This window comes from Patella vulgata, chromosome 6 (assembly GCF_932274485.2).
Source record: "Patella vulgata chromosome 6, xgPatVulg1.2, whole genome shotgun sequence".
In the NCBI taxonomy this organism is placed as follows: Eukaryota; Metazoa; Mollusca; class Gastropoda; family Patellidae; genus Patella; species Patella vulgata.
Window position 1 is genome coordinate 50,073,122 of NC_065884.2, and position 61,275 is coordinate 50,134,396.

The window sequence follows — 61,275 nt, forward strand, 5'->3', positions numbered from 1 at the left end:
GAGCGCTGATCTGATTTGCTGTGATGACACGATTTCTCAAGGCCAAGGTACGGATAAATCGATCCTGGGATTGAGATGTCGCCCTTGGTCGACCTGAGCGTGGTCTGTCCTGTACAGATTGTGTATCATGGTATCTGGACCATAGCCTGCTTATGACAGACTGAGAAACATTCATCGTCCGCGCCACAACCGCCTGTGTTGTGCCGATCTGTAGCATGCCAAGGGCACGTAACCTTTCATTTTGGGTAAGCCGACGCATATCAAAATTTGTTTTCTGGTCACTAAAACAATTAAACTGATGTTTCCACCCTGGAATTCAATGCCACAATGACTGTAACATTCAAAGTCAGAGTCGTGCAAATCTTGGGTTGGACCCCCATGATGATCCCAAGCATCACCTGCATTCCATGCGGTAGCTATTGGTGCGTTTGGGCGTCACATGTAACTGGAAATGTTTCTTCTGTTAGGTTCTATAGTGACTTTTTTCGTAGTCATTTGCATATTTTAGTATTATGCCCCCAAAATCAAATATCCCCTACTTTTTTTGAATAGTATAGGTGAATTTATTTTAAAGGGGATTTTGATATGTCAACATTTTGTCTAGGAGTAATTGTCACCACAACTGTCCACCCTTCTGTTGATCTGTCCACCTGCAATTATTCTGTAGCTCAGAGGTTTAGCAATTTTTTTTTTTTCAAAATTGCTGGGATCTTGATATTCAGAATTGGAATGATTTTACTTGCTCGTATTATTTATCTAACCATAAGGAAAACCATATCAAAGTTCAGATTTGCCCATAATTTTATGCCTACTGGTGTTATATGTAATTGTTGCCTCTGGTGGGTGTTTGTTCCTTGCCTAGGCTTATATTTTAAGGAATTTGATAATAGAAGCTTAGAAATGCAATTTTCAGTTATTTTCACCAAATAATACAAATAATTCATAATACCCAAAGATTTGATTAAAAAGAATAAATATATGTTAATTGTAGAAATCCCGAAGGTCGAACAGGTTTATGTGGACGTGGTTCTTTAGGAAGGTGGGGACCAAATCATGCTGCCGATCCTATAGTTACAAGGTAAGACTATTAATTTATAGTAATGCTGAATAATTCCAATAAATCTATTTGTTTAGTACTAGTATTTTTTCAGCCTGTCATATAAAATCTTCATCACCCTGGCTGTTCAGCCACCTCAACAAACAGCCTTGAAGTTTCCAAATTAAAGAGGTGGTGTCATTTGAACTTTAACTAGGATTAGTATTTGATTGAAATTCAATTAAAGATTATCAGAGATTATTCTTTCTTTATTTTAACAGGTGGAAGACTAGTGAGAAGAAAATATTACAGTTTATAGCTGTACAGAGAAAAGATAATGGAGAATGGGCTATACCTGGGGTAGGTATTTATTTATAGAAAATATGGTGTTGTTTATCGTGAACCAAGACTTTTGACATATGTATGATCTATTTAGAGAAGAAAATCCTAAATTTGGATAGATCAATTGCGACAATTTCATGTATGGAATTTTATTTTAAAAAAATTTTGTGATCACTCTGTTTGTATAGCCAGTTTTGATGCATTAGTATATTCTCTCATACATCAAACAAAGTGGTAAAATATCCAGAAATTTCTAAAGTCCCATGCAAGATGTTAATTAGTTCCTTGCAGTCTGATAGATAGATATTGGCTGTACTAGCATGATAACCTCTGTCAATAAATAATGAAATCTAGTTGAAAATTAAATCAATTGAAATGAATATTTTTTTTTTTAAATATATTAATAGGGTATGGTTGATGCTGGAGAAGTTGTATCAGTGACATTACGTAGAGAGTTTGGAGAAGAAGCTCTTAATACATTTGAAGCTACACCACAAGAAAAAGTACATATAGAAAAATCATTAGATAAATTATTCCATTCAGGAATAGAGGTACGTTAGATTTATCATAATAATTAGTGCTATCTATTTCAGACAAATGAAGTTATGTTCCCAAATTAATTAAGATCATGAGGGTACAGTACTATAAGGTTTTATATTGAAATGTTGCATATTGCCCTTGTTTGTCTGCACATCCATCCACAATACCTTGTGGACGCTATAAAAGCTTAAGTTATCCGATTTATACACAGTTTTTATATTCATGAAACAAAGAAGCCTGTTGATTTTCAATGATTTCTGATTATCACATTCAGAGTTATTGCCCTTGATCACTTTGAAATCTCTCGTGACTCAGGTCATCATTTGACGTAAATTTTATATCCAATCTTTATGTTCATGAGAAAAAGAAGCCTATAGATTTCCAATAATTGAGCTATTTCTCTTGACCATTTTAAATGAAAAATCTTAATAATTTCTGATAATTACTTTGTTGGGTTTTTGCCCATGTTAAATCTGTAGTATCTGATAAATGGTCAAGTAACATAATAGAAATGAAATGAAATGAAATGGAGTTTAACGTCCTACTGTTCTGCTCCTAACCTGGGCTAATGAAGACAGGCATACGCCATACAGTGTGCTATGAGGGAAATTTTGCCCAGACAGCGGCACTACGGCTTACTCTTATATCGAATTCCAACTGCCAAGGGATCTTTTACGTGCACGCCAGTGTGTACACAGGACCTCGGTTTTTCGTCCCATCCGAACGACTAGACAGCTTTCCTTGTCAGGCCCTCCGTCCTGCATCACTGACAAGGGGAAACCACGCCGGAAAATCTGGATGATAAGGCGACAAATTTATGAACTGCTTATTTTTTGGGGTTCTCAAAGTTTTTGAGATTTTTTGGGGTTCAAACTCTTTGGAATTCTGAAGAATTCTTTTGAAAACATGTAAAGATCATAGATAAATATTGAATATTATTTTTTGAAGATATTGTAATAGTTGATCAAAAATACTGATCTCAATTTATATAAGAGTATGTTTATATATTATTTGATGAAAGTAGTATGTTTAATATATTTTGACAGGTTTATAAAGGTTATGTAGATGATCCAAGAAATACAGACAATGCATGGATGGAAACAGTAGCTATGAACTTCCATGATGAAAATGGAGATAGTGTAGGACTATTTAAGTTAAATGCAGGTAAAGTACAGTAACATTTTGACTTATACAGTTAAAATAATGAGAATAGCTAAGACATTTGAAATGATCTTTGAAATGATCTGTTAACAGTCTTGTCGAAATTATAAAAAGGGATGTCATCTGGGCAAGTTAATTAGCTCTCAATTAGCTCTTCTGCAAATTAAATTCGAAAACTATTTTTAAATTATAAGAAAAGAAATAAATGTGTCGGAAGTATATCTGGATAAGAAATATTTCTTATTTAGTGTAAATGGGTACAAAAAATAGTACACGAAGGCGTAAAATGAGTAAAAGGCACCAAATTCTGCTCGGACTGGTTTGTGTTACAATGTCCGATGTAAACATTGCATGCGTTATTGATGCTACATTATGTGACGTCACACGTAGACCTATAATTGATGCGAACTTAAAGGTCGGTCATCTTGCGCACGGAGTTAAAAGAAGGCTTCCGAATTAACTCTGTGAAACAGATTATATATGGTATTTTATTGCCAAGACGTTTAATTTCCTTCCAGGTGATGATGCTATGGGAGTACAATGGATGGACATAACTAGAAAAACAAAACTCTATGCTAGCCATGAAGATTTTATTAAAACTGTAGCACAAAGACATAAAGCCACCTGGTAGTTTTGGTTCGCTTTATTTTAATGCAATGGACCACACCCATATAGTACAAATTATATTCTTTCATGATTAGATTCAAAAATATACATTTGTTTTTTTGTCAAAATGACATTTATAATAATGTCACTGTTTATTAATATCATAGTATATTTTAAATCATGAAAGTTCTGGTTATTCCATTTAAAATTACCTGGTTGGGTGGGAATGCCAATTTTCAGATTGATCTGAGGATTTAGAGGGTCTATAAAAAATTGGATTCTTAGAAATATTCTATTGGTAGAGTGTTTAAGTATACTTATTTTATTTGTGGTGGGGTGTCTATAAAAAGTGGCATTCCAACTCCCTCAGGAGTAGAATAGCCCACAAAATATTTACAAAGTAATTTATCAAATTAATTGTTTTTTTTATATATGCTACATAAACGTAAAACAATATTTAAGAGCATGAAATAAGTGCAACTAATAATAATCAATTATTTAACCAGCAGGTCACAGTACCACTGATTTGCAGGGTAACTACACTCTGTATTTTATTTTGTTATGTTACAGACTGGCATGCTAACGATGATAGGTTAACATATTGTGTGGCTAACATTAATTTATTGTTTTACTATCATATCTCAAATTTACGTCCAAAATGGATATTTATTATATTCCTATAGTTTCAAAAATTTCATTGCATATAATTTTATTTCTAAGTTTAAAATGGGTAATAACAGTTTTGCATATGTTGCTATGAATTTCTTGTACTATGAACTGCACCATTAATGTACTGGACCAATTAGAAAATCATCAGTAGTGCTTAGACATATTTGATTGAATTTATTCAACAAGAATTTAAACTGAGTTTTAATTGTGACATGTATCGCATAAACATGTTAATTAGTCTTTTGCTCTGTAATCACTTCCAGTACTAGAATATGGGATATAGAATATATTAGGACATTTTAATGTTTGGAGTGTGTATCCAATCTCTGCAGAGTTATGTCAATCTTAGAGCTTTAGATTTGATATAAATAGTTAAGTCTTCAGTCCAACAAGTTTGCAGGAGATAAAGAAAAAGTAATTACAATCTTTAGTTTTTTTCTAGTCATTGTTCAGTGATAAATCAAATGACAATTTTATAAAAAGTATGATTTTGTTTTTCTGTTTCTTTTGGTTGGTGATTCTAACATCTAAAGCCATGGTTAAGAAAAGTGTATTCTGTGCCTGTGGCCTTGATAAGACAGTCACATATGTATATAATCGAAAAGTTTCAAAAGATTTCTGTATCGAATGTTTTGATTGGTCAGTAAATCTGAAGTCAACCAATTACAATCTGTGTACTACTGACCACTCCCTATGAAGAAATGTCTTCATACCATGATGAAGTGGATTAAACAACCAACAAATAAAACAGAACAAAATGTTATTGTACAATTAAACAGAACAAAATGTTATTGTATAATTAGACTGTTAAAATGAGAACCATATAATCTAACTATTATCTTTTTTTACTAGTAAATATGGATCTATGCATGTAATTTGAAAGTAAAATGAATTTTATTTGTAAAAAGATGTGACATGGATTGTTAATTCTATATGTTCATCTATCCTTGCCATTTTTGATTTATTGAAAGACTTCATGATTTATATTTTTATGTACATGTAAAATGCTTGGTGGTAAAGCAATCTTCATTGTTTCAAGATAACAGTGAAAATTGTCACACTAATCCTCATCATCACTTCTGTTTAGCTCTTAGGTTTTATTTAACTCTGTTAATGTGGTAACTTTAACCCACAAGAAGTTGAAACCTTGTTATGCTAATGCACAAAATTTGGTATGGTTGTTGTATTGTATGTTTTTATTGGCTAGCACACAGGCTCACTGTCCATTAACCCCATATATTCATGTAGACGTATTATGCCATCGCCCCTGTCTGTCCGTCCACAATTTGTTTGTGGACACTCTACGGGTCACAATTTTTATCTGATTTTTACGAAACCTGAAATATGGGTCCATTAAATGATTTTAGTTCCTTTCGAAATTGGCATATATCGGACCATAACTTCATGGATTATGACCCCAAATTGTATGAAAAATCACATTTTTAGCCTGTGGACACTCTAGAGGTCACAATTTTTATCCAAATTTAAAAACTGTCTAAATATATCACCGTTACACGATAATGATGGTTGATTTTGGATCCGATCGAAACTGCCCGACAAAATGGCGCTCCTTACACAAGTACGCAAATATTGTAAAAGTATGTTATACCAAGGTTGTGGACCCTCTTGAGGTCACAATTTTTATCTGATTTTTATGAAACTTAAAATATGTTTAAATCCCAAAGATCTAGGTACCTGTAGATATTCACGCATATCGGACCGTAACTTCCTGGATTATGGGCCCTGATTGTACAAAAAATCGCTTTTTTTTTTTAGCTTGTTCTCTGTCCATCTCTTGCAAAATGTGGGCGTATCTTGCATGGCAACCAACCACTTGCATTTAAAGAGCATGTAAATTGTCTGATGAATCCATGCAAAACTTTCTTCTAAAAAAAAAAGGTCTTCCCATTCGTTTTATATTAACCACTTAAATGAATGTGGGATGTATCAAAAGATATGTAAGAGATGCTACCCTACTTTTACATATATCACTACAGTTACAGATTCAAAATGGGATGTATCAAAAGATATGTAAGAGATGCTACCCTACTTTTACATATATCACTAAAGTTACAGATTCAAAATGAAATCCACTCGAGACATATATTGTAAGAATATTGTATAGTCTATCTTGAACCATTCTAAATATTACATTATAATAGTCATATAGATCTTTGAATAGTGTGAAAATTTAAATTAGGAATTATAAATCTTCATTTTTTATGAAATGTATACTGTATTAAATGTTTCTTTAATATGGAAAGTTGAAATATTTAAGTTAGGACACCGAGTTGGGAATTATAAATTTTCATGTTTTATGATATGTATACTATATACAGAAAGTTTAAATATCTTGTTAGAATTATTGTATCTTTAATTATCATCATTTTAATATGTCTACATTTTAATGTCATTATTATTATCATCGCTCAAGGACATTGCTCGATGTAGTGTCAGCAAATACTACTTTCCATCAAACACTGGGTATACAAATAATAGGCATGTGCTGATGGTATTGAAAAATGTCTGAAAAATATATCTGGCAAGCAGCATGCCATATATTCTAATGTGAAACTTACAATGCGTATCGAGTTGTTTTTGGTTTTTTAAAAAATTTCATTTGTAGAAAGCAAAAGAAAAAAAAATGAATCGGTTGTATTACTTTGAAAAGGAGTAATCTTATATGATAGACTTGCTATTCAGACTTTTATCAACAGTGTAAAAATAATATGCACACATTAGGGTCATTACTAGCTTTTATAGATACACCAAGATGTCACTAAATTTTTATGCGTTACACATTGAAAGATTATTTTAGCATAAGTAAAGGTATTACAAGATATTACTAGCTTTCCATACAGTGAACAATATGCACTTGGTAAGATATTATACTAGCTTTCCATACAGTAGAGAATATGCACTTTGCAGTTTCCATACTGTACAAAATATGCACTTTAGAAGATATTACCAGCTTTCCATATGGTAAACAATGTTATGTTGCACTCTGTTAGATATTACTAGCTTTCCATAAAGTACACATTATGCACTCTGCTCGATATTACTAGCTTTCCATACAGTACAAAAACATGCACTCTGTACACCAAATTTTCAGATATTACTAGTTTTTCATACATTAATACACAATGAATCTTTAATTTTATCATAACTGATTTTTTTATAGTGATGATTATAGTAATTCATGCTAGAAATACTAGTTCTAATCTTATATTATTTTACATAATATGTATGTTGTTAAATCATTCTATATTCATCTTATACAATAAATGGATGTATCCATTTTAGATCTATAATCATCTTATACAATAAATGGTTGTATCCATTTTAGATCTTCAGTATTTATTTTTTCTAGAAACTGATTCTGAATGAGCTTTGTCAGTTTTCAATAATAAAAGTGAATATTATCTTGACTAAGTTTAATGAAGACCATTACTGTCCTGTCTAAAAATCCCCAGCGATTTTAAACTAGTTTCATTATAAGCGTCTGGAACAGGCTATTATTCTAGATCAGTGATTCTCAACCAGTGTGTCGTATGAGATCTTCCTAAGTGTACAGCAAAATTTTGAATGGCACACTAAGACCAGCAGCTGCCAGGCAGGATTAAGCCCACATTTTGCAAGAGATAGATAGAGAACAAGCTAAACAAAAAGCTATTTTTCGTACAATCAAGGGCCATAATTCAGGAAGTTATGATCCGATATGCGCGAATATCGACAGGAACCAAGATCTGTGGGTTATAAAGATATATTTCAAGTATTCATCAAAATCGGATCAAAATTGTGACTTCTAGAGGGTCCACAACCTTGATATACCATATATTTACACTATTTGGGTACAAGGAGTGTCCATTTTGTCCGGCAGTTTTGGTCCAATTTTCACGAAAATTCGAACTCGGCCGTCATTACGGTGTAACAGTGAAAAATTCAAACATGTTTTTCAATCGGATAAAAATTGTGGTCTCTAGAGGGACCACAAGCTAAAAACATGATTTTTCGTAAAATAAAGGGTCATAATTCAGGAATTTACAACCTGATATGCACGAACATCAAAAGGAACCAAGATCTTTGAGTTATAAACATGCATTTCAAGTTTCATCAAAATCAGATGAAAATTGTGACCCCTACAGTGTCCACAAGCTAAAAACATGATTTTTCGTACAATCAGGGGCCAAGATCTTTGAGTTATAAACATGTATTTAAAGTTTCATCAAAATCAGATGAAAATTGTGACCCCTACAGTGTCCACAAGCTAAAAACATGATTTTTCGTACAATCAGGGGCCATACCATGAAGTTATGGTCCGATATATGCCAATATTGAAAGGAACCGAGATCTGTGGGAGATAAGACCTATTCGTCAAAATCGAAAATTAATTGTGACCTGTAGAGTGTCCACAAACAAATTGCGGAAAGGGGCGACAACAATATAGTCCACATGAAAATGTGGCCGTATAAAAATGCGAAAGACCATGTGATTCCAATTGAGTATTCACTATAGTGTTTACCTGTAAGTTCATATATACTCAGCCAAATTAAAAAGTTGACACTGATGAATTTCAACAATTTTTTTTTTCTGGTAAGTCAAATAAATTTTAAAGTGTTTCTAACGATAGTAAGAAGCCTTTAATTTCATAAAATTGTAAAGTCACGTGGATCACGTGACTTTTGAGCATATAAAGATGAAAAACACGTGCAAACACAATCTCGTGAGGTCAATCGATGCAATTTTGCTTAAACTGAACATACACACGTAACTTGAACTGGAAAAACAAATTAAAATTGTTATTTTCATCTTTGTTAGAAAATGCCGCGCCTTTCAAATGTAGAACGTCTACGTGCTATAGGTAGCCTCTATGCTGGTCAGTCTGTGGTCACTGTTGCAAGAGCCTTTAATTGTTCACGCAAGACAATAATTAATCTTAGAACGAGAGTGCTTCAAACTGGAACTATTGCCGACCTCCCAAGGGCGGGAGCGCCACGTGTGACGTCACTCCAGGACGATCAAGCAATACGATTACGTCATCTTAGAAACAGATTTGTCACTGCAACCATAGAACTAAATACACAATGACATTAAAATGTAGACATATTAAAATGATGATAATTAAAGATACAATAATTCTAACAAGATATTTAAACTTTCCGTATCTAGTATACATATCATAAAACATGAAAATTTATAATTCCCAACTCGGTGTCCTAACTTAAATATTTCAACTTTCCATATTAAAGAAGCATTTAATACAGTATACATTTCATAAAACATGAAGATTTATAATTCCGAATTTAAATTTTCACACTATTCAAAGATCTATATGACTAAAAAAAATAAACACAAAGTTATATGGATAACAATTACTATATTTCTATTAAAGCTACGTTTCAACAATGATTCTCTTGTCGTTTTCAAGCACAATACTGATACAGGTAGAAGGAATGAGATATATATACTATGTACAATCACAACATTCAATGAAAACATAATTAGGAAAACAGTGACCCTTGTTCTTATAATGAAACCATATAGATTGACAAAAGCATTTAATTGTAATGTACACTAGGTAGAAACCACTTATTAATATAAGGTTATTGCCTTGATGTATTTTAATTACCATAACAATAGATAAAAGGCGAGGCCATTTTATTAACTCTAGTAATTGTAATACTAACCGTGAAACTGTATGCTAATATTTATGTATTTATAGGTTACAGAAAAAATTAATGAATATCTTATTGTTTGTTTTTATAAATTATAAGTACTATAATAATTATGTGCTGCATATAATGTAACAATACATTAAACTAAACTGCTAAACTGAGTAAAAGATACTAAGAATTTGTGTGAAAGTAAAGTCTATGTTAATTATTAATTAGTCTGTTTTAATTAATTCATCATAGGCTCTGGGGATATATAAACCACTGTCTCTGTTAAGTTCTGGTTGATGTCTCTTTATTTGTACTCCCTCCATTAATTATATTATAATGTCTATTATAATGTAATATTTGGAATGGTTCAAGATAGACTATACAATATTCTTGCCATGTCTCGAGTGGATTTTATTTTGAATCTGTAACTTTAGTGATATATACTATTCAAAAAAAGTAGGGGATATTTGATTTTGGGGGCATAATACTAAAATATGCAAATGACTACGAAAAAAGTCACTATAGAACCTAACAGAAGAAACATTTCCAGTTACATGTGACGCCCAAACGCACCAATAGCTACCGCATGGAATGCAGGTGATGCTTGGGATCATCATGGGGTCCAACCCAAGATTTGCACGACTCTGACTTTGAATGTTACAGTCATTGTGGCATTGAATTCCAGGGTGGAAACATCAGTTTAATTGTTTTAGTGACCAGAAAACAAATTTTGATATGCGTCGGCTTACCCAAAATGAAAGGTTACGTGCCCTTGGCATGCTACAGATCGGCACAACACAGGCGGTTGTGGCGCGGACGATGAATGTTTCTCAGTCTGTCATAAGCAGGCTATGGTCCAGATACTATGATACACAATCTGTACAGGATAGACCACGCTCAGGTCGGCCAAGGGCGACAACTCAAGCCCAGGATCGATTTATCCGTACCTTGGCCTTGAGAAATCGTGTCATCACAGCAAATCAGATCAGCGCTCGTCTTCAAACAGACACTGGTGTGAGAGTGAGTGGCCAGACGATTCGGAATCGACTGCATAGGGGTCACCTTCGCGCCCGACGTCCTCGCGTGATCCCTTGTTTGAGAGATCATCACATTCAGGCAAGACGTCGTTGGTGTAGGGATCGTCAACACTGGGATAATCGACGCTGGAGCAATGTGATGTTTTCAGATGAGTCAAGGTTCACTGTTGATTTTTTGGACAGACGTAGGAGGGTGTGGCGTCGTCGAAACGAGCGCTTCCAAGACGTTAACGTCATCAGACATGATCGATTTGGGGGTGGTTCTGAAATGGTGTGGGGAGGCATCACTGTTGCTGGAAGAACGGCTTTACATGTTGTTGCAGGGCGTGTTACAGGCCAGTACTACCGGGACAACATCTTGGCAGTCCATGTTGTGCCGTTCGCACGACGTCATGGCCGCCGTTTCATCTTCCAGGATGACAACGCAAGATGTCACAGGGCCAGGATCGTTACAGGTTACCTCCAACAACAGAACATCACCACATTACCTTGGCCAGCACTGAGTCCCGACCTCTCCCCCATCGAGCATGTCTGGGACATGTTTGGACAGAGGTTACGTCAACGTCAACAACGTCCTGCCAATGTCCAAGAACTTGCTGCTGCGTTGCAACAGGAATGGGACAATCTGGACCAAAATGACCTTAGACGTCTCATTAGGAGTATGCCACGTCGGATCAAAGCTTGTTTGGCAAACAGAGGAGGATTTACCCGTTACTGACTTGGCTGTGATGCTGTGGTAACGTTGCTGTTTGACCCCGGGTATCATTTTACCCTTATAATGGTCAGTCTGTGCCTTACTTAGTCTAACGATCATTTGGAATAAATCGATGAATGTGAACTTCATTTCATTTTGTCATTTGTTTCTTCGTCAGTTTCATTAGGTGACTTTAATAACACTTAAAAATCAAATATCCCCTACTTTTTTTGAATAGTATATGTAAAAGTAGGGTAGCATCTCTTACATATCTTTTGATACACCCCACATTCCTTTAAGCGGTTAATATAAAACGAATGGGAAGACCTTTTTTTTTTAGAAGAAAGTTTTGCATGGATTCATCAGATATTTAAACTTTCCGTATATAGTATACATATCTTAAAACATGAAAATTTATAATTCCCAACTCGGTGTCCTAACTTAAATATTTCAACTTTCCGTATTAAAGAAGCATTTAGTACAGTATACATTTCATAAAACATGAAGATTTATAATTCCTAATTTAAATGTTCAAACTATTCAAAGATCTATATGACTATTATAATGTAATATTTGGAATGGTTCAAGATAGACTATACAATATTCTTACAATGTCTCGAGTGGATTTCATGCAATACCGGTACCCCTGCAGCTAGTAGACCTCACTGCCATACTTTGGTAACATTGGTATAGTCCCTCAAAATTGAGTCTTCTGGTCTGGAAGATTTATGATATCGGTTTCTCTATAACAAGATGGACTCTGGTTGTGTAGTAATATTGCAAGTCTTAACATCATACGATGCCACTTATGACCACCTTAGCTTTTGTTCTTTCCAAAATAAACCTACAAAGGGATCAGACAACTGTTGATTGTCAAGGAATACCATGGCTTAAACTTTAAACTGCCAGTTAATTTCATGTTGAAGAAGTGCATTTTTAATCTTTCCTTGGTTCCAGTTCTGTATAAGCTCACGTTCAGATCCAACCAGATTGGTGTTTTTCGTCACACCATATATCTGCTCTGTTTAATCTACCTCCAACTTGAAGAATCCCCATACTCTTCTTAGTTTATTCCAATTTTATCTTCTTAGCATGGTATAGGCCTACTTCTGGATGTTTTATTTCCTTCTCAGGGACAAATTAAGCATGACCATCTGTAATTAGCCCCTCCATAAACTCAGTATAATCACAAGCAAATTCTGGATTTCTTTCTCATTTTAGTAGCTAATGATTGCAGACGTGAACTGCTCGGTACACAGGTACACATTATTCGGTAACAGGTTGCTACCAACTTTGAAGGGCAAGGCTTTCATCTATTGACCGTCAGGATAGGCAATAGACTTGTTAACTTTTATCATTTTTAATAGCCTCTGGAAAATCAGAATTATACACTTAGTAATTATTTTTTATAATCCTGAATAGATAAGATAGTTGCTCCGTTTACGACAGCTGTGGATTCTGGAATGCCATCCCTGGTGGACCATTCCTGAAATCAGTTATTGAATATACGTCTGGGACATTGTTACCAATCAATAGTCCAATGTCCAAATCAATTATAGGCAAACTGATGTCTCGTAGGTGAGGCCATCTCAATATTTCTTGGTTTGTTGGCACATGTCTTTTGCTAACAGCCATTTTATCTTTCATGTAGACATTTGGTAAATCGATTAGGTTTCCAAGAGTTAGATCAGACACTGTATACCTTTGATGACTTGCGAGGTAAATGTATGTGGTGTACCCATTGTGTTTATGATTTATCTGCTACTGACTGCTACCCATGACCAGCTTGTAGCAGAAAATGAAATCCTGCTTCCTAGATCTAAAAAGGGGCAAGTGCATACTGTGTTCAACCATTTCTGTTATTTCTATTTCCACTCATTCAAAAAGAAAACTGAGTTGCGTAAGAGTCTTTCAGTTTTACCGTAAATGGTCGTCGTTCAGATATTAAGGCAAGTTTACCGAACATTGGGTAATTGGTTTTTCTTGATTCTGTCTGGAGTAGATTTAATAGGTCGACAAACTTAAGGGGTGTATTGACTTGCCTCTATTACTATCCTTTAGTGTTCTATATTTTTCATGCATTGAAAATGAAGTTTTCGCAGGATTATTCTAAAACTTTCCGAAAGTCTAAATGTTCCTTCGATTCAATGCTTTCAAATACATTCGAGCACTCAGTTAAAAACAGTAAAACATAATCCAAGTCTTTTTAAATGTTCAGACTTTACTTTAAGAATTTGAAACGAACTGTTTTCATCTCTTTTAAAATTAGCTCTTTACGAAAGTCAGAACCTTTGACAGTCCTACATGTAGCCATGTAGGTCTTGTAGAAATAACTGATTTAGTTGTTGTCTCGTCCTATTCCATCTGTAATCCTTTAATTATACACCAATAATGAAGACTAGGCAAACACACAGCATTTGCGTCAATGCATCTCCAGCAGCATATGCATGTAAAAATAACAGGCAATTTCTGGGTGTATCAACGGTTACGTTCAAAATAGTTGTCTATATATAGTACATAATACTTTATTCAACCAAAAACCTCAATGTTGATGTGATGATTATGATGATGATTACCCAATAGTAAAAGGGTCAATTTCGATGTCCTAAATATTAGCGATTTAGCTCCTTTAAGGTTATTCTATTCGACCGATGGTACTGGACGTTGGACAGGTATAATAATGAGTGAAGTTCACCATTGTATTGCAATCGTGGTCACATTATCGAAATACGGGTAACAAAGTATTCTAGTATAAGTATAAATAAACTTAATGCAACAGGAAAAGTTATGTTGACTTTCAGAGTCTAAAATTGCTATACCTTTCTGATTCCATGATCGATTTTGACTTTTTTGTTGTCATATTTTATTTTTTTCACGATACACCCATTATTGCAATGATAAAAAACTCATTCCAAGTTGCCAACACACTTAATTTGTTTGTGTCTCCTCTGCAGCCTAGTGCAGGCCTTAATCTTTATGCACTACTTCTGATTTAGATCAAGATTAACAATCAATAGTCACGAATATTGAATAACAATTACTTGATCATTATCATAACCAATATTATTAATCTCCTATTAAGCCCTGCAGTATTATGAGTATGTATATAGCTTATTTTAATAGTTACGTCGGTAGGCCTATTTTAATAATTAAAAAAGGCATACGCGCAACGCCGGATTAACCATGGTGGGGGCCCTGGGGCCTGGAACATGTGGGGGGCCCTGATCAACGACTGCGGAGCTGTGGCTGGCGAAACCGGCCACCGCGAGCGCCGAAGACGCGAAGCCCCGCAAGGGGGGTCTCCCCCCATTGAAATTTTCAGAAATTGGAGGCCGGAAACGTGATTTCCTGAGGAATTCCAGCCCGACCGCCTCTCGGCCGCATATCTCTCAAATTTCGAGACGGGGCACTCTTGGCCGTCTCTTTTCCGCCGGTCCGTCATTTCGTTCGCACATGTCCCACACCAATTGCGTGTAGACATGGGCCGTCGGGCAAACGGGTAAAAATTCGCCCCCCTTCTTCTCTTTCTTCTTCTTCTCCTCTCTTGGCCAGGAGACCCTCGGCCGGGGCGCGCGAAGTGGAAGTGAAGAAGTAGCTGAGAAAAACAAATATACAGAGAGGCGAGCTCTGTCCGTCCGAAGCGGACATATCTCCTAGTCGAGGGACAAGTCTCAACGCATCGCAGCCACAACAGGCCGCTCTACCGAGTACGACACCCCGACTCGCACAAACCCTAATCGTCTGCAAGCAGATTTACCTGCCTTCGAAAGACACCTGCCGAAACACACAGGTCGGACACACACCACCCCGTTCGCCCGCGAGGGCGAAGTAGGACCTAATCGTTCTGTCGCCGGTCTCAGAGAGGTAGACGCGCACGACGTGGAACGGGATTCCACAAAATTCTGCCACAAAATTAGCGCATTCTGGCGTTATTTCAGTGGACCAATCCATGCGAGTGCTATGAAATGATGGCATATCTAGAGGAGGGGGCCGGAGCCCATTGAGCCCGTTAAATCCGCCACTGTAAGTGAGCAGAGCTACATACATCAAACCTAATTGTGAAGTCGCTCAGTGATAAATAACGGGGTCACTTGATTCGGAATCGTATTATATCCCCCACGATGATTTGGTGAATGGAAGCCGTAACGTTACGACCAAGCCGGACTTGATTTTTGACGAACGTCTAACACTGTAAGTACCAAATGGTAATACGAGATTTAATCAAGAAATCTGAATATTTCGTGCAATGTGATTATGATGTGTATCTCATCAAATTCAGCTTATACCCACAACAAATAACAACAACAACGACAACAACAACAGCTTATATACAATCGTACGTCAATCTGAGGCAAAATTCGCGCTACTCAAAATGATGGGGACGGGTAATTTGTTCGAGTTATACGATAATTCGAGTTAGACGATGTTCGGTCCGATAGAAGATCTCACGACAATAAAAGACCATGTGCTACACCCTTAGATAAAGCCACAAAAAGCGTTTATTTTTCAAAGGTTCAAGTTTCCGGGAAAGTTGCCAAGGCACACTCTCCTGCAAGATCCATTATTTACAGTTCGAGTTAGGCGATGTAAATATAAGACTTCGATAAGGATTGTACCGGACATTTAGTTCGAGCTATGCGATAATTCGAGTTACAGTTTCCGAGTTATTCGATGTTTTATAAAAGGAAAACGAAAGAAAATATTCGTTCAACGAATTTTGTTCGAGTTAGCGATAATTCGCGTTATACGGGGTCAAGTTACGCGGAGTTAGAGCTGAATGATAATGATCAATGGATGAACACTCTTCTTTTTTGCCCCTGGCGAATTTTGCAATGGTTTCTCGGCATTGATGGTGCGCAGGATATCGCTTTCAGAGGCCAGCCGAACCAAATACACTAGCCTATCCTGACCCATCGTAGACCGGAGATAATTTTGAATTTGGAGAAAGATCTCTCCCCAGAACAATTAGATATCATTGTAGAGGCAGCTGGAGACCTAGACGAACGCACCCAGCCTGTGATCATGATAACAGGAGTATAACACCATAGATTGAAAAGGAGACTCGACTAACTGTAATACACCATATACATATCTTTATTCATTGTCTCTTTAATGCTTCATGACATCGGACGAGGATATCATCGTATAAACATTGGAAATAGCCTAACGTAGAATATCATACAACATGATGAACGCAAACAACTTAGACTCGAACTTCCAGACTTGAATTAAAAGACATGCCGGTAACACAGACGTGAAAACTGAAAAATACAAATTAATACAGTTTAACACAACGCAAAACATAGCAGGACAAATAAATGAGTACTACATTAAACGAAATATGACATACAAATGCAATATTACAGAATTATTTACCTCCAAGAGCCTGTTAACTTGACCACACGCAAAAACGAAAAAACATGGTTTCTAGGAAAGCCATTTGCAAGACTGACACAGGGAGCATTAATTACGCAGGGATATTAAACAATTTAACATCAATGCTTTAGGTTACTATTTTACGAAGCGTAGCGCAGCCTGGAAGTTTATAACGTAATAAATTAATATACATAAAAAACATACATCAAAAAAACATTACAACAGTTCACAGAGTTCATATTATTAGACAATAACAATAACCTATCCCTTAAACTAAAAGCTCTTCTATCATATTAACTTAAGGCTGTTCCAACGTACAAACTGACCCGTTTTATGAATCGGTTACATGGCTCCTCAAAATTAAAGACATTTAATTTTCATAAAATGAAGCATGACAAGACACTCTGCAATCTGCGCAGAAAGATATTACATGTTACATGTACATAAATATACGCACATTACCAAGACTAAAATTGACAATTATTACAGAATGTTCGAATTCCCATATTCGTATCGCACTAACCAAATCGCAACGAAAATGTACATAGGCCTACATCTATATGTATGGCAAGTTAGAACAACAAAATGTCCCGCAACGCACTGACGTAATCGTAATCGCAAAAACGAAGGCTCCTCGATGGGGAACACCCCGGTCTAGTTTTCCAATAAAACAACTAGTTTATGAATTGGACGATCCAGGTATGATATAGGATTAACTCGCTTTCCGTTATCATCCAACGCACGATCACCAATCATAATCTTCACCTTTCGCACATGTCCATCTGAGTCTGGATCCGCAACAACAACTCTTCCTAAGTTCCAACTATTTCGGGGAGATTCAGCATCCTTAATCAAAACAACGTCACCAACTTGAACATTTCGAATGGGTTGAGTCCACTTCTGTCGAGTTTGTAGATTCTGTAAATATTCTACTCGCCAACGGGACCAAAAAACATTAGCCAAATACTGTACTCGTCTCCAACGTTTTCTAGAGTAAACGTCAGGTTGTTGAAAATTACCAGGTGGTGGTAACAGAATTTTTGATTTCATAGTTAATAGATTGTTAGGCGTGAGAGGTTCTAAAGAATTGATATCATTTAAAGTATCAGTCGTTAAGGGTCGGCTGTTTACGATTGCAGCTGCCTCGCACATAAATGTCCGAAGTGACTCGTCATCTAGTTGAGTACCGGATTGGTCCATTAATGAAGAAAGAATACTGCGTACGGTACGGATTTGCCGTTCCCAAATGCCTCCCATGTGACTGGCAGAAGGGACGTTCATCTTGAACTCAAAATAATCGCAACTACGTTTAAGCAGGAACTGTCGGATGTGTTGATGATTCATCTCTTTGAAAGCATCCATAAGCTCTCGCTTAGCTCCAACAAAGTTAGTCCCGTTGTCACACCGAAGCACTCGTATTGGACCACGAAATGTTAAAAACCTACGCAACGCATTGATAAAAGAATCAGTAGTCATGGTATTGACAGTCTCTACATGAATCGCGCGACAATTTAAACAGGTAAACAGAACACCATATCTCTTGAGTTCTTTACGCCCCTCTTTGATCAACCAAGGGCCAAAACAATCAACTCCGCAATACGTAAAGGGCGCCGTGGATTCCAATCTGTCCTCGGGAAGATTTGACATCTTCTGGTCTTGACATCAACCACGCAATTTCCTACATTTAACACATTTATGAATGTATTCCGAAACCGCACTGGTACATCCCAGAATCCAATAACCGTTTAAACGAAGTTCATTCACAGTAAGTCCACGACCTTGGTGTTCACACAATTCATGATGATGAGCAATTAAAAGTTCTGTCACGAAAGACTTACGCGGCATAATAATTGGGTATTTCTCAGCACAACTTAGTCTTGAGTTACCAAGTCGTCCACCAACTCGTAAAAGGTTATTATCATCCAAAAATGGATCTAACTTACTCAAAGTTGAATTCTTTTGTATATACATGTACTTCCGACGCAAACGAATGTCATTTCTATTAGACTCATTTTGAAGCTGTTTCACGGATCGCAAAGTTTCCAACTCCTTACTAAAAACTTCTGATTGAACTAGCTTCAATAACACAATTTCTGCTTTATTAAGTTCGTTAACCCTTAAAGGTCCAACAGGATTTTCAATATTAGTGTCCTTAGCTATTCGATTTCTAAGAATAGACATGTAACGTAAACAGTAGGCAATAACCTTTTTAAGTTGAAACCAACTAGAACAAAAACTCAGTCTCATCACAACAAAACTGTTCTCGGTTTTCAGAGCGAAAGAGTTAATTTTACGAATGTTAGGATCATCTGCCTCAAAGGCGATACTCGAATAATCTTCCTTGTCATCCGGTATTACAGATTTCCACAGAAACTCTGGTCCTTTAAACCACATTGAATTTTCAACTAAGTCATTAGCAGATGCGCCCCTAGACGCTATGTCCGCCGGATTTGCTTTCGTTGTAACATGATGCCATTCTCTCGGTTGTGAATGATCTCGGATTTTCTGGACGCGATTTGCAACAAATGTTTGAAAGCGACGAACATCGTTGTTTATATACCCTAATACGACACGACTATCAGTCCAAAAATATTGAGCAACTGTAGGGTATCCTAATTCTTTTTTAATAAGTAAGTTCACATTGACAGCAACGACAGCTGCAGTCAGTTCAAGACGTGGAATAGTTATAGCTCGCAACGGAGTCACTCTGGACTTCGACATGACTAATGAAACATGAACACGTTGATTAGCATCCACTAGTCGCAAATAAGAGCATACTCCATAGCCGAATGTACTCGCATCCGAAAAATTATGAATCCCTACGGAAACTACAGTTCCAAAACCATCAGGCTTGAAACATCTATCAATCTTAAGAGTCTCAATTTTAAACAGTTCATCTCTCCACCGTTGCCAACGTGGTAGCAAATCTTCAGGAATCACATCATCCCAACCAGTGTTAAGCCTACACATTTCTTGTAAAACTTGTTTCCCAACTAATAACAAAGGAGATATGAAGCCAAGCGGATCGTATATCGAACTTATAATAGAAAGTATACCTCTTCTCGTTAAAGGTTTATCCGAAAGTTTGATTCGAAATCGGAACGCATCCGACTCAATGCACCACTCAATCCCTAGTGCACGTTCTGTTGGGAGATCATCGAAAGTCAAATCGAGATTCTTTACTCCTTCCGCACGATCATGACACGGTATAGATTCAATAACTTCTGCTGAATTAGATAGAAATTTATGCAAACGTATTCCACAACACAATAAAAGTTCCTTACTCTTACTGATTAGGTCGATAGCTTCACTCACAGACGACACTGACGTTAAACCATCGTCAACATAGAAATCCTTCTGAATGAAATTTGAGACAACTGTGCCGAAATCTTTCTCGTGATCTTTCGCGGCTTGTTTTAAAGCAAAGTTTGAGCATCCCGGAGATGACCCAGCCCCAAACAAATGAACGGTCATACGGAATTCTTGAGGTTTAGAGTCACAATTACCATTTCTCCACCAGAGAAATCGAAGGTAGTCTCGGTGTTCAACATTAACGTGAAACTGGTAAAACATCTTTTCGATATCGCAAATAAAGGCAACTCGTTCTTTCCGAAATCGACAAAGTACACCAACTAAGGCGTTTGTTAAGTCCGGTCCTTTCAACAGGTAGTCATTCAAAGATTTATCTCGGAACTTAGCTTGACAATCGAATACCACACGGATTTTTCCAGGTTTCTTTGGGTTGTAAACGGCGTGATGCGGAATATAATTAACATGTTCAGATATGTACGAATCATCACTAACCCTTTCGGCATATCCTTTATCAATAATGTCTTCCATAAAACTTACGTAATCTGAGCGCAAATGTTTATCCCTACGAAGACGTGACTCTAAATGATACAAACGACGAAGTGCTAAAGTTTTATTATTCTGCATAACTGGTTCAGAACTCCGAAACGGTAATGGCATTTCGTAATGTCCATCTGGCGCAATATGAATCTCTCGCGACATTATGTCCAAAAATCTCCGGTCGTCACTAGACATAATTGAAGAGTCATCCAAGTGTTCATTGAAATCCATTTCCATGAGCTTAAGAATACAATCTGGACTGATGACTTCCTTTATCTTGTTGCGAAACGAAATATGAACTTGACCTTGATCGCAGCGATCGACAACATCCTGTCGACCATCAATGTCCGCAGTGTTCAAATTAGGCACTTCACAAGTTATAATGCGATGACTCAAGCCAATATGATCTACTTCATTAGTCGAATTAAAATCTACAATACCAATGATTCCCCAACCCAAGTCTGTCCGTTCAGCGTATGGACCATTACTCTCGGGGGGTATGACATCGCGTGGAACTAGAGCTCTTGCGCAATCGTAACCAATGAGCAATCCAACGTCGCAACTCATCAAAGGTTGAAGTTTATTTGCAACGGGTTCTAAATATGACCAACGCTTCGCCACATCAGGTGTCGGTATATGAGTACGATTAGCCGGCATAATATCTCTTGTATAGGTATCAGGCAGCGGAATTCTAACGTCAAAATTATAGCCACGCACAACAAGACCATTAAGTTTACGACTGTCGATAAGAGTGTCTTTAGAAAACATAGTAGACAAAGACAATTTAACAGGAAGTCCTTCTATGTCAAGAGCATCACATGTTTTGTCTAAAACAAATGTTGTGTCGGACTGAGAATCCAAAAGAGCATACGTCAAAATTTCTTTACTTGGATTATCTTTGTGAGACAACCACACGGGTACGATCATAGCGCACTTATCAGTCCCAGTTCTTAAAGTATGCGAAACAGCAGACTTGACTTCAGTATTTTCATTACGCATTGGCCTACTTGGTTGACCAGTATCTCCATGAAGTAATGAAGGATGCAAATGATTACAAATTCTACACCTGAGTCTTGATTTACAAGCACGTGACACATGCCCAAGACATAAGCAAGCAAAACATAATCTGTTTGACCTCAGAAAGTCTTTACGGTCAGACATTGATTTTTTAGTGAATAAAGTACAATCATTAATGGAATGACTTGATCTATGACAAAAGGCACAATTTTCTGGAACATAACTCGAATATTCCTTTATTTCAGTTGAAAATGCAGTTCTACGTTGATTTGTTGAAGGAACATGTTCTTTCTTATTAGGCGCATATGTAATGGAAGTTAAAGGGTCACATGCAATGTCTGCTTCATCAGTCACAAAGCCAACAAATTCACTAAAGGGAGGGAACTCTTGTCTCTTTTTTCTATAATCACTAACAGTTCTTCCCCAACGCATCACCAACCAATCAGGGAGTTTATTTAACAGTTTTCTATTTTCACGCATATCATTCAGTACATTAAGGCAATTAATTGTTCGCATCGCAGTGTAACACTGTTTAAGAAAATCCGCAAAATGACGCAGTGCAGGACCATCACGGTTAGGTACTTTTGGCCAAGCCTCTAATTTGTCCCTAAATGCATTAGCCACAATAAATGGATCGCCATATCGCTTTTCAAGCAATGACTTTGCATCTTCAAATGCTGTCGGAGTGTCAAGAAGACAGTAACTTTCAATGGCTTCCTTAGCTGGACCACTGATATATCGATGCAGATAATGCATACATTGTTCTTTCGGAATGTTCTTATGTTCGATCAGTGTTTTAAAGGCACACTTCCAGTTTGGATATTTCAAAGGGTCACCGGAAAACACACCTGGTTCTGGAGGGGGTAATCTATTAAAGTTAGCCTGATCTGTCAAAATACGAACCAAGTCACTGGCAGGTACATGTACAGCGGAAGACACTTGGGCAGGAGCGGACTGTGACGCATGAGAGTGATCAGCATTGTTCATAGGTGGGGTATTATTATATACATCACTAACTGGAATTTGGGGCGGCGGTAAAGACACCAAAGGTGAACTGGCAGGAATGACAGGTTTACTTATCGAACTCACAGGGTTAATAGGGTTAACTGCAGGTGACAAGTGAGGCAGATCACCATAATCTGTAGAAAAATTATGACTATTCACAAAGGTTGCGACAAGTTCTGACTTATTTTGTTCACATACTGGTATCATGGATTCAACTTTAAAATCTTCATTTTCAAATCTTCGAAGAGCATTCACCTTTGCATTCGCAATATCCAAATCTTTACGTAGCTGAATATTTTCAAGTTCTAATTTCTTTTCGGCTTCTATGGAATGATACTTTAATTTCTGTTCAATAACAGCTGCTTCCTCGGCTGCTTGAATTAACTTCAATGAAATAACAGACGATCTTTTTGATGAACGTTCAGAGTTTTTCGCTGATCTTGATTTAACAGAACCGTATGCACTCTGATCAGTAGGATCAACTGGATCACTCGCAGACGTAGCCATTGTAAACAATGCGCAAATGAAAAAATATAATGTCCTCTTCATCAATACTGCCGCAATTTTTATAACAGTTCAAATAATACTAAGGACGCACTAATGTCAGAAAACTTCAAAGTTCACTTACATATTTACCGCATAAAGTTCCTTTCATTCCATTCGAAAGGTGTTCGAACTCCGTGCAGAGGAGTTTTCACTATAGAGGCAGCTGGAGACCTAGACGAACGGGTAGCACGTCATTTCGGTCCCGCGTCATTTCGGACTCAGCACAAACGTCGTTTCGGACTCAGTATGGCGACTTTTCGGACTTACTCGGTGTCATTTCGGACTCAGTCAAACGACATTTAGGACTCGGACCGGCGACATTTCGGACTCGGACTCGGACTCAAATAAAACTTAAAATTATGTGTGTATATATTAGTAATAGCTGTTTTTCTTTCGTTGTAGGTGAGGCTCAAGACAGACCATTCACATTAATAAAGATTTAAACATTGTTAGTCTTGTTTTATTTATCCCATACAGGCCATTACTTGACAACACGCCTTTGAACTTGAACTTGAAGTAAAACCTATGCTACTTGCCTTTTTTGTATTTGTTTATTTACTTGATCGGATATTATTGTATTTTGATGAGTAAATTTTGATTGTTGACGATGAATTAGTTTAGATTGTTGACGATAATCGATCCGCGATTGTTGTTTTAATCTAGCGATTAGTGAATCCAGCGATTAGTGAAACCATCCCATTGTTGTATTTAAGATTAATAGCGATAATTGATCGGCGTTTCTAATAGCCGCTAAGAAATGATTGAGAAATAAAAACACTGATCGGCGTTTCTAATGTCGGTATCGACATGTAGAAGGCCAACTTTTTAATATATGGGATTCATACAATGAAAAACAGATGAGCACTAGTAGACTATTAAAAAAAATAAGTCATTTGTATGGTCCACCCGCTCAGTGAAAAACAATTACATAATTAAAAAAATGAAAAAAAAAAAAAAAAAAAATGAATAGCCGACTAAAGCTATTTTTTCATCAAATAAATACACGTGTTGTTATAAATGTTGCGTTAATGTATGAATGTGTATGTATTTATACAATAAATGAATGTTTTATATGACCGTTGTTATCGCTATATGGTATGTTTAAAAATAAAATAATATGCCCGTTGTTATAAATCGATGTTATCATTTTATGCTATGTTGATAAATAAAATAGTTTATAAAGTAAATTGGCGTCAGTGTGTTGTATAATTCTATCTTACCTACCCGAGTCCGAAACGTCACCTACCCGAGTCCGAAACGTCACCTACCCGAGTCCGAAATGTCACCTACCCGAGTCCGAAATGTCGGGGACATATTTTTTGGAGTCCGAAATGACGTAAGTCCGAAATGACGCGGGACCGAAATGACATGTAATCGACGAACGCACCCAGCCTGTGATCATGATAACAGGAGTATAACACCATAGATTGAAAAGGAGACTCGACTAACTGTAATACACCATATACATATCTTTATTCATTGTCTCTTTAATGCTTCATGACATCGGACGAGGATATCATCGTATAAACATTGGAAATAGCCTAACGTAGAATATCATACAACATGATGAACGCAAACAACTTAGACTCGAACTTCCAGACTTGAATTAAAAGACATGCCGGTAACACAGACGTGAAAACTGAAAAATACAAATTAATACAGTTTAACACAACGCAAAACATAGCAGGACAAATAAATGAATACTACATTAAACGAAATATGACATACAAATGCAATATTACAGAATTATTTACCTCCAAGAGCCTGTTAACTTGACCACACGCAAAAACGAAAAAACATGGTTTCTAGGAAAGCCATTTGCAAGACTGACACAGGGAGCATTAATTACGCAGGGATATTAAACAATTTAACATCAATGCTTTAGGTTACTATTTTACGAAGCGTAGCGCAGCCTGGAAGTTTATAACGTAATAAATTAATATACATAAAAAACATACATCAAAAAAACATTACAACAGTTCACAGAGTTCATATTATTAGACAATAACAATAACCTATCCCTTAAACTAAAAGCTCTTCTATCATATTAACTTAAGGCTGTTCCAACGTACAAACTGACCCGTTTTATGAATCGGTTACAATCATCATACACAGATATATTCTCAATATTGCTTCAACGTTGGGGAATGTGGCCCCAGAGACTTCCGATGGAGGGCCCTCGAAGCATCGGAGGGGCCCCGTCACTAGGTCACCGTCCTCGGTCCGACCATACTCGAGGTGCGCAACTGTGATTTTTGTGGGGGGGGGGGCTGGGCCCATGGTTAATCCGGCGTTGCATACGCGGTAGCCTAAAATAAAGCCTTGTTATGAATTATATAAATAAAATAAATTTGTGGTGAAAAAGAAAATCAAGAAAAATGCTATTGTTACTTCATATCAAGCACATTTACAGTTAGGCCTAATACAAATAGGGGGGTTGGGTGGCCGAATGGTTAGCACGTGCGTGCTGTATCATAAAGCCTGTCATTGAGTCAACTGGCGTGGTTTCGAATTCCCGGTTGTACGTGACAAGGAGTAGGGTCGCCTGTCCAACCTTGTGGGTTTTTTCTCCGGGTCCTCCGGTTTCCTCCCACTGCTAAAGACCCCTACGCGCAAGCGAATTATTGAAATAAAATAAAACCATATGATAATCCCGAAATGACCTAGTTTGTGTCGAGTGGACGTTAAACCCCATTTCTTTCTCACTCTCTCCTAATAAAAATAGACCTACTTAATACTGTTTAAATTTTCCACTAAGCAATCAGGCTCAAAATGACGGGAACAAATTGTTATTTTGTCCTCGTTAATACTATTAATAGGATCTTGGCGTGTTCGTCTGACGATGGTTAAGATTTTTCCCCTCCAGTCAAGGTTAGTTGGTCCTTTCGGTAGATGGAAGAAAGAAAGGCCTTTATTTTTTGATAGCCTAGCTCCCCCCAGAGCCTTATTATATATCTAAGGCGTTTTTACGATAAAACAAATCGGTTTCGATTACCTATCTCGTTTTGTACAAAGACATAGGTATCGAGTTGGTATTCGAATCGGTTCTCGTAAACGCGGTGAGTTTAATTGCCTCGCAAGATGGCTGAAAACTGAAGAATTGAGGAAAAATGTGAAAAAAATTCACTTTTCTTTATTATGTTCTTGGCGACACCGCCCAAAAATAAAAACGAAAAGTTGTACCAGTTGACTGTCCCCAAATGCCCCGTATTTTTATTAGGAATGTCCATAATGTGAAACCGATTAGGCTAATTTTTGCCGTAAATGTTTTTGGAAAGGAAATGCAAATCGGTTAGCCCTAATCGGTTTCCCGTAAAAACGCTTCTATACTGGCTCCCCCCATTATTATCGTCTGCTAACAAGATACAGGAAGTAAACCGTGCACTTTCTCGAATAACGTCGCGAAGCCACAAATTTTGACAGAAGTAGACGCTCGTTGGCATTCCAGTGTATTTAGTTCTATGCTGCAACCTCCACAAGTAGAGAGATGTTTGGTGGAAGGGTAACTGCACAAACTGTTCGAAATCGCTTGCAGGCTGCTGGTCTTCGAGCTCGGAGGCCCTATAATGGACCAATATTGACACCTCTTCATCGCCGTAACCGACTTGTGTGGGCCACAAGACACATAACTTATAAGATTTACTCAAGTCAAAGACAGTGGATTTTGGTTGTCTTTAGTGACAAATCTCGATTCACTTTGAAATTTGCCGATGGCAGGGCCCGAGTGTACCGCAGACGAGGTGAACGTTACGCTCAAGTATGCGTCAGAGAAGTTGACCGATTTGGTGGTGGCAGCGTCATGGTTTGGAGTTCTTTTTGTGCACATGGACGTTCTCCTCTTGTTGTTGTCCAAGGGAACTTAAATGCTGTCCAGTACAGGGATCAGATTTTGCAACCTGTTCTTCTTCCGTTTATGCAGAGACATGGGCCTGGACTAACGTTTCAACAAGACAATGCTCGACCCCATACAGCAATTGCTACCCAGAATTTTTTAAGAAATGCCGGTGTCCAAGTTCTGGATTGGCCGTCGCTTAACCCCGACCTTAATCCTATTGAACACATCTGGGACGAACTGGGTCGACGTGTTCGTCAGCAAGTGAATCCACCACTGACGTTGCAGGACCTTCAACATGCTCTTGCTGAGCAGTGGCGACATCTTCCTCGGGTAGTGTTTACTAATGTTCTGAGATCCATGAGAAGACGTTGTGTGGCAATATGAGACGCTAGAGGAGGCCACAACCGTTACTAAACACTTTATTCCGATTGTTCTCCAAGTCTGTGAATTTCATTTGGGGGGTACTGTGACATCACAAACTTTATCAATGTCAAGGACTTTCGGCGAGACATATTCTTGCTTTCTGTTGATGTCAAGGCCGTCTGTGCACAACATAACACTAAAATAGTTGCCTTAAACCAAATATTAAAAATCTAGTCCCAAAAATCCCAAGTGTCAAGTTTTTAATTTGGCTGAGTATAGTTGTGGGTTTTTTTTTAGTTTGAGTCACTCTATGTGTCTATGACTATCTGTGTCTACGGTTGTATTCTGTCTGACTTGCCATGTTTTTATTTTGCAAAATTCAAATATTTTTTATATATATTTAGCCAGGTGTGCCACTATTTTTTTCATGTGTTCCATTGGCAAAAAAGGTTGAGAACCACTAGTTTAGATGTTAAGTGTGTGAATGTCTTGATTGAGGTCGATGATGAACTTTCTGGATAGATTAAGCAGATATAAGCAATTTGATTTATTGATGCTTCGATTCCTTATTATAAGACAAAATGATTGAGTGTCATCTATTTTGGGATTGGGGAGTATACAAGGAGACATCAGATTCATGTAGGCCTTTTGATATTAGCATTTCAAAAATCCTTCCTTTATGGCATTAATCTGGTGTCCAAGGGATGTAATAATGTCTGCAACAGATATTTGAATCTGAACAAATACAAATTTGAGAGCTTTAGTGGCCCAGTAATTAAGGTGCAGACCAACTAAACAGGAGGTCCTGGGTTCGATATCATTGTTGGTAAAGAGAGTTCCCTGAAATTTTCCAGCATGGTTTCCCCCTGATCAGTGGGTGCAGGATGGAGGGTTTTCTCCTGGTCCTCCGGTTTCCTGCCACTGCTAAAGATCCCTGTGTGCAAGCGAATTATTGAAATAAAATTAAACCATACGTTAGTCCCGAAATAACCTGGTTTGTGTCGAGTGGACGTTAAACCCCATTTCTCTCTCTCTGTCTTCATTAGCCCAATCATTGCAGAAAAGTAGGACGTTTGAGCCCATTTCATTTTCAGTTAAAAATATAAAGCCATTGCAGGAAGTTCATTTTTGCAAAAAGGGATATCATCTGATGTTTAGTGAAACAGAATAGTAATGGTCTGATGTTGACATGTCAGGAATTGGTTGTTGTAGACAATTCTAGGCTTTCTAATTAACCCATAAATTTAGAATACAAGCTGCTAGATCCACCAAATGTTAGTTTATTGTGGTACCCAAACTATATGCATATTATAAACTAACAATTTGTAGATCTAGTAACTTATATTCTAATTTTATCCATTAATTATATTGCTTCAGTAATAATAATGTTTAATGTAAGCCAGGTTTGAATATAAATTAATAAGAATAGGATATACTATGCAAATATAAATGCTTTAATTTCAATCATAAATACGGTCCAGTTTCAAATACAACTGTAATAATAATTTGCGGTACAAATTATATTTAGTAAGCATTTCAATAACCTTTCGGTCATGAAAACAAATAAAATGCCTCTTTAAACTTCAAATCTACAATGTCTAGGATGCATGCACATCGTAGACGAACATTCAGTATTTGAATATCAAATAGTAGAATGATATAATAAATGAGTCCACACGATAACAATACATAATAATGGAAAATGTCAAAATAAAAGATTAAATGCTGCTTGAAATTTTCAATAATATTCATTTTTTATTAATTGACTATTATAGCAATAATGGCCCACTCTGTACATAAAGCTTACATATAAATGCATCTTTATTATATTGAATATTTTGAAGCGAATAGCTGGACAGCATTATAACTGCAACATACTACCCAGAATACATATTAAACATTATTGGATTTTTAAAATAATTGTTAAAATTGTAGATGTGAAATTACATGTAAATAGTTAGCATTCTGTTTCTCCAGGATGGATTTCACCTATTTTCACAGCAACAAAAAAATCAATATACATTACACAAAAAAAAATCACACACAAAAAAATGTCAATAAAATGTTGCTGCCAAATGAATATGCTACATCAGTGTATCAGTATTTACAATATAATGGACAAAAAGAACTTATTTGTTTTACAAACTCAACCTGTATCAAGGGTGTGTGGTGTCTTAAGAAAAAGCATGAAACAGTTTCAATAATGATGATGATATATTTGATGCATTTATTTCTGCTTTTCAAACTATAAACCAAAGTAGTCATGGATTAAAGGTAATAACACATTAAAATAAAATCACAACAAATAAAAAAAAAAAAAAAAAAAAAAAAAAAAGAAATAACATACAACATATGATCAGCCCTATACGATTAAACAGCAACTCATATTACACAAAAAAAGATTATTCCAAATCTTACTTGAAAGTAAAGTTGCTTTGAACACAAAGATTAATGATTATATTAAAATTTTTCCCCGTGATATTTCTAAGTGCTGGTATCATTACAATAATTGAAGAATAGGACTAGTTTATAATCTGATCATATTTTCAACAATATAAAACTATACCCTGTAATCACAATACATGTATAAATCATTCAATTCATAATTAAAACATTTAATGTATAAATGGATCTTTAATGTGCACGACATATTGTACACTGGCAAGTACGACATGTTTACTTAACCTTTTGTATTAAATACGAATCAAAAAGATCCCGCCAGACAATTTTTTAATTAAGATTCAAATCAACGACAGTTGTACGCTTTACCTGATAAAGTATTTATTTATTAAACTAGCTTAATATATAGATATTGGAACAGCATATTAGTGAAGTATTAATATGTATAGCAGATGGGGCTGTATCAAGTGCTGGTATAAACAGGTAATATTAATACAAGTCAGGTAGTTTTATATAAGCTGATAAAGCTTGTTATTGTATCCAATTATCGTAATATTATTGAATAAAATACTGTTTATATCAATCCCATATGAAAATAATAATACATCTATATGATATATTATTCATTTTTATCAATAATATATTTTTCTGGCTTTCATCAAAATATGTTAAATTTAGAAATTTAGATATTTCAACACTACCTTTCCGATTTGACTACTTGCAACTTGAAAGTTAATTAAATGAATATATCAAATATAAAATATTTCTTGTTATCGACCAAGTATTGCCGTATATAATACTTTTTATATATACAATAATACAAAGCATATTTATTTGATATATATATATATATATATATATAAGATTAAAATCACATAATGTAAGTCTAAATTCAAAATAACATGCAAAAATAATTTTTTCGTTTTTTGGACAAGTCACATCCCTAAATAACGTCATGTCTAAATAACACAAGAAAATCATTTTTCGTTTTATGATCAGAATTGTCTTATGAGTTATAAGAAGTGATGGGATTTCGCCTGTATATTCCGGACATGTCCGACGCTATTTTCCAAACTTCCTAAATTGTCCGACCAGGAATATGCCCAATCAGACATCAAGACATGGTGAATAATATTCAAAATTCCAAAATTAATATAGTGTACTGAGTGTATAACTACCACTCTTCTACTTAACTACTTAATCTGCCTTGATTGACTGACTTAATCCTTTGTCGGACAATTCATCAATTTGATCTTAAACAGAAGTCATTGCTTCTCTGTCAGATTCTAAATCAATCCAATAAATGTGATTATAAACTTAATCCACGTGATTTCTCCATTGTCAAACGTTTGTAGAATTAGCCATTTATGTCACATATCCCAATAGTATATGACACCCCAAATCAATATACATTCTGATAACTTGTCTGCAATATCACATCAGTGGAAGCTGGCATTAAATAAAGCTATTTCACTCTCACAAAAATCCGAAAAATACTAGACAGCGCAAGCTCCATTTCTGATAGCATGAGATTTTAGTACAATAACTGAAACGAAAGTAGAAATCTCGCGAGATGCGTGAAATTATGAAATGGAAAGGTGAAAAATTCAACACGTCTAATGTCGGAGAAAAGATTCTACATGGATGGCACATTCTAGAATTTATGATCATACTTTGAATGAGCTTTATGTTTTTAAATAAATAAACATGCTAAGAAATGTTGACGAATATTTCGATTGGAATCGTGTAAGTAGTTAATTGTTTTAGACGACAGTGCATGCTACAGTCGATTGCAATTATTTAACAGATGATGTCACTGAATATTTTGTTGAACTGCCTGCCTAAATAAGAGTTATGCCCCTTTATTTTCAGTAAAAATGTTTGACAAGAAATTTTTTGAAATCCCAACACTGGTTAAAAGCTACATAAGCTAATTTAAATATCTGACGATTTCTCTGACTGTTTTGTTGGCCATTTTAAATCTCAACTTAAAATATTCCTGTTCCTAAACCCTGATCTGTAAATAATCAGCGAATATAACAACCTACAGTGCCTTAGAAACTGTTCTTCAGTATTAACACCCTTTATAAATGACGATAGTATTATTATTATTATGATTATTTTTTTGAAAGATAATATTCTGGTCATTATTTATTACAGATTATTACATCTTTCAATTCTGTTTAGTTACAACTCCATTCAACAGATCTTGTTACATAGTATAAGATCAATTGTTATTACCGGTATATTTATACTAAATGAGAGATTGTGTTAATCTTCATCAGATGGTAACGAGGTGACAGAATTTAGATGATTACGAGATATTCTCCATTCATCTTTCAATGACAGACTGAACATGGAGTAAAAGTTTTCATCGGTTACCTCCCTTTCTATTTTCAGGAAGTCGGGTAGAGAAATTTCCTTATCTTTAGCAGTATATGTTTCTAATAATATCAACCCTTTACATCTGAAATAAATAAAATATGCTAAATAAAGTCTGTTTCATTCTTTATATTGCTCAAATTCTGATTTATTAGGATCTGGAGGAGTTCAGAAATACTTTTGATGCTGTGGACTATCTCTGCATGGAATTTTGGAAGACACCTATTTGACATGGTTCAACTATATGACCTCTGACCTGACCTGATCACAAGCCATTCAGATCTATATCAAGTGGAGATCATAAAAAGTAATACTCTGCTATGCGCCGGTTAATTGAGCATAATAAATTGTAGCTGCAATAGTCATTATACACTTACATTAACATATTTAAAGCTGTGGTTAAAACTGATTGATTTTGTTACGCTGTAATGTATTGGTTAACTCAACTGTTAACTAGTCATAATTTGGGACAGGAATTAGAGGTGAGTCCAGCAGTGTTTGAGTGAGCTTAGGTCTAATCAAACAAAACACTGCAAGGAGTATTGGTCAGCTAAACCCAAGAATTTGTGAACATTTCAGACTGGCTACGTTTTAGATTTAAAAAAGATAGATTGCCAGGCAACGAATCATACTCCCACAGCAGCTATATCATCCGGGCAGTCAACAAGAGTTGTCGCATATTTTTACTTTTTTCGGTAATGAAACATTTATAATACATTAAAATCTGATTAAGAGTAACAACTCATTAAGTAATTATCAGAAAACCAATAGAATTTGTTTGGTTTTTATAAAGTTCTGCCCCATGCTAACGTTTGGTATACAAAACTTTTAACATCATGCATTTAGCTGTTCAAGTCATAAAGATTCATTGAAAATCAATATACTTGTTTGTCTCAAGACCTTAAACTCTGTGTATCAATCTGAAGTCAATCAGATGATAACTTTAGTCTCTAGAGCGTCACAAGATTTTTCAAAGTGATGAAGGGCCATAACTTTGGCAGTAATTATCCGAAATTGTTGAAAATCAATATGATTCTTCATCTCATGGCCTCAAACACTGTGTATAAATTTAAAGTCAATGGGATATTAACTTTAGCCTCTAGAGCATCCACATGATTTTTCAAAGTGATCAAGGGCAATAACTCTGGCAAAAATTATCGGAAATCATTGAAAATCATAGGATTCTTCATCTCATGACCTTAAACACCGTGTATAAATTTAAAGTCAATCGGATATTAACTTTGACCTCTAGAGCATCCACAAGATTTTTCAAAGTGATCAAGGGTCATAACTTTAGCAAAAATTATCGGAAATCGCTGAAAATCAATAGGATTCTTCGTCTCATGACCTTAAACACTGTGTATAAATTTAAAGTCAATCAGATATTAACTTTGGCCTTTAGAGCGTCCACAAGATTTTTTGAAGTGATCAAGGGCCATAACTCTGGCAGTAGTTATCGGAAATCGCTGAAAATCAATAGGCTTCTTCGTCTCATGACCTTAAACACTGTGTATAAATTTACAGTCAATCGGATATTAACTTTGGCCTCTAGAGCGTCCACAAGATTTTTTGAAGTGATCAAGGGCCATAACTTTGGCAGTAATTATCGGAAATCGCTGAAAATCAATAGGCTTCTTCGTCTTATGGCCTTAAACACTGTGTTTAAATTTAAAGTCAATCGGATATTAACTTTGGCCTCTAGAGCGTCCACAAGATTTTTTGAAGTGATCAAGGGCCATAACTCTGGCAGTAATTATCGGAAATCGCTGAAAATCAATAGGCTTCTTCGTCTCATGGCCTTAAACACTGTAAATAAATTTAAAGTCAATCGGATATTAAATTTGGCCTCTAGAGCGTCCACAAGTAATTGTGGACGCCTGGACGCCGGACCGACGGACAGACAGACAGACAGACGGACGGACGGACGGACGGACGGACGGGGGCGACGACAATATACGACCACATTTCAATGTGGGCGTATAAAAATGGAGAAATGACCTATTGAGAGCATGGCAGTATGTTGTATACTATGATGGTGGTAATGAAATGCAAATCATTAAATAAAATGTTAGTAATACGATACCTTGAAGGGCATGGATCTCGATAAATATCCATTTGAAAATACTGATTCTGCCATAAGAAACACTGTCTTGTTTTATATATAGTGTCATGTCGGCCATCTCTCTGAGCTTGTAAAATCTGAAAATATATTTCAATATGCCATTCGTGAATATGTGGTTTATTTTGACGTAAAGGTCTTTCTTACATTCTAATTAAAGAGAATTAATCAGACACCTTTCATTCTACTAAAAATAAAATAATCAAAATAGGATAAAAGAAATATGTTTCAACTTCCTGTAGAACATCTATCAACCTGCATTTTAACATCAACTGGAAGATACAAAATAAAACCTTTAACCCATTCAATCATTTATTGGAAACATATTTCTGAGACAACTTAAATGACAGAATGTTGAAAGCATGGGTAGGACTAGGGCCTACACTGAAATTTTGTAACACTGCAGATAACAGAACATCAGCACAATGATAAGAACGTTATTACGAACATGAAACAGAAATAAGTTGGAAGGAACCCTATTCCAAGTCTCACTTACTGTCAGGAAACTCACGGTTATATAGCGTCCAACAAAAGGGAAAGTGGATACGAACATCTTATAAGGAACAGGGTCTCAAAACACAAGGTCATAATTATATATGGAGTTGTTTTATACCATGTTATTGTATATTTACAGATCATTGTAACTTGTCAAAGACATGTGGGATTTATTAAGTCTGTAATTACAACAAAGGTGAGGTTCAATGGGTTCAGTGCATCTAAATAAATGTTTGTATTTTATATTATAGAAAATTGGTCACAATTTTGGTACAAAGTTATACTAAAATTATCTGCACTAGATGCTGAATGTTGTGAAAGTTTCAATTCATTGTATCTTTGTAAATAGTGAATAGAATTAAAGAATTTTTAGACTGATATTCCAATTAGAGATTAACTTCCACAATATTGTAGTTATATTGTAGTTTGCGAGGTGCAAGGGATTTATAATCTGTCAAATGACCATCATTGTCTTTAAACTGAAGGTATTTACTTTTATATTTATGCATGTTACACAAATCATGTCATTAAAGAATAAATCTTTAGTTTTTCTAAAGAGAAATAAATGAGTTACCTCATATTCTTTAGATGAAATAGGTTGACGTAATTCAACACTTTGTTTATTAATTTCTGGTCGCCGAATGGTATGAGTGTATGTCCAGTGATCTATATAATAAATAAAACTATGTAAAATATCATTAAATTACTAACTAAAGTTCAGTAGTATAGGTGAATAAATCAACTCTGCAAAATCATTAAATTCTGTAAAATACATGTTAAACATGCATTATGTAAGAGCATGTATCTGCCTATTGTAGATCTTTTCTTTTGGCCTCAAATGTTATATATAAATGATCAATTCATTTATTCTCATGACAAGCCCATAATCAAATCTCTAGGACATCAGGTGGTTGTGATTTTGAAACATGAATGCCGTTTAATCATTCAATTTATTTGTTTAATATCGTAACAACAATAGCAATGATAATCAAGACTATGCTATTCTTCAAACTGAAATTTTTAAAATATTCCCTTTTCATTATTTATTTCTAAAATATTAGAGCAAGAACTTTCAGCCCTTTATGTAAATCTTACATGATACATCTTTAATATGTACATGTACCAATATTTTGAGATGATGGAATTGATTGGGCTATAACATTACAGTCGTTTTAATACAAACATTATACAGATTCTTCTTGGAACCTGGCAGTTAGCCAGGTTGTCAATAAGGTCATATACAGGAATTTATTCTGTTTCTCTGAACTGCATGGTCTATGTGATGAAGAAATGACTGAATGAACAATTTAGAGCTGCATCATCAAGCTTTTCAATGGTGAAAATAACAGTAAAGTTTAAATCACAAGAAATAGTATTTATGTGAATTTGCATAATCAACATGAATAAACATATGATGAGATAAATAATGTAGAACATTGAAATTTGATGTTCATATGAAATAAACTACACACTTACCATTTTGTCCCCGACGTCGAAGCCTAGCTTGCATTTTACGACTTGGTGTAACTAAATAATCATGCACAACTTGAAATTCTTGTAAAAATGGAAATCTCTGAGACAGAAACGAAAAAAAATATATAGAAGGTTGAAATTCATTAAAATATGGAGCAAAAGAGAATCACCTAGCCCATGACTAGTCACCCATGGCCAATACCAATACAAATAAGTTTCAATAATACAGTCTTCTAAGCTATGGTCTCCACCACAACCAACTAAACTTAGGGCTCATATAAAGTGGGGTGGTGGCTCTATGTATGCACATATTTTACCTCAATTTTTAGATAATCAGCAGTCAAACTAGGGATGCTGTTTTAACATTTTGTGCATCATACATTTTAGTTGGGGTTAACAGAGGCCAGAATTATTAGGTCACTAGAAATCATTGTCAGCTTAAGGAAATAGGGTCAATAAGCTGCCATTTCCTTTATTTAATAGACTTCAGCAACAAATACTTATGTTAGGTAGCATATTGTGTTCTCAATTATTGTTCTGATTAGTAAATAAGATAATCTTAAATCAAATAAAGAAACAATGTCTACAAATCTTCATTCAGATCGAACCATAGTGGGTTTGCCATGATTCACTAACACTATAACCTCATAAATCTGGAAACAGAATCATTTCTAATTGTGTCAAGTTGAATCTCTGCTGTTTTTATGTGAATGTGTGTCATGACATGCTCAGTGGACTACTACAATATAACCTTCATTGACTTCAATGTTATAATGGTTTCTATTTCTAGTGTATTGATGTTGTCGTGTTCAGTAAACTAGTATCAGTTTTCTTTGTGTAATTGTTTGCACTATCTTCCACTGGGCAATCTTGTAATTGAAATCAGAATATTCTTGTTAACTTACAACTCCATTTAATATTTGAGAAACGAGGAATTTTCGTTTTTTGCTGTTGGCTTGTAATCTGTCACCGGCATCAACACCAAGTCTATCACATACTGCCTACAAAACATTTCATTCATGGTATTTAATCAACAATTTATTTACTTGACTTATATTAACAAAAGCTCTTTTATGAGGTCTTAAAATACAGATGGGACGTCACCCTTCGATGTCGGCATACCATTATTTCAAATAATTGTATGGGCAACTTTCCAATCATACATTATTTATACTGGTGTAATATTGGACTCTCGTGACATATTTCACTGTAAAAGCACATGCAGAGTGTTTGCCTACAATATATTGTTACAATATATTACTTAATGTCTTGCTCTCAGCCATTAAACATATTCAACCTCTGAGTTTGGTGACCTGAGATGACTTTTAAAGGCATTTAATCAGAGGCTTGTGACAAAGTTCTACTGTGGGGTCTTGACGATGCCAGATTCAGGTAAAAAAAAATACCCTAGGCTATTCCACTTATGAGGACGAATCCCCTACCCTCACAACTAAAGGAGGAGTAAAGTGTTTTTTAAATACAATTGAGCAAAGCCGAGGGTGATGACAGAAGTTGAAGACTACAGTGCATTTAAGGTCGAGTTTAGACAGTTCCGCAGATATTATACACTTTGGACAGAGGCCCCTTACTAGGTCATAAGGACACAGTCTTCTGGATGCCAAGTTTATAGGTAAATCAGGCACTGGGTCTTGGGAAAAAACTCTTACCAACTTCACAATGCACTAAGTGATTAGCAATAAAATTCTCATCTTTGAACTCCATCAAGGCATTCACCTAATAAACACCTACACCAAGTGTGATCATTGTTACTCAATTAGAAGCAGAGTTATTGTGTTCCAAAGTCTCGAACAATCAAATTGCTTATCGCTCTACTTACCCTGAGCAGAAAACCATCAGTATCGAACTTAGTCAAGGTATTGATGTGATAAAACTATACACCAAGTGTCCTAACTCTCAATTAGAACTAAAGTTATCGTGTCCCAAAACATCAAACAATCAAATTGCTTATCTCTGCTTACCCTAAGCAGAAAATGCTCATTGTGCAACTCCATCAAGTCATCGACCTAATAAACACCCACTCCAAGTGTGAACAGAGGAACAGACAGATGGACCAATGGATGGTCGAACAGACAGACGGACCCATCTTTATAATCCGCTATTTTCTTTGAAAGGAGAGGGAAAATAATCTCATATTGATCATATAAATAATTAAATATCAATTTGCACTATAAATTGGTATGAGGGGAAAAAAAATTAGACCAGAAATAATTGTGATCTCCGTCTCATAAAGACAGCTGTTAGAGTATTGAAACCTTGCATAAATAACATAAATCGGAATGTTAATAATACCACAACTTCTAAATGACATTTGAGGATACAGAAATAAGGGATTTTTAACATTGCTTTATGACACGATATTAAAGAGGAAGAAAAAGTTCAAATGACATAATGTTGTGTAAACAAAACTTAATAACAACGAGGAAACACACACCATGTAAATGCTGGCTCACTTCCTTGTTTCAAAATTTTTTTTGTTTTGTTTCAAAAGAATTTGACTTCTTTGATTTCAGATGAAAGAGAAAGAAATGAGGTTTAACATCCACTCAACACAAACTTGGTCATTTCAGGACTAACATTTGGTTATTTCTGTTTTTTATTTCAATAAATCGCTTGCATGTAGGGGTCTTTAGCAGTGTGAGGAAACCCACTAGGTTGGACAGGTGACCCTACTCCCTGTCACGTACAACCGGGAAATCGAAACCACGCCAGTTGACTCAATGACAGACCTTATGATGCAACGTACACGCACTAACCATTCGACCCTCCAACCACCCGATTTCGGATGAAACACAAAAATGATTACTTTTACAGATATATATCTTTCATTACAAAAATTATGAAAATAGGCAATGTTATAACTGTAAATGCCTTCTGTTCAAACATATTCCCAGGGTCAAGGTAACAATGTACTAAATTGCATTTAAAAAGGTGTATTAACATGATAAAACCAGACATGCCTATCACAGACAATTATAGCGTAGACACACTCCAATGGGGCCATCTATGTGCACTGGCTATTCAAATTATATAATAAATTATCATGCACCACTGTGATTTCACATGAAATTTCCACTTAGTTTTAACTTACTTGATTTGGAAACGTCCGATTTTAATTCAACCGTCAACAAGAACTAAGCTGTGATTGGTACAGACATCGCACATCTCCAATCAGACAAGACAATAATTTGTAGCATTAATTTATCACAGGTACATCAATTGGAATGAATGAAGGGTTAAGAGATGGGTAGATTTTTTAAATACACGAGATTTATCTGTAGAAAATAGCTGAAAATAATTCTCACATTATGAAAATATTACTTACTGCTATCATTCTGGTTAGTTTTGTTTCGAACCCTGTAGAATTATCAATCACATCGAAATATGGATGACCAACCCAAGACTGAAAACAAAAAACATCCAGTTGAAACTGATGACCATCATTTGACAAATTTTGAATCACTTGCAAATTACAGTATTCTCTAAGGAATACCAGTATAAAAATGATTCAGTTTTGTTCCGTAAGAAATGCTGGATTGAAACATTCAACATCCTCAGCCAAGATAAAGATGGGTTGCCAGGCAACGAAACATGCATCCACAGTTGTCTGAGCAGTCCACAAAGGTTGTCAAAAATATATTACTTTGCAGGTAACTGAAGCAATTATAAGACTCTAAAAATGAAATAACGGTAATTATGAGAAATAATTAGAATTAGATTGCTAACATTCATTATATAGAAACATACTGATAATCAGATGCCATTCCAGACATTAGCAATTGTTTAATATCAAAGGCTTCTTCACCTCATGAACATAAACACTGTGTATGAACTTCAAATCAACCTAGCAGAACAGCTTGATGTTAAACTCATTTCATTTCAAATCAACCTGATAGCTAAATTGTTTCAAGTCTAGTTGAAGCGTTGCTCAGTAATAAGCAGTAATTGTATTCCATAGAATTGTGACCTACATAAACCTGATAGGTTTAGACTCTAGGGTCATAATTCTGACGGTACACTTATTTGTCTCAAGAACATTAATAGAGTGTATAAATTTCAAGTAAATAACTTGATAACCATAGCCTCTAAAGTGTCCATGGGCAATTGAGAACAACGAACAGACCAACAACAATATGTACATGTTGTGTAAAATCTTTTGATTGCCTCTTTACCCGTCTAAAACCCAAGCCGAGTGATTATCTAGCATTGATATTTTGGTTTTGTTTTCTTTATTAAATACCAAATAATCAATTTAGATACATTTTACCATGTATCAAGCTGCAAAAAATAGATATTATCTGCATGCACCATTGGGAAAGGGCTACTTTTATATTTCTAAGACATATTTTCTTGTTTTCGTTATAGATTACGTCAACAGAATACTATTACATAACTTCCATCATAATCAGACGTAAGATCCATATGGAAATCAACAGAATTCTAATATTCTATTTAACCTCCATGTTATAATCAATTGTATGGATTTAAAATAAAAACTGTGAGATGAAACCTACATTAGCAGTTTTAGTATCAAGTTCTCTAGCCATTTCCATATCTTCACCTCGTGTTTTATGTCCTGTTATTGTATAAAAAGCCTCAGCACCTTTAGATGCTGACACCATATGAATAATTTGATTATATCTATTATCTCGCATTTCAATATCATTCCATTTATTTTCCGCTTTCATTCTATCCCAATCTTCTCTTTCAATATCTGAAAACAATCAAAATATTTCAGATTATTTAAGAGCTAAAAATCAATTAGGGATCAAGATTCTAATTTGAGGACAATTAAATCTATAAGTCAGAATGAACCAGATAATTGAATGAGTGACTTGATAATCTCAACGATTACTTACCACTATAAATTCATCAATAATATAGACATAATTATCCTGACTATTATACATCGTTGAATTTGTGGACATATGATCTGCACCACATGTAGAACTAAAAGTTTTTATTTTCTTTGATAAAGTATCGCAAACCTTTTAAAGGCTCAATATCACTCTTGTTGTAACTGAATAATATGTCCCAATCTTTATTCTGGTCAACAAATTGTACTATTTTACAGTATTCCAATTAATTGATGATACAAATTTTATCTTAACACATCTAATTTAAAAAATTGGAAAAATTCAACTCAATGATTTGAAAAGCCTAACGTAAAGCTTTTCTTTTCAAATGTGACTTGGATTTAAAAATATTTTTGAACCCTCTGGACAAGTAAAATAGGATTTAATGGATAATTTACACAACAGGTAGGACACTAACACATCTAGTACTTAGAATAAGGCTATTTTTTATTTTCTGGAGCTGTCAAGCCAGCAAGAGTGTTATTGTCCCTTTAAGATAATTGCATATCCTTTACATGTAGGACTAAACTAAAATGGTTCCAAGAGACTTTCACCCTAAGTTACACTGTTTTATTCACTAAAATATCTGAGACTCTCCCTTTAATCAGAAATAACATTTGAAATTGAAACATAATGTAGTGTATACAGAAAATAGTTGTGTTATCAATATATTCATTAAAGCATATGCTTCAGGCAAGATATACAGTTTTTTCACAGATTTACACTCTGATAGACTATACCTCAAGAAAAGTTTATTTTTAAATTTATTGATTTTCTAGGGGTTTTTTTTATTATACTTTTTGTATTCAACATCTCAAAACAAATGACTAATTCTTACTTATCACCAAATGAAAGAAAATGCACTTTAATTAGTAGAGAGAGAATTGGGGTTTAACTGGACCAACAAATGACATGGGCTTTAACTTCCTATTGTTCTGCTCCAACTGGGCTAATGAAGACAGGCATACTCTAATATCGAATTCCAACTGCCTATGGATCCTTTACGTGCACACCAATGTGTACATGAGACCTGGGTTATTCATCTAGCCAGACCCTCGCCCCTGCATCACTGACAAGGAGGAACCAGGAAGGAAAAATCCTGATGAACTTTCCAGCCAACGCAGTGATCGAACACAGGACCTCCATGTAAGCAGTGGGAGTAAACCAGAGGATAAAGAAAACCCAGATAACCTACTCCTTGTGTGGGATAGAAACACCACCACTTGACTCAATGACAGCCTTATGATCTAAAGTGCACTTAACCACCCAATCCCACATTCTAATTTTATGCTTCTGGCTTTTCTGAAATAAAGAGGATTGATTTTTAGAATTTAAAGAATATTTACAAGCTACGCCATCCATAACACCTCTATCACATATTAACAATATATTTCTGTTCAGTGTTTTAGCCATATCATGATATGTATTCTCTATTCCTAGCATTGTCTTTATAATATTCTCTTGCAGTTTGTATACTGAAAACAAAAGTAAATAAATAAGTAATACAATGGACTTTTCTTTTTTTACATTGGCTATTTTTACTGACCTGCAAAGAACTTAACTTTGGCAATTATTTTCAATTACTGCCATACAGCAGAAGTCTTAAATAGAGAGTGAGAAATGGGGTTTAATGTCCACTCAACACAAACTAGGCCATTTCGGGACTAACATATGGTTCTATTTTATTTCAATAATTCGCTTGCGCATAGGGGTCTTTAGCAGTGGGAGGAAACCGGAGGACCTGGAGAAACCCACAAGGTTGGACAGGCGACCCTACTCCTTGTCATGTACAACCGGGGAATCGAAACCATGCCAGTTGACTCAATGACAGACCTTATAATTCAGCACGAAAGTCCGAAGTCTTAAATATGTATAGGCCCTATTAACAAGTATGAGTGGGATCTATGGAAGAAAAATGCTCGAAACAATTTAGAATTGTTATCAATAAAACAAACTATCAACTAAAACTGTACTGTGTCAATATATGTATTACGAATCATGTACTATAAAAATATTTATACATCGACACTAAGCATGACATCATGGCAACCATCTTGGAATTGTGAATTCATATCAAAAATCAATGTCTGTCAATCGTCCAAGACCCCTCAACTTGGTTTACATATAATAAAGATGGCAGCACTATTGTTAGTAATGTCACACAAGGTGCAGCATTGATCGAAGGAATTTCAATTTGCCAGATGCATCTTTGTAAATACTGAATGGAATCGAACCATTTTGGACTGATATTCGTAATATTGTAGTTTGCAAGGGATTCTATAGAGCTTAAATCATGCATAGAGTCTTTAACAAAATTGGTGTTTTCAAAATGCTTACTTTGCTCCTTATCTAAATCAGAGAATTTTACACCACCGCTGAAATATAACATTTTAAAATGTTTATAGATCTACATAAAGCTTCAAATGTTAGATATGTTAATTTACTGGTTAGATATCCTGGAGTTAATTGTACATTTAATATCAACTACAAAAATAGGTTGCCATGCAATTAAACATACACCCTGAGTCGTCTGAAAACTTTTGTAGTTAATGGGAGGATTACAAGAAATACATGTAAGTATCTGCAGTAAATAAGAAAATTTGAATGTCTTCTAGTTACTGCTAACATTCAAAATACACAACATGTATTGGTAATTTCTAACATTGATTAAGGCCCACACCTCAAACTGTAATTACTGAAAATAATACAGCGTCACAGCACTATGCAATATTTTCTATGTGGATGTATAGAGTGCAGTATAAGTGCAAGTAAATCATGATCTTATTGATCTAGGAATCTTGTTGAGTCAAATTTGAGTTGATATCTACAAAAACTATGCAGATATATAAAAGTAGTCTCCATCAAATCTACTATTATTAAACTACAGTCTTTCAAAGGAATTCATATTTTCTTATTATTCAAGCTCTTTCATGAGAGATTTGTCAAAATGTCTTTGTTACCGGTATTCAAACAGATAATGGACTTACAGCTTACTTATAAGCCACAGCAGGTGTGAATCTCAGTCATACACTGAAGAATACATATGGTTTCTTATTTATTACAAATAGCTCCTTTAAAGCAAAACTGGTAGTCAAATCTCCAGAAAAATACAGTAAATCATTTAAAATAATAGGATTTAACTATGTAAATAATAATTCTTTAATATATCCATTACCTTAGATATATCATGGCTGCCTCTGGGGAGCGGAAAACCTGAAAAATAGTTATTTTATGTACAAAATTAGCCATGTGAAAAGATTGAGGACAAATTGATCCATGTGTTCTCTTCATCATGAAATAAGAATCAGCGGTAGGCAGACAAGATATGCCCACATTTTGCAAGAGATGGGTAGAGAACAAGCTACAATCAGCGGCCATAATCCAGGAAGTTATGGTCTGAAATGCGAGAATATCGAGATGGACTGAGATTTTTTTGGATATAAAAATATATTTTAAGTTTCATCAAAATCGGATAAAAATTGTGACTTCTAGAGGGTTCACAACCTTGGTATTACATACTTTTACACTATTTGCGTACAATGAGAAACCAATTCGTTCCAGCATTTGTCAGATTTTTACGAAATTCGAACTCAACCTTCATTGATGTAACTTCTAGCAGGTCCACAAGCTATAAATGCGATTTTTCGTACAATCTGGGGCCATTATTCAGGAAGTTACGATCCAATACGTGCAAATATCGAAAGTATCCAAGATCTTTGGGTTATAAACATGCATTTCAAGTTTCCTCAAAATCGGATGAAAACTGTGACCTCTAGTAGAGTATCCACAAGCTAAAATCGCGATTATTCCTACAATCAGGGACCATAATCCATGAAGTTTCGAACCGATACATGCCAATATCAAAAGGAACTGAGATCTTTTGGGTGATAAACCTATATATTTCAAGTTTCGTCAAAATCGGATAAGAATTGTGACCTGTAAAGTTACCACAAACAAATTGTGGACGGAGACGGCCGGCCATTCGGACGGACAGTGGCGACAACAATATACGTCCACATAAAGATGTAGGCGTATAAAAATTCAAATGAATGTTACACAGGATGAATGAATGTCCCCATCCTGAAACTATAGGTGAATCCATCAAAGAAAAACAAGTGGAAATGGATTGGACATACCTTGTGCCATCTGCATTCAGGCATTAGAGTGGAACCCACAACAAAAGCAAAAAAGAGGTCAAGTGCCAACAAGGAGAGGAAACCTGGTATCTCCTGGAGGAGGAACAAAGAATGTAGTTTTGGAAATGAAAATAATGGAGTTTACAATCTTGTAAACAGGATACTTCAGTCATTTTGAGCGACTAACCGTGGTTATTTTTTTTGTGTGCCATTCCTATTCTTCATCAAATTCCAAATGTCAAGGTTTGTTTTATGCACATGACAACATACATTACACACAAATGGACCCTGCTTTTTGTTCTATTGGAACCAAATTGTCAACATTATACAATATAAGTGTCAGCCCTAACAGACGCTATCCCTGACAACTAACCACAGAACATAAAACTATTGTGAATGGAATGACTATAGAAGAAGTCAAAATAATGTGCAAGAGTATACGCGTTGTAGTCACATTGTAATTTATAAATATTGAACATAACTGATAAAAGTGTTATTACACTTAAAATTTTAAGATATGTGAAGATTTTATTTACCTTCCATCCTAAGTTTTCAAAAAATGAACTTAATCTTGCCTGGCCAGTTGTCTTCCCTCCACATGGTCCTAAAAAAACATAACAATACTGAATATAATATGATTAAAACTTGATCAATCAATCATAAATATTAGTTTATTCCCTTTCTCTTTGAGATGCAGCCTTAAATAGGGCCAGTTTACAATTTAAGGGGGTGGAGGTAGTGATTAGGCATTTGGGAAAGGGGACGTGTCTTTTAATTTCTACCTCAAACCTAACCCTGATTGTGAAGAGAATGGGAGGTATTAAAATTTCATCTAACAGACACTCACTCCTAACAAAGTAACATAACCACATATTTTTCACAGTTAGTCCCTTGCATAATCAATATTGATCTCTTAACATTTTTATTATTTTACATCAAAAATTGATATTGTGTGATTGCCATAATAATAATACAAGGGTTCAGGTGAAATGTTCATGGAGAAAAAATGTTCAATGGCCTTTTTGATAACAGAAAAGGTCAATATCTGGTATAGTGACAAAATTTAGTTTATTTCCATTGATCACAAACTCACTGTTTCACCATTTCAAGTTCTAAAGATGCATTATGTAAAATTTAAATCTACCAAACGCAGATCTTTCGTATGGACTCAAGTATAAATCATTTATTAGATATTTATTCACATGCCAAGTCCATAATCAACTAATTTAAACATGACTGCCAGTCAATAATTTAATTAAACAAGCAGTTGACATGCAAGATAGGCCCACATTTTGCAAGAGATGGATAGAGAACAGGCTAAAATAAAAATTGCGATCTCTAAAGGATCCACAAGCTACATGTAAACACGATTTTTTGTACTGTCAGCCAGACGCCATAATCCAGGAAGTTACAGTTTGATATGCGCAAATATCAAAAGGAAACAAAAGCAGCCGTTTGGACGGGCAGTTTCGGTCCTAATTTCATTAATTTCATTATGGTGTGATGGTGATATTTTTAATTTTTTTTTAAAATCGGATAAAAATTGTGACCTCTAGAGGTTCGACAAACCAAAAAAGCGAAGTTATGGCCAGACTTGTGAATATCAAAATGAACCGACATACATTTTAAGTTTCATTAAAATCGGATAAAAATATTGTGACCGCTTATCGTGTCCACAAGCTAAAAACATAATTTTTCATACAATCTGGAGCCACAATCCATGAGATTACGATACATGTATGATACATGCCAATATCGAAAAGAAACAAGATCTTTGGGATATAAACCTATATTTCAAGTTTCGTCAAAATCGGATAAAAATGACCACAAATAAATATCTGGACATCCGAACAAACAGTGGCGACGAAAATATATGTCCACACAAGGTACAATTTTATGGATACACAATTACTGAGTTTAATACTAATTATAAGCGACGTTTCGACGAGGAGACTCTCGTCTTTATCTTGTCTAAACATCTCTTAGAATTAAACTCAGTAATTGTGTATCCATAAAATTGTACCTTGGTCTTATGTTAATGTTCAATTACTAAATACCAATCAAAGAAGAAATATATGTCCACATGAAAATGGATAAACGAGACTTTGTTTAATATATTAACAATGATAGCAATGACAATCAGGACTACACTGTTCTTCTATCTAGACCTTTTACATTGTATAGTAAATGACAGTTATGAAAATTTAATGACCATATTTCAACAAAAATGTTTTTGTTTTTTTTAAAAGATATCTTATGACTTAGAATTTATGGCTAAAAAATTGTACAAGTTGGCTCTGTCCTCATCACAACATGATAGACTTACTATTACCAATAATTAATGCATTCTGTCTACTACAATAATGTAAATAAATTTAGTGAGAAAAGTCATCTGGTGTATACATGTATTTTAAAGATACCTTCCTACCTACAAACTGGGTGATTTGATGATATATTTGGACTAAAAACATATTCAAACTAATTAATCTATCAAAAATTTGCTTCAATACCTCACAAGACATTGTATTCCTGACGAAATACCCCAAGCTATTAAAATCTATTATAAGAAGTCATGTTTGTGTTCCGTGATTTGAGGAGAATTCATTGCATATTAAAGACAATGTTGTCTTTAATAGCTGCCCATTTATCATAAATATTGAAGTCTAAGAGCCAAGACAATCTACGCATGCAAGCTTTGACGTCACTTGAGCAGACAGCATTAAATCTTCAGGCTGCCAATTTGTGACACTCTCTCATTTTTGTACTCAGTGCGCACTCCATGGATGTTTTTCAAGTAATTCATTATTTTTCTAGTAAGATTGGGTGTCTCTGCTACTTTCCATACCAAAATTGCCATACTTTTATTAGACATAACAACCAAATAAATACTTTTGTGGGAAAGTATCTTTGATAATCAATATTTGAATCACGCGATGTAATTTTTTGAGTGCATTAAATTGAGAAAATAATGCTAAATTTTTGACGATAATTTTATTGATGTATCATGGAAAAAGTAGGCCAAGGTTCAATCCATCATAAAATCAATTTCTACTGTATTGCTCATTATTAAACAATGCTTAGTAATTAATGTGCTACAAAACATTTCTACTTAACGTTATTCAGGGGTATTTTTTTACTGTTATTCGTCATTCAAGCGTTCTTTTTTTACTGTCAGCCTAATAATTATTCAGTTACCCTAACCCAACCTCAATAAAAAACAGTTACCAGTATCTAAATTTACATTAACCAAAAATGTTACAAGTACTTGTCTGCATTATCATGTAAATTGTGAAGCTGGGTTGAATAAAGCTAGAACTAAATAAAATTCACAAAAAAGTTCTATTTATGGACCAAGATAAAAACATAGTTGTCAGGTTACTGATGTAAGATCACATTATCAGTTAATTCAAAAGTAATTCTGAGATACCTTAATTACATGGTAATCATGGCTTTAATTAATGCTCTTAGAGTTATTCTGGCACACCAGCAATGATTACATACAGATGTAGGGCTGAGAATAATACAAACAAAAAGCTACTACTGTTACATGTAAAGCAAACAGCTCACTGCACATGTACATTGCTTTTATCAATTAATCTGAACATTAGCACTCTGATATTTGACTTCTAATGGCAAAAGTCAAAGTAACAGAAGAAAGCTGATACAAACATGTATAAAATGGCTTTTTCAACTGCTGTTTGGTTTCAGTAGCAATAATATTATTTCATGATTCAATTCAGTATCTGAGAGAAAAGCCAAATAATAAATAATATGAAAATTCATATTGCACTATAATCCATTTCACAATGCAGAGTACAGATCCTTTTATTCATACATGTACATAGACTGATTCCATTAAGTAGAGAAAAACAATCACCGAAACTGATCAGGAAAAGTCCTTAGATATGCATTATTATGATTGTTATGGTTTTTCATTGCATGCATACAGATATGACATACCTACATGTAAACTTTGATTTATTATCTCTATATTCAACTCAAAACATACGGGAACTAGGTTATTTCATGACTAACATTTATTTCAATAGTTCGTTTGAGTGCAAGAGATTTCGGCAGGGGGAGGAAACCCAGACAACCTGGAGATATTGGGTAGGAGTACCCAATCCATGTAACCTGGGATTTAACCCCATGATTTGTAAATATAACAAACTTTGTAATTGATTTATAAAGAATGCGTTAGACAATCACTCACCAAACCCTTCATTCTAGTCAAGAGTGCTCTTACCTCTAGAATACAATGAGTTGACCACAAGAGTCCCATGCCCTGGCCTGTAAGACCAGCCCGAGTCGACTACAGGGGTCCAGTGCCCTGGGAGCCGTTTCACAAAAACTTAAGATAAAATCACTAAAATAGATTTTAACTAAAATCAAACTGAAATTTTTTTTATGCATTTCACAAAGATCGATTGTAACTTAAAATGGAATTTCAATTGTTAAAATTGATTGTGCTTGCGCAGCGTACATTACCAGGGCTGGCACTTACAGTGAAAACAAATATGCTTCGGAACTTAAAACTGTTGACAGGTTTAACTAAAGGTTACAATATCAATGGCGAAAGTTTCATACATTTTAGCAATGTTTAATTGCACATGGTCAGACAATTATAAAGAGATGAAATAAATTATTGGGATGCATTAATTTGTTTGGAAATGTATCGGTGGGTTGACATCGAAATTGCTGCTTTCGTGACCTTGGCATTTGATTTACTAGCAGGCTTCAATGAAAATAAAGCGTATCAATGAACTAAATTTCTTGAATTTCCTAGTTTTATGGTATTGGATAACAGAAACTATTGAGAATTGTCACTTTTCAAAAATATGATATATGTGGGTGTTTCGTGAATTTATAAAACATGATTAATATTTTTAAAAGATGAATAAATAAACAGAGCATAGCGATGTACCATAAGGTTTGACTCAACCGACGGCAATTGTGACGTTTAATGGATTATCTAGGCTGTAATTTATTGACGAATTTCAAAGGTATTTATTCTTCGAAACTAATCAACCAAATAGCCATTGTTCTGATGTCTAGATTTAAAAGGTGATCCCCATATACTGTTTCAAGGATACTTCGGAAATGACAAAGTTTCCACACGGACACTCCTTATTTGTTGTATTGTATTAATGTCATTTTTGTAATTGTATGCTGCTCCTTGCAGGCGTTTTTATGCAATAAATTTACTTACTTACTTACTTACTTATTGGATAAAGCCTATCTATCTTACTCAAAATACACTTGGCACCTAATACTTTTCGCTGTGTGTTTCTCTGATTTATGTTCTGTTATTAAAGTAAGCCTTCATTAAGTAATAATAATAAATTTAAAGACAGGTTCCCAGAAAAGTATTTATCGGGTGGTTAGTTCCAATAAAAGTATGGCAATATTGGTATATATATGGAAAGTAGAAATATCCAATCTTACTAGAAAAATACTGGATTCGACAGCCCGACGATTAGGAATGTCTGCACGCGCACGCGCGACGTCGAAGGTTGCACGCGCTGATTGATAAACTTTATGAAGAGTTAGACCTACAACACTTTATTAATTTTCTGAGATCAAAATCACGGAAAAAGACCCGGGAAGTGGATAATCCTAGAATTTACTTAGGATTCGATATTTGTAATAAATAGTCAGCGATTAAAGACAACATCGTCTTGTGTATGCAATGTATTCTCCTTCGACCTCGCAAGGGTTGCTATAGGTACAGCGGGAGGTAAGTCACGTGACACAAACATGACCCCTTTTGGTCGATTTTTATAGCAGGGTATTCCATGTCAATTACATGTACAATGTTTTGAGAAGGATTTGAAGCAAAATTATGATAAATTAATTAGTTTGAATATGTTTTTAGTCCAAATATATCATCAAATCACTCAGTTTGTACGCGGGAATGTATCTTTAAGATATTAAAATCTATAAGCCTATAACATTTTTCAATAAACAGATTTGAGCCTTTTATTTTCAAGATAAAATACCTTTGGCTCCAACATTGTTTAACTGTGTGCTTTATGATTTATGTTCTGTTAATTAATGAAGGTTTTCACTTTTAAAAATAAATAATTAAAGATATTAAAATTGAAATTCATATAGGCCCAGGCCAATAACATTTTTCAGTAAACAAATTCGAACTTATTGATTTATTTTTGTTACAACTAATCTTAACCCAACTAAAAGGGAATACTTTGCATATGGCATGTCTTGCATTGTAGGCCTTTAGGCCTTTTAGTACCCAGAAATTGGCCATATTTGTGTTAATTATTTAAAAATAGTATCATTTATACTTGAATCATTAGTCAGTCGCAACAGATCTAACAAGTAAGCACTAATCAATGTTTGCTTATGCCATGATTTTAAATTAGGAGAGGGAGATGGCTGTCCTAACGTAAAATTAATTTTAGTTAAAATTTTCCCTAAAATGGTTTTGTAAAATACCACTATTTTAAGTTAAGATAAAATTTTAACTCAAAATAATATTTTAATGGATTTTAGCTAAAATGCTTAAAATTGTTTTGGAAACTCACCTATCTTAAATTAGGATGAAATTTTAGTAAGACAATTTTTAAGGAGATTTAAGTTTTTGTGAAACAGGGCCTTGACCTCTAGACTACAAGCCTGGACCCAACTATATAAAATACAGTGTAAAAACAGTAGTATGTATTATTAAATTAATGTAAAACAACAATGATAAACTAAACACATCCAAAAATATGCTTAATGTGTTTCCTTGTTCAGTTAGGAAAACAAATACTAGTGTCATGTATACTCCAAGTAAACATTCATTTCTAATGTCAAAAAACAGAAGATGACATAATAATAATATGTCATGTCCCTTTTATTTTTGCAAAGAGATCATTTGACATACCATTACATGTGATTATGACTTGTTCATTTCATTTATGCGCATCAATGTTTTCTCTAAAAAGAATGTCTACTGGGTAATGAAATAAAATAAAATTGCAGTTAAAACGTCCTACTGTTCTGCACCGACTGGGCTAATGAAGATGGTCATATATACAGTGTACTGTGAGGAAAATTTTGCCTGGACATATGCATTACTCTTTTCCATGCACACCAAAATGTACACGGAATCTTGGTTTTTCGTCCCACCTGAACAACAAGTGACATGGGGGAAGCATGCGGAAAAATCCTGATGAGCTTTCTTAGTCAACACAGGGATCAAACACAAGACAAGACCTCTAGGTTAGCGTCTAGAGACCCAATGTCTTACTCACTGAGCCATTAGGTAAAGATTTGTATGTTATATTTTGGCTCAAATGCAATTCTCACTCGAATACAATGCAAAATTATTACCATACTTAAAACTGACAAAGTGGTTCAACCAATAAACACTTCAATCTGTTTTCATGTGAGGGAAACGTCAATTGAAATAGATGGCTGGAAATATAATATAACATAACAAATACTGGTAATCAACTCATATTTCCAAATAAGATCTGTTTGTAGTTTGAAAACCAAACAGACAAATTTGTTTATAACTGATAATATATAACCCATTTACTTTTGTTGTCTAAAAGGATTATTATTATAATTTACATTGTGTAATCTTGACGGCGTCAAATTCATCGTAAACAAATTTTACCCATCAAAATATCTACACAACTGAATAATATGAGATAATGGTAATGGTTCAAGTTGCCAAACAAATTTTATCATCATTTCTGTTATTAAGCTTTTTCAAAACCTTATATCTCTCGTCAATAAGTTGTGTGTATAATTTGGTTGACATTACCTGTGGTTATTTCTATTACAGACTTTCACATGCTAGTACACAATGATTGCTAGCAAATCAGATATTAATACAACTATAGTATAAATGTATTTCATGAAAACAACCAAATTCAATTAAAGCTGCAGACCGTCATTTGCATATATATATATCTAATTTCCATGGCTTAATTCACTCTAAGCTGTATTTAATTTGACCATTTAAAGTAACGATGCATCAATAGCATTTTTCACTAAAATATTGAATTTCTCATGGCTTATTCACAATAATTAATATAATTATTCAATATATACCGGTAATTAATAAGACAAAATTAAAATACCAACATTAGATTATCTCGAGACTTGGATTCAATTGGATTTTAAGTAGGCCGGTCACTTCTGATCGCCCACAACAAGATATGAGCACCATGACTGTTGAAATTTCAATTCAACATATCTTTGTAAATACTGAACAGAATTGAACCATTTAATTGCTATTAAAGAAATGAAATCTAGTCTGATTGACTTAATGGAGACGGGTGAACACCTTACAATGTGTTATAAGGAAAATTTTGCCTCGACAGTGGTGCTACGGCCTATATCGAATTGCAACTGTCAAGGATTATTTTACGTGCATGCCAATGTGTACACAGTACAACAGTTTTTCATTATTTTCGAGCGACCAGACACCGTCCTTGTCAGCCCTCCGTTCTGCACCACTGACAAGGGAAAACCATGCCGGAAAATACATTTAACAGTCATTGATGAAATGGACAAAACCACCAAAACCGGCTAATTAAATATAATACAAATCTTATGTTGATGAATGACAATCAGGGCTTTTAAAGAGAGTTTGGTTTACACTTTCATGGCAGATACATTTAATTTTAGAACCAATTAAGTCTCTCATTGTACATGTACAAGTTGAGAGTGTGTAAGAAATCTCCATGACCCTAGGGGGTAAAGATTAAGGCTACCTGTAATGGCTTTATGATCAGATGTTTAATCCACTTTTTGTTAGTCAGCTTCACTTATTGTGATGAAATCAACACGACACTAAAAGTTCTTTATTAATGACTAGAATAATAAGAATTACAGGTGGGACCATGGTGTGACATGTAAGCTTATTTGTAAATATTTTATTCAAGAGTTCCTTTTCTTAACAAAAGAAATGGTAAAATTAGGTTTTAATGGAAATGCAACAATTAGCAGTTCATTAAACGTAAAGGAGAATTCAGAGTCAGGTATTCAATGTAATTAACTCAATTACTAGAAAGTTGTATGTTACATGGTGCAAATATTTGAGATAACTTTTGATTACATTTAACTTTGATCAATGATAGGGGTCATCCTGTTATGCATCCTGCTATTGTTCTCATGGTAGGAGCAGTCGAACATGGGGATTATCAAATACAAAAGGATTAAAACAAATCATAATATTCATAAACCCACAATGTGCGAAAAAACTAGGCATATTCAACAGCACTTTTTAGCCCCGTCAACAGTTTGATTCTCAGATCAGTTATTATATGGTGTACAACTCTTCTGTATGTTCGACTTAGAAATAAATCTTACAATAACTTTCTAAGATATATTGTAATTGGAGAGATTAATATAAATACAGTGATAGTGAGTTTCTATCCATATATTTGATAGATTCATGAGTAAATTCATACTTGTTAACCAATGACAGGTGAACTTATCTATAATATTTTAATCACTAACATAGTTTGATTAGGGAGCATTGCCGGATTAAACCCATTGAAAGCCTTCGTTCAGAATAACTTTGATGTGCTATACAGTGTAACTTCTGATATTCAATAGCCTAAGTTCAGAAAAACTTTGACATTAGACAGGACAGATCAGGGTAACTTTGCCATAACCTTGAAAGCATATCTTAGTATTTATTATAATCATTGTATAGGTTATTGTAATGGTTTGACGAGTTTCTTGACAGAATGTCATAATACCTTTTTAATGCACACACTTCACATATACAAATACATGTATTATCAACTCATGGGACATAGACAAGCATAGAGGGTCAGTATTTAAGGCATGATCGTGTCTGTAAGAAGTAATTTAAAATTTTCGTTAAAAGAGCATTTGTGTTAAACAACAATTTGAAGTAAATTTTATTTTAATTTCATGGAGACTATAGACAACTTAAATCCACATTAAAATCCCTCCACGACAATAATGAAATAGATAAACAACTAAACATATCCCATCCAACGCCATCTATTATGCTAGAGTACAGGTTAAAATTCACAAAGACCCAATCAAAATTAGACTGTTAACATGTTCTCGTGGATCAGTGTACTACAACACAGCACAGTATTTTTCTAAACTGTTACCACCCATTGCAACTAGTGCTAATTCCTATATTAAAGATTCAGCAGAATTCTGTCATAGACTTAAACAAAATAATGTGAATGGCCAGTTAGTTAGTTAGTTATGATGTTGTTAATTTGTTTACGAATATACCTCTGGATGAAGCAGTACAAGTGTTATGGCAAAAAATTGAATCCATTTAACAAGAACTAACCACAAACCTCAAAATTGACAATATCATTCAATTAATAGAGCAATGCATCAATTCTTCATATTTCTCATGGCAATCCGATATTTATGAACAGGTCCATGGATTACCCATGGGTTCCCCCATAAGCCTTCTCATAACAGAAGTGTATATGACCTATTTTGAAGAATCTGTCCTAAAGTCTACGCCTATCCGACCTATAACATGGATTAGAAAAGTTGATGGCGTATTTGCCATTTTGGAACCAGGTCAGAATCCACAACACCTTCTTGAACACCTCAACAGCGTCCACCCTCGATAGAAATTTATTGTAGAATTAGAAAAAGACAACCAATTACCTTTCCCAGATGTATTAGTAATCAACTCTGCAGATAACCTAAAAACTACTGTTTACCGCAAGCCAACCCACACGGACCAATACATACATAATAGTTCTAACCATCCTACCAAAGTCAAAACAGGAATCATAAGTACCTTAACAAGACATGGAAAATTAGTATGTCATGATGATCTACTCGACGCTGAACTACAGCACATCAACCATGATCTTACAGAATATAACAACTACCCTGTCAACACAGTTAAAACAACCATGAAGAAAACTCTGACGCATACATGCGAACCACCCGATGCCATTACAAGAAATCGCCCGGTATTTATCACCATCCCATTTATAGGACCAGCTAGCCACCAAAGAATTTTAACAGAGCAAATCCGCGCAGATGTAGTATTCAGCAGCGGAACAACACTCAAAACTATGTTAAAAGCTGATGGTATGATACAAAATAAATTGTGAGTGCAATGGGGCATATATTGGCGTAACATCCTGAACGATTTCAGTCAGAACAAAAGAGCATAACACAGCAGTTATAAAACAAGAACATAACAAATCAGCAATAGCAGAACACATCTACCAAACCCCAAAGCATAAAATCAAATGGTAGAATACAGAAATACAGACGAAATAAAAGGGATGTGAAATCTTTTGATAGCAATTTTTAATCTGATTGAATCAAAGATGTTATCGTTCATATTTTGATTATGTTTTCGTGGTTAAATGTTAAAAAACCAATTTGAGTACTATGGAGAAAGGGATTTAGGGAGTATAAAAATAAAACCTTTGTGATCTTGTATCATATATTTTTCTACTAAGTTTCCAAATGAGGAAAGAGAACACTGAAGAAGTAACTTCGTCACAGTGTCAATTTGGCACTTTCGACATCCGAATGAGAGAGAGAAAAATGGGGTTTAACATCCACTTGACACAAACTAGGTCATTTCAGGACTAACATCTGGTCCAATTTTATTTTCCATAATTAGGTTGCATGTACGGGTCTTTAACAGTGGGGGAGAACCCAGACGACCTGGAGAAAACCCATGGAGTTGGAACAGACGAACCTATTCATTGTCACGTAAAAGTGGAGAATTGAAACCCCACCACTTTACTCACTGACAGCTAGGCCTTTACCTTCTGATTGAAAGCGCATGCATAAAAGCATTCGGCCACCCAACCCCCCCACTTCAGATTGAAACCTTACTGTTGGCATGGACTATTCTAGATGACAATGTAAATGAATTATTGATTTGTTTCAACTGAATCTAGATATGGAGAAAAGCCCCGATTCCATTTGTATTATGAATGGATTTATGATAAAATTTTCTTTGTGGTTTTACAGTATTTGGTCTACAAAGAAAAATTAAAATTTTTAATCTGTAGTACCGTAGAGATAGTGTTGTAGATGATAGTTTAGAGCAATGCTTTGAAAAAGTTAGGTTGCCTGGAAATGAAACATGCTACAATCACATCTGAGTAGTCCACAAAAGTTGGTGCACAAAGGAAATGGAAGATCAAGAAAAACCACAAGCAAATTTGCAGAAATAAACCAAAGTTCATTGGCTTTTATTTCTTCCTAGAGCTAACATTTATTAATGATAATTTTAGCTGTTCAGTACGTTGAAGTTCTTAATCTCATGCTGAAAAACACTGTGTATAGTTTCAAGTCAATTGGATAACAACTTCTTTAACCTCAACTCAAAACATTCTTATTTCAAAACCCTAGCTGATCTGTAAATAATCAGTGAATATAAAAACCAACAGCGCCTTAGAAACTGTTTTCTTCAGTATTAACGCACTTTATAAATGACGATATTATTATCATTTTTAGTAGTAGTAGTACAAGACTTTTTAAACAGATCAAGACAGATAACTCCAAAACCAATCTTTGAAAACATCTCGTGTACATAAATTCAGTATACATAATAATTAACTTTTACCTGACAACAATACTATCACATGGCGTACATGTATAATGATTCTAGCGTTTGTCAATTTAGTTACTTACTGAGAAATAGCAATGAAAGTGGAATGTCAGTGTACTGTAATATTTCAATTTAGCCTGACACAGCACACGTCACATGACATTGTTTGGATTGTTTGTTATTTCAAGAGATTTTAAATTTACAAAGACGCAAATAAATACATTTATATATATAATATAGTCCTATTCCCATCTACTGACTCAATATAGGACTAATCATACATGTAGTTGAATATCTCTTTTAGTCATATGTTGTCAATATATCTATGTCTCTTTGTTTTGTGGGAGAACCCACGTGTTCGTTTTAATTTGTAAACAAGGACACTAGGCCTATGCGATCACTATATCGATACTGCTAATGCTGAAGAAAATCAATAAATATACAAATGTACATTTCTTATTAGAGTCATTTTATCAAACTGGATATTCGTCAGCCTAAATTATTAAAACATATACGTACCACCGGTTAAAACAACTCTATAAAACTTGTTATTAGTCTCCTTGAAATCGTGTGCCATTTTGCTGTACGATCGCTGTGTTAATCCCACCCAACCTCGGTAAACATAACGGATAAAGTGTGCCATTCGCATTCAGGAGCATGCGCTGATAGTATTCATGGTTGTAGACGGGTCACTGAACCATGAAAGGCATGTAATTAGATGATGCTCAAATGTCATAATTAAAGCCACATAGATTGTCTTTTCTCCTTGCAACGGTGTCAGCAATTAACAATATACCACTAATGACTCAAAGGTGTGTCTTGCATTTCTTGTAAAGCTGCAGAAACAAATGGTACGGTAGCCTATCGAAGAGAAAAACAGTTGTCTTCTCTGATTTAGCACCACTAAGCGAAGACCAGAAATTCATACAAATTTGGTGTCAAGGAAAGATAACGGAAACGAAACTTCGGTTTTATTGTCAAGATTTATTTTAACTGATTCTTGGCAAGAACAAATATTTAGCATTTTAGTGGATTGTTTTGTTTTCTTCATGCTACATTATTAAAGGTGTGAAGGAGACCACTTTTGGGCGTTTATTTTGAGTAAATGACAAAAGATAAGATAAGATAAGATTTTATTGCATGGAAACATCCATTTAGGACAGCATACAATATAAACGTGTACATAAAAATTATAACAATATGACAATTATTACACAAGACACACAATATTGCATCGGAACCTCCCTTGAGGACAACATACGTACAATATACAAAATATTAAGTAGGCCTACAGGTGCATCGGAACCTCCCTTGAGGACAACATACAATATACAAAATATTAAATACAGGACAGGTGCGAAAAATTGGACGGATACAAAAATATGGACGGACATTAATTATGTAATGGTTGAAATGAAACTAACACTGTACGTGTAGTACAAAATTCAGGGGATCCCAACTTGTGTAGGCTTACATTTGAAAACCCAGTAAAAAGTCTTAAATAAATCAGTAGACAAAAACTGTGCATCTGTAACAGATATTGATCAGTTAAGAAGAATTCAAGATGACAACTTTACCTCACCATGATATGAGGTGAAGTTATAAGCGCCATTTTTATATGCCCACATTTTCATGTTGATGTATATTGTCGTCATCACTGTAGGACAGGTCCGTCCGTCCACAATTTGTTTGTGGACACTCTACTGGTCACAATTTTTATTGGATTTTAATGAAACTTAAAATATATAGGTCTATCTCACAAAAAAATCGGTTCCTTTCGATATTGGCATATATCGGACCATAACTTCATGGATTATGGCCCCTGATTGTACGAAAAATCACATTTTTAGCTTGTGGACACTCTATAGAGGTCACAATTTTCATCTGATTTTGATGAAACTTAAAATACATGTTTATAACCCAAAGATCTTGGTTCCTTTCGATATTTGCACATATCAGATTGTAAATTCCTGAATATGACCCCTGATTTTACGAAAAATTACGTTTTTAGTCTGTGGTCACTCTAGAGGTCACAATTTTTATCCAATTTTGATGAAACTTGAAATACATATTTATAACCCAAAGGCGTTGGGTCCTTTCGATATTCGTGCATATCAGATCATAACTTCCTAAACTATGGCCCTGGATTGTACAAAAAATCGTGTTTTTAGCTTGTGATCCCACTAGAGTTCACAATTTTTATTTAAAAAAATGTTTTAATATATCACCATTACACCCTACTGATGGCTGAGTTTGAATTTCGCAAAAATCGGACCAAAACTGCCACACAAATGGCCACCCCTTTTACGCAAATAGTGTATATATGGTATATCAAGGTTGTGGACCCTCTAGAGGCCACAATTTTGATCCGATTTTGATGAAACATGAAATACATGGTTATAACCCAAAGATCTTGGTTCCTTTTGATATTCGCACATATCAGATTGTAACTTCCCGAATTATGGCCCTTGATTGTACGAAAAATTGTGTTTTTAGCTTGTGGTCCCTCTAGAGCTCACAATTTTTATCTGATTGAAAAAAATGTTTGAATATTTCACCGTTACACCCTAATGATGGCTTAGTTCGAATTTTGTGAAAATTGGACCAAAATTGCCGGACAAAAATGGTGTAAATCTCTGGTTTATCAAGGTTGTGGACCCTCTAGAGGCCACAATTTTGATCCGATTTTGAGGAACTTGAAATACATAGTTACAACCGAAAGATCTTGGATCCTTTTGATATTCGCGCATATCAGATTGTAACTTCTTTAATTATGACCCTTCGTTGTACAAACAATTGCGTTTTTAGCTTGTGGTCTGTCTAGAGGTCACAATTTTTATCTGATTGAAAAAAAAAAAAAATGTTTGAATATTTCACAGTAACATCCTAATGATGGCTGAGTTCGAATTTCGTGAAAATCGGACCAAAATTGTCCACAAAATGGCTGTCCCTCGTATGCTAATAGTGACAGTGCATATATGTATCAAGGTTGTGGACCCTCTAAGAGGCCACAATTTTGATCCAATTTTGATGAAACTTGAAATTCATATATTTATAACCAAAGGTCTTGGTTCTTTTCGATATTTGCACATATCGGATCATAA

At 34.9% G+C, this 61,275-nt stretch overlaps 3 protein-coding genes and 1 long non-coding RNA gene across 6 annotated transcripts in view; 1 reads left to right on the forward strand and 3 right to left on the reverse strand.

Moving 5' to 3' along the window:
- Window positions 1-7,679, forward strand: part of LOC126823619 (ADP-ribose pyrophosphatase, mitochondrial) — a 22,623-nt gene extending 14,944 nt beyond the window's left edge. For 2 of the 3 annotated variants that reach the window (XM_050552566.2, XM_050552568.2), the window contains 5 exons: window positions 992-1,078; window positions 1,318-1,396; window positions 1,786-1,929; window positions 2,965-3,082; window positions 3,598-7,679. In XM_050552566.2, the coding sequence (XP_050408523.1) occupies window positions 992-1,078; window positions 1,318-1,396; window positions 1,786-1,929; window positions 2,965-3,082; window positions 3,598-3,710 (541 nt within the window). In that variant the 3' untranslated portion in view covers window positions 3,711-7,679. The remainder of the gene's footprint in view (window positions 1-991; window positions 1,079-1,317; window positions 1,397-1,785; window positions 1,930-2,964; window positions 3,083-3,597) is intronic. The other variant, XM_050552567.2, reaches the window with a different exon arrangement.
- A 9,145-nt stretch (window positions 7,680-16,824) lies between these two features.
- LOC126823606 (uncharacterized) lies at window positions 16,825-23,676 on the reverse strand. Its single transcript, XM_050552532.2, has 2 exons — window positions 17,125-23,676; window positions 16,825-17,009 (listed from the first exon to the last, which is right to left on the reverse strand). The coding sequence occupies exon 1, from the start codon at window positions 23,542-23,544 to the stop codon at window positions 18,787-18,789; it is 4,758 nt and encodes a 1,585-aa protein (XP_050408489.1). The 5' UTR covers window positions 23,545-23,676; the 3' UTR covers window positions 16,825-17,009; window positions 17,125-18,786.
- A 1,319-nt stretch (window positions 23,677-24,995) lies between these two features.
- Window positions 24,996-25,629, reverse strand: LOC126823629 (uncharacterized). Its single transcript, XR_007681236.2, has 2 exons — window positions 25,296-25,629; window positions 24,996-25,180 (listed from the first exon to the last, which is right to left on the reverse strand). It is a non-coding gene; the product is annotated as an uncharacterized LOC126823629 (long non-coding RNA).
- Window positions 25,630-29,172: 3,543 nt separating this feature from the next.
- On the reverse strand, window positions 29,173-54,319 carry LOC126824361 (TRPL translocation defect protein 14). Its single transcript, XM_050553571.1, has 13 exons — window positions 54,233-54,319; window positions 53,393-53,414; window positions 46,155-46,222; window positions 44,658-44,695; window positions 43,820-43,857; window positions 42,829-42,957; window positions 41,141-41,340; window positions 39,952-40,029; window positions 37,514-37,609; window positions 36,612-36,708; window positions 35,710-35,801; window positions 34,605-34,720; window positions 29,173-32,606 (listed from the first exon to the last, which is right to left on the reverse strand). Exons 1-13 carry the CDS (start codon window positions 54,317-54,319, stop codon window positions 32,411-32,413), a joined length of 1,257 nt encoding a protein of 418 aa, XP_050409528.1. The 3' UTR covers window positions 29,173-32,410.
- Window positions 54,320-61,275: the final 6,956 nt, after the last annotated feature.

Coding starts and splice junctions, on each gene's coding strand:
- LOC126824361 (XM_050553571.1), bottom strand. CDS start 54,319: ATGGAGATTTCTTACACACTCTCAACTTGTACATGTACAATGAGAGAC. Junction 36,709..37,513: donor CTCAAATATTAAATGGAGTT/GTAAGTTAACAA, acceptor TTTCTGTCTCAG/AGATTTCCATTTTTACAAGA. Junction 32,607..34,604: donor CGAGATCCATGCCCTTCAAG/GTATCGTATTAC, acceptor TATTTATTTCAG/ATGTAAAGGGTTGATATTAT.
- LOC126823606 (XM_050552532.2), bottom strand. CDS start 23,544: ATGAAGAGGACATTATATTTTTTCATTTGCGCATTGTTTACAATGGCT.